The sequence below is a fragment of the Henckelia pumila genome, chromosome 1 (genome assembly GCF_033568475.1).
Source record: "Henckelia pumila isolate YLH828 chromosome 1, ASM3356847v2, whole genome shotgun sequence".
In the NCBI taxonomy this organism is placed as follows: Eukaryota; Viridiplantae; Streptophyta; class Magnoliopsida; order Lamiales; family Gesneriaceae; genus Henckelia; species Henckelia pumila.
This window is the reverse complement of record NC_133120.1, coordinates 103691497-103752444: the sequence shown is the minus strand read 5'-3', so window position 1 is coordinate 103752444 and position 60948 is coordinate 103691497. Positions and strand designations below refer to the sequence as shown.

The 60948-nt window shown below is 35.0% G+C and overlaps 2 protein-coding genes across 2 annotated transcripts; both read left to right on the top strand.

Moving 5' to 3' along the window:
- Positions 1 to 8980: 8980 nt before the first annotated feature.
- Positions 8981 to 12651, top strand: LOC140890335 (AT-hook motif nuclear-localized protein 1-like). The gene is made up of 6 exons (XM_073298094.1): positions 8981 to 9009; positions 9421 to 9812; positions 11187 to 11254; positions 11346 to 11477; positions 11854 to 12015; positions 12124 to 12651. Exons 1-6 carry the CDS (start codon positions 8984 to 8986, stop codon positions 12346 to 12348), a joined length of 1005 nt encoding a protein of 334 aa, XP_073154195.1. The 5' UTR covers positions 8981 to 8983; the 3' UTR covers positions 12349 to 12651.
- Positions 12652 to 20517: 7866 nt separating this feature from the next.
- LOC140881835 (germin-like protein subfamily 1 member 17) lies at positions 20518 to 21648 on the top strand. Its single transcript, XM_073287446.1, has 2 exons — positions 20518 to 20697; positions 20909 to 21648. The coding sequence occupies exons 1-2, from the start codon at positions 20577 to 20579 to the stop codon at positions 21469 to 21471; spliced, it is 684 nt and encodes a 227-aa protein (XP_073143547.1). The 5' UTR covers positions 20518 to 20576; the 3' UTR covers positions 21472 to 21648.
- The last annotated feature ends 39300 nt before the right edge of the window (positions 21649 to 60948 follow it).

Genomic DNA, 60948 nt, shown 5'->3' with positions numbered 1-60948 from the left:
AACACAAAAAAGACAAACATTGGTCATTGCTACTTCGAAAGAAGCAGAAGGAATCTCCCCAAAAATCCAACATATGCAGACATATTATACTTCATTAATGATTATTCATCGTTGATTTTAATATCAAGCGTTGTAATTATGTCTATAATTTTATTTCATCCACAATATACATTGATTGACCAAAAAAGATTATACAAGAAATTTAGTACTATATATTTTCCCAACTACGCAGTTGTACTAATCGAGAAAATTAAAAGTTAATTTTAAAAAATATGCACAGTGAAATGATAATTTAAGATAAGAAAAGAGCAAATGGTTTGTAAGAATCTAAAAGATGGGAATATGGTTCAGACGTCATGATGACGCAGACTAAAATTGGCGATGGTATCTTTAAAAAAAAATTCCCAAATAATCAACATTAAATAGAATATGGATAAAAGTCTTAATTTGCATCTGCCTAAGCCTAAGATGCTCCAAATTAATGTCTTTTCTTTTGTCGTAAATGGATTCTGTTTTTAATCCTACCTATATTCATTGTAATCAAATACATTGTTAAATACCTTAAAAAAACATCGTTAACATAGAAAATATATACTCCCTCATCCCGGTAGTCCTGATATTTTTATTCGCCGTACAGATTAAAAAATCATTAAAACGTTAATTATATATAAAATTCTCATTTTATCTCTATTTAATAGATTCAAAAAATAATTACAAAATTTTTAAGATATAATTAATAGAAATATATTAGCAAAATACTATAAAAAAAATTACTAATAATGCAACCTATATATTTGAAATAAACAAAAAGAAAAGGTAGCTTATATAATCGGAACGAAGGACGTACATGAATTGTGTGAGCTCTAGTTTAGATGTGCATTTTTTTTTAAACCAAATTTTCTTTACTAATTTTTTAATTGATTTTTTACAACATTTATTTTGTCACCATAAGTAATGTTTTCAATTGTTTAGTCAATAAAATAAATGCTGATGCCTCTTTTGATGGTTAATATATATATATATATATATATATATATATATATATATATATATATATATATAATATGAAAGTTCTAGTTTCAAAAAAAATAAAATAATCCAATGTTAGTGGACCCATATTTTGCGTGTGACCCGATTGACACTCAAATTTATTATACGGGTTGCTCGTTTCCAATCTTGGACCATCACATATTTAAAAATTTTAAGCGATACCAAATATTTGTTCTTATTATAGAAAATAGAATTCCGAGCCAAATTCAAATTAACACCCGAGACTTTAGTTTTGTTTGGACTCTGATTGTTCAGCTCGAGCTGAACTTGAAATAATTTTGTAATTAATTTGTACTGTTTTCTGGGGAGAAAGAAAAACCATTCATAAAATAATTTTATATTGAAAACTAAAGATAAATTAACTTTTGGGAGGAAAATAAATATTCAAAATTCAATTTGTTTGTTTGTTCCCTTTTTTTTAAAAAAAAAAAGAAGAAAAACTAGGAAATTTTGGCGCAACCATATATAATAATAAACGAAGAACCTCATCCGATTGCGAGCCCACCGTGATGAATTACGTTGTTTTTAAATTTCATTTTCAATCTGAATATTTTTTGGGTCCAACACTTACCTCATACGTTAAAGGCTATGCAGCCCAAGATAAACAACTTTAGAAGCCCAGTCAAAGGAAGCCTGGTGCCAGTAACATGTAAACGAACCCCAAAAACACTGGCTTGGAAAATATTATCTATTAAAATAAATTTATATAACTCAACTCGAAAATTTAAAGTCTCAATAAGGTCAAGAAACAAATTCAATAAGCTTGAAAATTTCAGCCAAATGTAACAAAATCAGTTTAATTCTTACGTGCTACATCAATTTCCACACCGACATCAAAATATTATTTTTAACATTCTATGATGAAATATCACAATTTGTTCTAAACAGTTTCACATTAAATTGAAGTGAAAGTTGATCGGGCGGCGCCATGTAGTTAAAATTTGGAAATTTTTAAGACAGTGATATATCACCACATTTGTTGGCAAAAATAAAATGCGCATTTTCATCACATTTTCTACACCAATATTTGTATGATGAGAATGCCCATTCAAATATTATGAAAATAGTCATTCCATTTATTTGATGAGAATAATCATTCCCGGTCCTAAACCTCTCATATTTATAAAATATTTTCATTATTAGCTTAACAAATATAAATTTATATCTTAATAATAATAATAAAATTTTATTATTATTATTATTATAAAATTTAAAATATATAAAATAATAATAATGAAAATAATAATCTATACTATTAATTAAGGGAGAGGGGTGAATAATAATTAACTTTTGGTGAGGCTTTTTTTAATATGCCAATAATACCCTTAATTAGTTTTTTTTGTTTTCTAAATTTTTATTTACCTTTTTTTACAAATATTTTTATTTTATAATTTAATTACGAATATTTAGAAAACAAAAATTAATTAAAAAAATAAAATAATGATTATTCGATACGCTAGTATTAATTATCACACAGATCACTATCATTTATAAATACCAAAATAATGATAATAATATGAGGAGTGTTATTTACACCCCAAAAAGTGTTAATAACACTCAATTTCACATTTTTATTCCATTATAGTTGACAAACATACTCTCACATATATCTTTCTTTATATACAAATAGTTTTTTACATACAAAACTTTGATTTATCCTTCAAAATCTAAACTTATATTTTCCCATATTAACTATTAGTCTTATTATTATAAAAAAATCTTTTGATATTTTAATTTAGTAGTACATGTGATTATATTTTATACGATTTCACTTTAAGTTTAAATTTTTAATATGTTTATATTTATATCTCATGTTTTACCGAAATTTCATATAATTAATCAAATTAATCATCAAAATAAAAATATACTTATAATTAGCAAGATTCAATTATCTAATTTTTTTATTTTTTATTTTAAAATTAATTTTTTTTTATTTCTTTTCAATTCATTAAAAATTTCAAAATGGATCAAAAGTTTTGATAAAGTTCTAAATGAAAATATTTTTTTATTCAAAATTTAAATTAAACTCATTTGATTTAATTGGTAATCAAATCAAGCAACATTCTTACACATAATTATATTAATTTTATAATATATATTAAAAACAAATATCACAAAATCTAACATATTTAATAAAAAAAATATTATCATGTTAATTAAAATATTATTATTTATTATTATACATTTGAATATAATATAATATAATATCATCCAGAAATAATAATATTAGTTCGTGATTATAATAAGAAATAATAATATTAGTTCGTGAGTATAATCATTTTGGTGACATATTTTTTAAAAAAGAAAAATTAGTGACATAACTTATTTTAGATATTTTCAAACTAAACATTTCACAATAATACGATGATATTTAAAGATAATTTATGATATAAAATATTTTGTAATTTGAAAATTAGTTTCATTAAAAAATTTATTTTATATGAAAAGTTGTATTTGTAGTTTATATTAAATATAATTTTTTGTCATTAAAAAAAGAAACAAATAGGAAAGTGTGTAAATTTTAAAATGATAGATTTTGAACACAAAATTAGGAAAGAATATGCAAGGCTAATAATGTCAATCTAAAAAATAAATAGATGAAGTGGAGTGTGATTAACATTTTTTGGAGTGTAAATAACACTTCCATAATAATATTAGTAATTAAAATTAATAATCACGTAACAATAATACAAAAATAAAAAATAAAATGGTTAAATAATAATTATAATATTTCATTGAAAGAGAATTATTTTTTAAAAAATAAATTATAATAATAAAATTAATATTAATAGTTATATTAGTTTTATCATGATAACGGTAATTGTATAATAATTAATATCTATAAATTTAATTATTTAATAATTAATAATAATAGTAATAATTACAACATATTTAGTCGTTATTTTTTTTGAATTTTAGATAAGAAATTATTTGATAATTAAAAATAATTACATTTCATTTATATTTCATTTTTCTGATATCAATAATTTGATTGTAATTAGAGTTGTTAGATGGGTTGCACCGCCCCAACCTGCCCCGCGGCTCGTTTAGGTCCGCCTCAAAATATACTATCAAACCCCAACCCACCCTGACCCACGTCTCGTTTAGGCCCGCCTCCAAACAAGCCATAAAAACCCCAACCCACCTTGCCCGACTGCGCCATCGCGGGTTGCATGCTTGGCGAACCAACCCGTCAATTTTTTTAAACATAAAAATAACACAAAAATTCAAAAAACATCATTAGTATTTGAGATTAAAAATCATATCATTAATGTTACACAATAACTAAAAATAAATGTCACAATCAACCAAATCATATAAAATTTTGATATTAACTATTATATTTTGTATAAAAAATTACATACCCAAATGATATGAATAATATAAATAGTTATTTAACCATAAAAATCATAATAATAATGTAAGATATTAATAATACATCAAATATTAGTTAATTTTTTTTTAAAAAAAAACATTGTTTGAATATAAGTGTTTTTATGTTCATAATCGAAAAAAAATGAAAATTTTATTTTTTTAAAACTGGCAGGCCAGCTCGCCCCTCCCCCTCAACCCGTGGCCCGTTTGGGTTGGCCCACTTAGGCCCGTCTACGGGCCAGTAAAACCATAACCCAACCCGTCAATTTTTCATGATGGGACGGGTTAGCCAGACGAGTCTGACCCATTTTGACGTCTCTAACTAAAACAAGGCTACCATTTCATTCCGAAGTTGGTTTTATTCCAACTTTATTTTATTCTAATATATCAATCATGACCTAAATATTATGTAATTTACACGCGTGCATTGTGTTAACTTATGAATATTTGCACGCACACGCAATGTTAACTTGAATAGTTGCTGGTAGAGTTGGTCTTCGGTGATACGATTTGGCAAATCTATATCTATAAAACGAGTTGATTCCAGGGGCGTAGTCAAAAAAAAATTTCACCCTGGGCTGACTGATTCCATGAAAAAATTAAAATAATTTAAATAAATATTTAAAAAGTAAAATATATTAAAAATATAATTTATAATCAAAGAACACTCGCAAAACATTTAATGATAACTATAAATATTATATAGTGACAAAAAAAATATAAACTACTAAAGATGTGATCGATGTTACAAGTGAGATGACTTCGAAAAAATGTTGGTGGTTGTAAAAAAATTAAGTTTTATATACATAATATATTAAACCATCGCATTCAATTGATATCCTTACAATATACTCAAAATAAAAAATATGATGTCTCAAATAATATAATACATCATGAAAAATTTAAACATAAACTACTCAAAAACACCTCATTTATGATCAAAGAAATGAAGAAACATTAAATATATAAATCCTAAAAATAAATTAATTGAAAATACAGACCATTTCCATTTTCCAATTAAAAAAATAAAAAAATGTCATAGAAAGTTAGATTAAATCATTTTAAAAAGTCCACTTCACAATTATTTACAAGAAACCCACAATTGCACACATCACAGTTCAAAAATAACAAAATATAATTTTAGAAAATACAAAAGTCTTGATAAAAATTGAACTTTTAGAGCAATTGGAAGGAAACATGACTGGAAGAGAGTTGTTTTCTCTTTCTTTGAATTTTTTTTAATAAATCAAACCAAACAAAACTCACAAATATATTTTAAAAAATAAGTTGGACCAAATATTGGGCTAATTAAAAAATTTAACCTGGGCTAAGAGTACACATATATTATAACTAATAATTTTAAAAAAAAATTGACCCTGGGCTGGAGCCCATCCCAACCTTTGGGGTGGCTCCGCCCCTGGTTGATTCGATCCATATTTGGATTGAAAAATAATAATTTTGACATAAAAAAATAACGTTTTTTTAAGGTTTGAATCGGTCGGATATTCGCATTGCATAATTGACTTATGAGATAAGATTGTCTCGTAGAAATTTTTGTATTGCAAATATTGATGATGGCTGTAGCTTATATTACAACAAAGTTCGAAGTTTCAGATGGAATTTTAAGTTTTGGATCCAATTATAAAAATTATTTTCCCCAAAGTATTTTTATTTTTATTATTATTATTTGAAAAACAAAGAATATCCACACACGTTGAGATATGTATTTTCTTTGCTGTCTAAACTTCATCTTAGTTTAGCAAAATATATATACATATATTATTATATATACATATATACATATATTATTATATATACATATATATATATATATATATATATATATGGACTTATTTATTTATTGAAGGAATTGGTTAACACTATATAATATCATCTATAGATGATGGGTGGCAGACAAATATTTTTTTCTTTAGTTGGCAACACATGATGAGATGTGTAAGGATTGAATTTTTCTAAATTTGAAGTAAAATTGTTCATGAAAATAATTTTTCTAAACACACTTTTGCAAAATTTTATAATTTTTAAATAAAATTCTCACCAAGCATGTAAACAATATACTCCTTCATTAAATTAAAGTATTTACAAATAAAAAACATAAATATAGGCAGCTGTGTTTTTATGGGTAATTTGTCTTTGTCAACTAGGATTATTCTATGCTCCACATGGATTACTTTTTCTTTCATGATGTGGTCAAATATCAATCATTAGATTATCAATATATATTTCAATTTTCATAAAAATATAAAGGTCTCACTAGATCTTATGATTTTAAAATAGGAAGAAAAATACATTCAGCGTGGCATAGACTAGCCCTCGACTAGAAGACAAAAATTGTCGTGGTTCTAAAGGAATTTAATTAAATTATTGTAGATGTACCGCATGTCATGAAATGCATACATATTCACACACACACACACTCTCAAACAAATATACGTACAATATTGCATACATACATTTATATATTATTATTATTATTAAGATAAATTGGTTTATATTTAAATTATATCGTGTCATTGTTTTTATTAATTGTATATTTGTTGCTTTCTCAAATTTATACTAGTTAATATTGAATTAATTCTGATAAATAATATATCGTTCTTATCTAAAACCAACTTTACTATATTATAATAATTTGGATTATTATATAGCTGATGCTTTGTTCTTAATGGTAACTTATTTACATCAATATTAATTTAAAAGTTAAATAATTTTTGTCATAATTATTTAATAGGTGTAATCATATATACTTCTCCACATGGTTACATTCATTTCCCTTGGTCAATACGTGAGAAAGATGTGCTTTTATTAATTATTACTCAAATAACAATATATAATTTGAATGAATATTTTGCAATTATTGCTTCTTTCCTTGGGAGAGTTTCAATTATTGCTTTTTCCAATGTAGTTAATGCCAGTAATTAATTATCCCTCCAACAAATTTTTTTTTGATGAATTATCCCTCCAACAATTTTTTTTAAATATGAATTATTCCTCCTAAAAAATTATTATATTTTATTGTGCGAACACCATATGAGTATAATATATTTTTAAAATATTGTTTTATCAAGGAATTAACTTGTAACAAGGAACAAATTTGATGTTAAATTTCCTAATTTTTTTTGTTTTGTAATAAAATAAAAAAGTTAAAATTGGAGAAATCTCATAATGGGGGCATAAGCATGCTTTTTGAAATTTGAAAAGTGAAAGGAAGAGTGGGTATGGGTTGATGTCTTTTATTCTCACTAGGTTGATAGCTCATGTTGAATGTTACAACGATATTAGGTATTACAGTTAATTATCTTATAATATTTTCTCAAATCTAAATTAGTGTTAGTGTTTTCATTTTATTATGGTTTTTGAAATTTCGATAATAATTTAGTGTAACGTGTTTTCAGTTGATAGCCGTATCTTTTTTTGATAATACGAATACAAATATATCATGGTATAAAATGTGTGTAAATGTGAGTCAAAGACTATTTGGGACCAAAAGTTTTCCACTATATGGTATGGGTGATGACTGTTTCAATGGAGAGTGACGCAACAAATCTTGTATCCTACATCTAAAATCATAACTGAAGTTTGAAGCTCTAACTTTGGTACTTTTTAATTTTTTTTAAATTCTGTACTAAATATAATGAAAAGGGAAAAACCCGTTTGCCTTATAATTCTGGTAATAAGAATTAAGAAAGAACTGAAAAAAAGGATTTAGAAAAAATAACATACACAAAGGATATTTTATATGTTTCGATATATATATAAAATATCCTTTGTGTATGTTATTTTTTCTAAATCCTTTTTTTCAGTTCTTTCTTAATTCTTATTACCAGAATTATAAGGCAAACGGGTTTTTCCCTTCTCATTATATTTAGTACAGATTTTAAAAAAAATTAAAAAGTATATATATATATATATAGAATTTTTTTCAAGTACCCACCTACCATGCCCATCAATGATGTGACACTATTCTATTGGACCTATATTTTATCATATCTTTATCACATCCAATAGAATAGTGCCACATCATTGGTGACATGGTGATGAGCATAATAGATGAGCACTTAAAAGAAACTCTATATATATATATATAATATTCTTCTTCTCCTTTTCGAGCATACCTAGTCAAGAGTAATAAATACGATTGTTTTTATAATTTTTTTTTCGATTTTTATCATATTATAATATCTCATTGAAATTTTGAATACACTGCGCCATCTATATTATTTTATACACGGATATTGATCAAATATGTTACATAAACAAATATACATGGGGATATATTATTATTTAATATTTGTATTTGTTTTAGAAGAGGATGATGGTTGTCTTCATGCCTTCGCAACCTAATTCACTTTTCCCAACCACAAATTACTTTCTTTTTATTTCTATTTTCTCCGGACTTCAACCATTTTATAAAGCATGATATATAATTTGTGAACAAATGTAATTTCATTTAATAATTTTAAAATGACCAAATATTATATATATTTATTTATTTACCAGTTTGAAGTCTTAAATTCGGACAATTATGGGAAAAGTTATGAACCTACGCTATGCTTGCTTTAAGTAACACTTCAAATCTTATTTTCATATTTTTCTCATCACCAACCAAAGCCCGAAAATCATTACTTATTAGAAAATCCATTGTTAATTTTTTTAAATCTTTTGTTCGCTTTGTCTTCCTGTTTCATCTTCATTGATAGCAAAATCATCATTCGTAGCTCAGTTTCAGTTTGATTTCACTGTACTTTATTTCAGCTATGCAAAAACTCATTATAGATTCTCAACTGTTAAAGGTGAAATCTTGGGGACTTCCTGAATTGGGTTGTGTATTTTGAGGTGTTTCTATTTTATAATTTTTTGTTTCTTTGCAAAAGTGGATTTTTTGATTTTGCCTCACTTTACAGAGTGATTTTGAGATATCTTGAAAGGCTGGGGTTTTGAATTGTGAATTTGTTTTCGTGGAATTTGAAATAGGGAAGGTACTAATTATACTATGAGTAGCAGTGGAATAGCAGTGGCGGGATCAGATGCTACCATAGACTACCATTTAGCTCCCAGAACCACTGAAGGAAACCCAAATCAAGTAACTGGATCAGCACCACCACTGCCACCGGTTTCTATCTCGCCTCCGACGGACACGGCTGCCGTAGTTGGCGGCGCCGTCTCTTTGAAGAAGAAGAGGGGCAGACCCAGGAAGTATGGCCCCGATGGCTCCGTGTCTTTGACCCTTTCACCGAAGCCACTCTCTTCCTCGGCGCCACCTCCGGTGATTGACTTCTCCTCCGTGCAAAAACGGGGTAAAGTACGTTATGCCGGTGGCTCCGCCACCAAGATGCAAGAGCTGAGAATGGAGACTGAGAGTTTGGGTAATCCACAGATAATTCTAGAATATACTATTAATCGTATATGCGTTTGTTTTTTTGCTGCATGCATGTTGATAAATCTTTGCTCGTTTACTGATCTGTTCTTGGTTGATATGAATCCTAAGTGTCAATGATGTTTTCGGAACGTCGAATGTTTTATGTTGGGAGTGAAGCAGTGGGACCTGTGCATAAATGTGAAGAGTAATAGCTTGTGCAAATGGGTGGTTGTAAGAATCAAGTGGGTTTATGGGTTGTTGTGGGATCAAGGAATCTTGATATTATAGCTTTTATGAGGCGCTTTTGCCCTTTAAGAGAGAAGGGTTTGGTTTATTGAAGTTGCCTTCTTGAAATAATTTACTTGTCCATGGTTTTGCCTTTGTTCAAATCTCTTTGGTGGGAGGGAAAAAATTATTAGATTACTAATTAAATCACTATTATTGGATACGGATATTGTTTCATTTTTACCATCACATTATTTCGGATGCATGACACTCACCACTTGGACTGTTTTCTAATGACTTTCATAGTAATTATGCAGTTGACCAGCTTGCAAACTAAATTATGACTAAATGTTGATCAAAATGGTTCAGATGATCTGGTGGGATATTATCCTTGTAACAGTGTTTCTGTCTGTCTGAGTGGTTTAGATTGTTAAAATTTGGCAGTTTTTTTCGTTGTTTAAATTTCGTATAATTTACTGTCCATGAAGCTCTTCCGGTCATCTGAAATTGACTGAAGCTTTTCTCCTTAAACGTTTCTCTATTTCCTCTGTTTTCCATCCTTTCTTTAGACTGCATGACATTGAACTTGATAGTGCATATTATTGATTCTTCTGTGTAATATATTCTGCTGCAAAATTGATCTTTAAAATCCTATCGAAGTTTGGTCTTGACCGCTTGAACAGTCGAGCATTTGTGATCTTATCATGTGTTCGTTGTATAATTTGCCCTGTTTTAACAAAGTTGCTGTGGTTAGAGTTGCTGAAAATAGGTGTTTTCAAGTATCTATCTTTTTCCTAAAAGCCCATCCTCAGCTCTTGGGATAAGTTTGATGTCCTAGTACGTTGATTGTTCTCTTTCCATTGATCAGGATACAACCTTAGCTCATCTCTAATGGTGCATTTTGTGTCTTAATCCGAAATCAGACGACACCTTGTAATATGCACAATCTCTTGAGCTTTAAAAGAAAATGCGCTCAACTTCAATGAAATGCATTTGTCAGCATGCTTTTCACTGTGTGCTGATAGTGCTGCCTCTTGCTATGTTGGAATTCCCTGCATAAATTTTGTATTAGGCCGAATATTTTCCCATTCATCTGCATACTAGTGCTCTTTTGCTGGTACGGGCAAAGTGATTGCTGACACTGAACTTTTGTTAGGTGAATGGGTTTCATGTTCTGTTGGTGCTAATTTTACACCTCATATCATCGCTGTCGGTGCTGGAGAGGTAAGATATTGATGATACGTGGAATTTCCGTACCGATTAATTTAATTATTGGTTGTAGGGATATTAACAAATTTATTTTTGGTGGCCTTAGGACATCACGATGAAGGTCATATCCTTCTCTCAACAAGGTCCTCGAGCGATTTGCATTCTGTCTGCTAATGGTGTAGTTTCAAGCGTCACTCTGCGGCAACCTGATTCTTCTGGCGGCACATTGACATATGAGGTGCTGCAATCATCTAACTAACAAAATTCTACATTCCAAAATCTCTTTCATTGTTCCCATTTTACATCTTTTAACATATTGATCGAGAATAAAAATTCCTGTCCAGTATAATTCGACATATCGACTACATGCATTGATTTAAATGTCCTTTTTTCTTGGTCTTTATGATGCCTAAATCAATGTTTGTTTACTCAATATTCTAATAAGTTCATTTTTAAATACACGTTCTTCCATTTTTGACTAAGATTGCGTGCGGTATGCATAACTCGTACTCTCTAATTCAGAATATCTTGATATCTTCTCATGCATCTGATGGCAAAATGCTGTTTTTTCATGGACCAGAGTGTTTTAATAACTTGTTGCATCTGTTGTTTAGGGTCGCTTTGAGATACTCTCGTTGAATGGTTCATTTATGCCATCTGAGACTGGTGGAGTAAGAAACAGATCTGGTGGTATGAGCGTTTCTTTGGCTAGTCCTGATGGTCGCGTTTTAGGTGGTGGAGTTGCTGGCCTATTAGTAGCGGCCAGTCCTGTGCAGGTGCGTCTTTTTTTGCTCGAATGTTTTTTTTTCCCCTGCATTCTAGCTTGTCAAGGTTTGGAAAGCATAATAAACTTTGATTATATGACGTGTTTCACCGTAAAGTAGATTGTGGTGGGTAGTTTTCTGGCTGGAAACCAGGTCGAGCAGAAGACAAAGAAACACAAACCCGAGCCAATGGCTATCATACCTACTGCTGCTTTACCCATCTCAAGTGCAGGGATGGACCGCTCCAATCAGACTTCCGCCTTGTTCCGTGGAGATAGCTGGTCGTCCATGCCCCCAGGCTCGAGGACTAACCCCACCGACATCAACGTTCCCTTAAGTGGATAGCTTAGCCACTGCGTACCCGCATTTTTTTAACACGTACAGTTGCAACTGACGGATTGGAATTGCAGTGAAGGCTTGCATGTGTAGTAACTTAGTGTAGTAGACTAGTAGGTCCAATTTCTGTGTCTACTTGTTGTTAGTTGAACTTGAACCCCATTATGTATGTGTTTCTTTCTTTGGAACAGCTCAAGAGTTTTTTTAGGAAGAGCTCTGCTCACTCCAATGTGCTAAAAGGAACAGTAACTATTATTAGGAAAATGTTGTACGTACAATGAGAGTTATAAATTGGGTTATAAATTATAAAATTATCCCTGCACGTAATTTGGAAAAAAATCTTTCAAAAATGCATTTATGATAGTTTTGTACTTTTAAATGTATTAATTCGTTTTCATGGTTCCGTGTAGGGGTGCAAACGAACCGAATAGAGCCGAATAATGGTAAAATTTTAAGGTTCGAATTCGGCTCGATAAGAGTATATTCGAGTTCGAGCTCGATTCGAAGTTAGATAATTTCAAATATTTTGGCTCGAGTTCGGTTCGAAATGAAGTTTGAGTTCGAGTTCGGTTCGAAATATTCGAACCTATTCGTGAACTATTCGGATATTATGGTTCGAAAGCTCGAAATGTATATATATTATTATATAATTATATTATATTAATTAAATATTAAGGCTCGCGAACTATTCGCGAACTATCGAACAGAGTAATTTCGGCTCGAGCTCGGCTCGAAAAAAAGTTCGAACATGTTCGAATTCGGCTCGAGTTCGATAAGCTCGAATACGAATCAAATATTTATCGAGCGGGCTCGTAAAGCTCACAAACAGGTTCGGTTCATTTGCATCCCTAGTTTCGTGTATGCATACTAATATATATAAATTAAATTAATTAAATAAATAATAGCATCATGGTTCAGCGTATGCATACTAATATATATAAATTAAATTAATTAAATATTAAAAAAAAATAATTAAATAATTAAATAAATAAAAGCATCAGTCGTAGGGGAAATTTTAATGATTAGTCATAATTCGTACATGAGAAAAATAATAATTATAATGGTTTTCAATTAATCTATAAATTTAATTTGTCTGAATGAATATGATGTAATAATTCAAAATTAGTTTGTACCTTATTATTTCTATAACTATTTTAGGATTTCAGAATCGGATGCTTTCATGGTTACCAGCATCGGACCGATATGATATTTGAACAAGTCTTTTGTGAAGAGATTTACTGATCTATGCTTATAAGATTAGGAGAAATGACCTATATTTGTATTCAAAAATAATATTTGTTTTTCATAAGTCGATTCGATTCATATATTTATTTATAAATTTGACTCATGAGACGTGTTAGGAATCGATTCGAAATTTGGTATTTCGAGAATTCACCTTGCAAGCAAACAAGAACAATAATCCCAGAAACACCGATAAAACCAACGCACACCGATCAAACTCAAACACTCACGCGAAAGCAATAAACAACGCAAGTATTTACGTGGTTCGACAATGAATTTGCCTACGTTCATGGGAGAGCAACACAACCATTAATCACCAATAGAACAATCCAAGCTCAAGAACAGAACTTATTACAGAGATAGACCAGAAAACTCTTAATGCTAGATACAGACACGATTCAAACTATTGATACTTGAATCTTTCCGTCACAATCTCCGCCCAAGTTTTCTCCTCCGAAATCTCTCATTCTCCTCTCTCAATATATTCTGAAGAATTTGATTTTATGTTATGTTCGTTGCGACCATCTTCCATCTGCTTATATAGAGAATTACACCGACTTTTATCTTGGGCTTTAGGTCAACAGTAACTTACAGACCAATTATAAAGTCAACATGGTCCAGTCCGATAAGTCTTCATTCATCAGTCTGATCTGCTCTCGCACTTCGATCTGCATCGATCTGCCTGCAAGCTTCCAGCTTTACGAAAACTTCATCTGACTTCTAACCAAGTTATAATACTCGAGCAATCTATCTGCATGAACTCATCCGAAGACTCATCTGACCATCACATCGATCTGATCCCAGTATTCGATCCGATCTCTTTTCTATTACCATTCAATCTGATAGAAGCATACTTCAACAATCTCCACCTTGATTCTTTCAGGTTGAATGTTGCTCTCCATCCTAGCCCCCTTGGCTAATTCCCAACCACTGTATTAACTAAGTCCAAACATTTCTTGAACTTAGCATACGGCAGTGACTTCGTCATAGCATCTGCAGGGTTTTCTTCTGATGCTATCTTCACAAGGATCACATCTCCTTTTTCAATCACATCTCTCACGAAATGCATCTTTACATCTATGTGTTTCGATAGTTCATGATAGACTTGGTGTTTCGTCAAGTGTATTGCACTTTGATTGTCACAGTGTACTACAACTTGATCTTGTTTTACACCCAACTCCGCTATCATCCCTTTTAACCACAATTCTTCCTTTATGACCTCAGTAACAGCTATGAATTCTGCCTCAGTGGTAGAAAGGGCAACCACTGACTGTAGATTTGACTTCCAGGTGATCGCTGTGCCATAAAAGGTGAACACATAACCAGTCAACGACTTTCTAGTGTCTAAGTTTTCAGCAAAATCTGAATCCACATATCCAACTACCGGATCAATCCCATCTTGCTGTTTTTCAAACTTCAACCCCAATCCAGTTGCGTTTATGAGATATCGGAGAATCCATTTCAGAGCTTCCCAATGATATGTTCATGGATTAGCCATGAATCTTGACACCACACTGATTGCGTATGCCAGATCAGGCCTACTACACATCATTCCATATATGAGACTCCCCACTCCACTAGCATATGGAATACCAGCCATCTTCCTCTTGTCTTCCTCACTTTCAGGTGACTGATTCACAGATAGCTTCAAATGCTGTCCCAAAGGGGTCAAGACAGATTTTGCATGATTCATGTTGTACCGGTACCGCAGAACAACCTTCTTCAAATAGTTCTTCTGACTTAGATGAATCTCCTGCCTTTTCCTGTTTCTCACTATGTCCATCCCCAAAATTCTCTTCGCTTCACCCAGATCTTTCATCTCAAACTCTGTGTTGAGCTATTTTTTCAAGGTTGATATCTCTGTCCTACTTTTACTTGTGATCAAGATATCATCAACGTAAATCAGTAGGTACAAGATAACCTGCCCATCATTCTTCTTCAGATAGACACACCTGTCATATTAGCTTCTCACAAAACCAATACCAATCATGAACTCATCAAACCTTTTGTTCCACTGTCTCGGACTCTGCTTTAGCCCATACAATGATTTTCTCAGTAAGCAGACTTTGTTTAGAATTTTTTGATGTATGAAGCCCTTTGGTTGTTCCATAAAAATGATTTCTTCTAGGTCACCGTGTAGAAACACAGTTTTCACATCATCTGCTCAAGCTCCAAGTTTAGTTGGTTCACCATTGCTAACATAATTCGGATGGAACAATGTTTGACCACTGAAGAATAGACCTCATTAAAATCTATCCCTTCTACTTGACCAAAACCCTTTGCAACCAATCTTGTTTTATACTTGATCTGATCTGTACCAGGAGTTCCTTCCTTCTGTTTATAGATCCACTTGCATCCCAATGTCTTTTGATGCTTCGGTCTGTCTACTAGCTTCCAGGTTTGATTCTTCTCAAGTGAGTTTATCTCTTCATTCATAGCTTCAATCCACTTATTTTTTTGTTTACTCTCCATAGCTTCATCATATGTATTCGGCTCTGAATACTACACCTCCTCAGCTACTGTCAGCGCATACCAAGCCAGATCAGCTTCACCAAACCTCTTAGGAGCTCTGATCTCCCTTCTGGTTCTGTCCCTTACAAGATTATAAGTACTTAAGTCCTCTTTTGGATCACTCAATGTCATATCATCATCTTGCATCTCATCTGACTCTTCATCTGGCACAGAAGACTCCACCTCAATCGGTAGTTTATCATTCACACTGATCTGACCGTCCTTTCCATCTGTATTCATTTTATATCCCAGTTTGGATTCATCAAACTTCACATCCCTGGTGTTGAAGCACTTTGGACCTCTTGAATCCAAGTTCCAAACCTTATAACCCTTCACACCATCCGGATACCCAATGAATATACATCTGACTGCCCTTGCTTCCAACTTGTCCTGTTTCAGATGAGCATATGCAAGACATCCGAATACCCTCAAGTTTGAGTAGTCTGCAGGTGTTCCACTCCATTTTCCATTGGTGTCTTGAAACCAATCGCGTTGGATGGACACCTATTGACCAAATAGCACGTAGTAGATAATGCTTCTCCCGAGAAGGACTTAGGTAGAGAAGCATTGATCAACATACATCTGACCATTTCCAGAAGAGTTCTGTTCATTCTCTCTGCCAGGCCATTTTGCTGTGGCGTTCCTTCCACTTTTCTGTGTCTGGTAATGCCCTTCTCCTTACATAACTTCACAAACTTATCTGATAAGTATTCCATCCCATTATCTGTTCTCAGGTGTTTAACTCTTTTATCACTCTTGTTCTCAACTGCCAGCAGTCATTCTCTAAACTTGTCATATGCTTCATCCTTGGTCTTTAAGATGAATATCCATACTCTCCTTGAGTAATCATCTATCAAAAACATGAAGTATCTGCCTCCACCATGAGTTTCTGTCCGAGAAGGACCCCATAGATCTGAATGAATGTAGGCCAATGGTTGCTCAGTTGTGTGACTTCCTTGACCAAACGATACTCTTTTTGATTTCCCAAGAGCACAACTATCACATAACTCCAGTGATTCAATCTTATCTCCACCTAACAGACCCTGTTTAGACAGCTCATGTAATCCCTTCTCACTTACATGTCTAAGCCTCAGATGCCATAGCTTGGTTCTGTCTTGCTGCTCCTAAATACTTGTTGTACTTCCAATAATCGTTTCACCTTGTAGTACATATAAGAAGTTTCTTTTGACAGCCTTCATAACAACCAGAGATCCTTTTGACACTGAGATACTTTCTGCTCCTGATTTGAATGAATATCCCTGAGCATCAAGCGTTTCCAATGATATCAAGTTTCTCTTCAACTCAGTCACATACCTCACCTTGGTGAGTACTCTGTCGATCCCATCATGCATCATTATTCTGATATTTTCAGAGCCTTTTATTCTGCATGACTGATTATTCCCCAACAGTACCATGCCCTGATCAGCTTCTTCCAGCTTTTCAAATCAAGATCTTATAGGACACATATGAAAGGAGCATCCTGAATCCAGTATCCACTCGTGGTTTTGATCACCTTTAGAAACCACCAATACTTCTGCTGAGTCATATCCATCTGTAGCTACGACCAGAGTACCATCTTCTTTGGATTTTTCCTGTTGCTTTCCTTTCCTTTTCGGACAATCTCTTCGCAGATGTCCAACCTTCTGACAAGCATAGCACTTCATATTACCCAAGTTTCTGTTCTGGTATCTTCCTTGACTCTTCGATCTGGACTTTGGCCTGTATTTCCCACTGGATGTCCTCTTATCACTTCTGCCTCTCGCCGTAAGACCTTCTCCATGTGATTTAGTATTTGTGTTTGACTTTCTCTGAAGTTCCTTAGATTGAATAGCAGACATAACTTCTTCCAAGGTTATCGTCTGTTCTCTTCCATACAGCAAAGCATCTCTGAAATTTTCATCTGCTTTTGGAAGAGCATTCAGAAGTATCAAAGCCCGATCTTCATCCTCTAGCTTTACTTCAATATTCTCCAAGTCATCCAATATCTTGGTGAATTCTTCGATCTGGTCTTCAAGGTTTTTCTCATCCTTAATCACAAAGGAATACAACCTCTGTTTCATGTATAGACGGTTAGCCAGAGATTTCGTCATGTATAGATTCTCAAGCTTAAGCCACACAGCCGCTGCAGATTCTTCTCTGGCTACCTCCCGAAGAGGTCTATCTCCCAGACAGAGAATAATTGCACTGTGTGCTTTCTCGAGTAGTTCATCCTTGTTCTTTATATCATCAGACATCTCCTCCTTCCTCTTAAGAGCTTCCACCAATCCTTGTTGTATCAGAATTGCCCGCATCTTAATTCTCCAGAGCGAGAAATCGTTCTTGCCCGTGAACTTCTCGATATCAAACTTCATTGATCCCACCATCTTTGCTTAGTTTCCCACAGACGGCGCCACTTGTTAGGAATCGATCCGAAATTTGGAATTCCGAGAATTCACCTCGCAAGCAAACAAGAACAATAATCCCAGAAACACCGATAAAACTAACGCACACAGATCAAACTCAAACACTCACGCGAAAGCAATAAACAACGCAAGTATTTACGTGGTTCGACAATGAATTTGCCTACGTTCATGGGAGATCAACACAATCACTTTATTAATCACCAACAGAACAATCCAAGCTCAAGAACAGAGCTTATTATAGAGATAGACCAGAAAACTCTTAATGCTAGATACAGACACGAGTCAAGCTATTGATACTTGAATCTTCCCGTCACAATCTCCGCCCAAGTTTTCTCCTCCGAAATCTCTCCTTCTCTCTCAATATATTCTGAAGAATTTGATTTTCTGTTATGTTCGTTGCGATCATCTTCTATCTGCTTATATAGAGAATTACACCGACTTTCATCTTGGGTTTTAGGTCAACAGTAACTTACGGCCCAATTATAAAGTCAACATGGTCCAGCCTGATAAGCCTTCATTCATCAGTCTGATCTGCTCTCGCACTTCGATCTGCATCGATCTGCTTGCAAGCTTCCAGCTTTACGGAAACTTCATCTGACTTCTAACCAAGTTACAATACTCGAGCAATCTATCTGCATGAACTCATCCGAAGACTCATCTGACCATCACATCGATCTGATCCCAATATTCGATTCGATCTTTTCTCTATTCCTATTCAATCTGATAGAAGCATACTTCAACAAGACGGTTACATAAAATTTTTTGTGTTAGTTGAAAAACATTTGATGAGAAAAAAATGTTCATACGATTTTGAAAATGATGTAAAAGGAGTAAGATTGAGAAACACTCTAATTGTAACATAAAAATAATCTAAAACAAGCATACTCCAGTTGTAACTTGTAACATAGAAAAATTTTAAATAATCATATCTCATAATGATCTCTGATAACACAGAAAAATCTTTAAAAAATAATAATATATTTTTTTAAATCTTACTTTGGTCTTCTCTTATATTTGTTGTATTTCTCACTTGCATCTCTTATTGCAAAAAATTATAAATAGGTAATTAGTGTCCAAATTCATAAATACAAGGAGGTGAATGTGAAAGACCGGTTTTCCAAATGTAGGTTTTTTTTTCCTCTTTAATATTTTTAAAAATGTTTTCAGTCGTCTCTTGGCTCCACGATTTTTCCTGGCTTGGTACATATTAAACTCTGGTAAAATATGTTCGGTGACCTAACACTAATAAATATTTATGTAAAATCAGATTTATTTGTTATAAAATGATGACTTGTTAAAAAATAGGATAATTAAATAAAATTATTTAAATTAGATATATAATGAATTAATAAATTGATATGTGATGATCTAAATAAATGAACTATTTATTCTGATCCAATTAACGAACTATTATGTATCGATGATCAAATAAATGAATTATAAAATCAGTTTTTATAGAATAATTGTTCAAATATATTTATTTTTAATTTTTTACAAAAACTTTAATAAAATTTTTTAATTTAAAAAAAAACAGTTAATAAATACTTGTCCAAACGAATTGAAAAAATAATTTAAGAAGTAAAAATAATAAAAATACTATTAAGTAACCGAAAGATGTTTCCTCTACCTTGAACAAGTACGACAAATTATATAATAATGGGCACTAAACAAAAATCAATTTACTATTTGATTGACGAGGTCGATAATCCCCTCCTCCTTCTAGGAATTATTTATCCAAATATTTCTTGTTCTTCTACGTACCCTTGTCGAGTCACCCACTGCTAATAAGGGAAGATTTTAGATAAACACGACAATTAATTGTGTATCTTAATTAACTAATCATATATAGTCAAAAGTTATTGAATTAAGACTGGGTAAGTTATCCAATTCCACAAGTAAATAAAACGTACAGGACAATTTCAAATATTAAGGAAAATAATTATTCGACCTGTTCAAATATTTCAACTATAAATACCCAATACATTTTGTGCATTCGAAACCACTTAATTCTCAAGCTCAATAATCACTTCAGCAGCAACAGTATTAATCCAGTGCATCAATTCATTCCTAATATTTTTAAAGATGGCCATTCGATTCTTTCTAGTTCTTCTCGTATCGACTTCGATTTGTTCGTTAACATTCGCGTCTGATCCTAGTCCTCTTCAAGACTTCTGTGTTGCCGTTGATGATGCAAAGGCTTCTGGTAATTAATTCCATGCAACTTTTTTAGCTTTATCCAAGTTATATATTAAAGTAATTTACTTAATTTAAAGGATTATTTTGATCAACTTATAAGAAACGTAACTTTATACCGTTTTATAAATATTATTTCATCATTAGTCGTTATATTATAACTCTATTTCCTTGCATGTTTTGTAAGTTCATGCAAAATTATATGTGTATGATGCATGCAGTGTTTGTGAACGGGAAGATATGCAAGAACCCGAATATGGTGTCGGCAGATGATTTCTATTTAAGTGGTCTGAACAAGCCCGGAAACACATCCAATCCATTAGGCTCAAGGGTTACTCCTGTTAATGTGAACCAAATTCCTGGACTCAACACTTTGGGCATTTCTTTGGTTCGAATTGATTATGCACCATACGGCCTCAACCCTCCTCACACGCATCCTCGTGCCACCGAAATCCTCGTCGTCGTTGAAGGAACTCTTTACGTCGGGTTTGTGACTTCGAATCCAGCAAACCCTAACCAAAAGAACAAGCTTTTTACCAAGACATTGCATAAAGGAGATGTGTTTGTGTTCCCTGAGGGCCTCGTTCATTTTCAGTTCAACACCGGAAAAACGAATGCGGTCGCCTTTGCCGGGTTGAGTAGCCAGAATCCTGGAGTGATCACCATTGCAAATGCTGTTTTTGGCTCCGAACCACCGATTTCTATCGATGTTCTTACCAAGGCATTCCAGGTTAACAAGAATGTGATCAAATATCTTCAAGGACAATTTTGGATTAACAACTAAAAAGAAAAATAGGCCACACGACCAATAAACTCCATCGATTCTCTTTTCTATTTATTTCTTTCATCAGTGTACGTAATAAGGAGTATATATATATATATATATGAATAAACAAACGGTACGGTTCTTTGATGCTGTAATAATCATGCACTTTGCCCAATAAATATGGATTGATATAGAATTGAAACTATACCATTTGCAGTATTCACGTTAATTATTTTCTTGAAAAACTTCTTTAATTAATAAATTATTGCACAAACTAGCTAGTATTGCAATATTGCATGTCCGATCTTTCTTGTCAGCTTGACGGGTGATTTGAATACGAGTTTAAAGTGAGTTATAATTTTTTTTAAATATAAATTAAAAATGAGTTATAAATATCAATATGACATTAATTAATATATTGCAAATGTTACATATTATTTCATACACACATCGTATCTGTCACAACTCACAACGATTAGTATTTAATTTCAACTCTTAAGAAAGTTAGTGTGTTTGGATGTCTAAACAATGAAATTTAATTTGGAATTGGATTTTGATTTATAATTAAAATTGGATCTTAAATCCATGGAATTGAAATTTTATTTTGGTGTTTAGAAAAAAAGTTAAAATATATTTTAAAATTTGATAGTATAAAATTTGAAAAAATGAAATTTTGTAAAAAAAAAATATATATTATAAAGAAAAATTCAAATTTATAAATAAAGTATATAAACTTATTATAAAAAATAATTTTATTATTTTATAAACCCAAATCTCGTGAAATTCGACCAATTTTGTCAAGATTTCACTTGACTAAAGTGAAATATTATGAAATCCCATCAAATATCAATCTCGTTTTGAAATCTGGTCTTGTCAAACACTAGGCTTCATTTGGGAGATGTGATTTGGAAGGAAAAGAAGGAAAATTAAATAAAACTTTAAAAAGTTGATTGTTTTGGAGTTTTCTAAAGGAAGGAAAAAGAAAGAAGGGCAGACGAAAATTTCTTCCATCTCAGCAAAAAAAATTTCCTTCCAAACGTGGTCGAAAATGGGAGGAAACACAAAAAAAATAAAAATTGATTTAAATAAATTTAACTCTTTTAATTTCTTTTCTTTCTTCAACTCTCAAACAAAGAAATACATCATTAATTCTCTTCTCTCCCTTTTCCTCACCTTCTAAAACGGTATTTTCTATTCCAAATCTTACCAAATCCCGTCTAATTCCAGTAATCCAAACATAGGAAATCATTAAAAATGGTATTCTAGGCTTTTGACTTAAAAAAAATCAATTTTCCGTGTTTGTTTAACTCAGATTCTGCATTAGCTTTTGTTTAAATTCATTGATATCTAAAAGCCGGTGGGATATAATTTTGTTTCTACAAAAAAAAGAAGAAAAATTTTAGTATTAGAATAGCTTATTCATCAACACTTCTAGCATTTTGTAGGATCGAGCGATTGTTGTTTTACCAAAAGATTGAACTCTATCCAGCAGGGACAACAACACTTCTAGCATTTTTGTAGGATCGAGCGATTGTTGTTTTACCAAAAGATCAAACTCTATCCAGCAGGGACAACAACATATCTTTTAAAGCACATGATTCCACTATTGGAAAGCATAGGAAATACATAAATTCTTCTCGGTATGCAAAATACATTTCAGCCACGTCTCTAATTGTCCCCTAAGGCCCTAACTAACTATTAATTTTAGAACAAATTGCATAAATCTTAATTTTCCCACTTAAATCTACTTATTTTTTTGGTTCACACAGGGCATTGTTATAGTTAACTAATGGTAAAACAGAAATATGTATACGCGTACATATATATTTTTCCTTTAGATCATTGACGACTTCGAATGGAGTTTTTCATATATATACATTTGATAGAAATGTTTCGTGAATAAATAGAAAATTACCTTTTTTCGGTCATGAGACTTGTAAATTTTTTTTTTTCCCATTATCGGTGGATACACTATCTTAGTATACTAAAATCTAAATTGCAGTATTTTTTTTTCTTTCCATTTTATTCATTTTACTGGAGTACTGCTGATCATATATCATCAATTCAGTGATACACCCTTATTTTATGGTCATCATTATTTTACCGTGTCACATTAACACTTAGATGAAAAATGACTAAAATTGAAAAGAATAAAAGTTAGTAGACTAAGAATGTAAATTGACCAATAACACAAAAAGAAAAAAAGAAAGATATTGCTTACATGATCAAAATTATAATTTTTTCTAAATAGAATTTAAACATTATTATGTGAAAATTTAATCAATGGCTCGGCCTCATATTACCTCTATTAATTAACTGTCGTAATTTGCAAATGTTTTTAAAAACCGTTGCAAAATTTTACAACGGTTTTTAACCGTAGCAAATAAAAACGTCGCATTTGCCACGGTTTTTAAAAAATCCTCGCAAAGGTTTTTAAAAAATCCTCGCAAAAAATGGATACGCGTCCCATTAATTGTACGCATCAGAAATAATTGAGACGCGCTAACCGTCGCAAATATTTTTCTATAAATCCCATTCCAAACTCGTAGAAGTCATCAATCTTATTTAATCGGCTTCCATTCTCGTAGACAAGATTCTTTTCTTTTTTATTTTATTTTGTGTGGATTTTTTATATTACACCGTCACATCCTCCCATCTTATCTTCCGCATATTCAAAAAATTTAATGCAGAGGTACGTAATTTTCATCCAAAAATCATTGCTTCTTGCGTCTATAATGTGTGATATACATAACGTTATATGTGTAATTTTATATATATTTTTATTTTGTTTGTCCTCATATTTTCGGTCAAATCTGTTGTTATAGTGTAGTTCTAGGACGATTCAAATATATCGTAAGTTTTTGTAGTTATGTAAATAAATTTCGTTGAATTTGCATGATTTATTTACATTTTCGTCTCTTTATAAATGAGTCGTGTATATATTCCATCGAATACGAGTAATTAATCTATTATATTGCATGTTTGTGTACTAAATTGTACATTTGTACTTATGTCATGGTTGTTTATTGTTAGATATATCAGTACATATATAATAAATTTGTCTTTTGATATGATATATGATATATATATATATATATAGGGCTAATTGCATTAATATCTCATGTGAAAAGTCTAAAAAACATAAAACACCCTAATAAATATTAATAGGCTAATGCATCATTCATTTTTTAAAACGCAACACATTTTACCCCTATACAAATTCGGGCACATTTATACCCTCTGATAGGGGTTTTTATGTTAAATTTTTTAAAACATATGGTCGAACATATATATGCTATTAATTTTACATAGAGTACTTTTTGCTTTTTTTGATTATTTACAGGGATTGTTGATTCAATTAAGAGCCTCTTAGTGTGGTATCTTGGTGTGCCCATTAAAATAATACATAAATAGAAACAAAAAAAATACACACAACCGCTTTCTTCCACTATCTCATTTTTTCCCTCAATTATGATTTTTTTCTTTTTTTTTCATCTAACTATTTTTTTTATTTTTTCACCAATTTTTGTATTTAATATATAATATAATAATTTTATTTGGCAGTTTTATTTGAAATATAAATTTATTATAAAAACGGATTATTAGCACGCAATGCGTGAAACAAAGTGGCTAGTATATATGATGTGTTAATGCTGCGTGTATTTTTTTCATCTACTATTTAGTCTATTTTTTCATATTTAATTAATTAAATTGTTTAAATTAAATTAATTAATTAAATAAGTGAAAATTTCTTCATTTAATATTTAGAAGTCATTTTGTTTAAAAATTTTGTAGGTTTGTTTTATGAATATTAAGTTATTATTTCGCGTCTATTGTTTTTCATATAATATTAAATTTATTATCAATTCGGTAATTAATTTAAATTCGATTTCTCATCTTTAACTAACTAAATAATTTAAATTATATTTAATAAAGTGAAACTTTTAATTTCAATATTTAATTCCAATGATTCAATTGACTTCCATGATTGATATTTGATTTATTATTGGTTGTAGGTATTATATTAAAGTCTATTGAAGATATTTGATATTTTTCAAAATTTATTGGGACATTATTTCGAATTTCCAGAATTATTGAGTTAGGATTCTCGAATTGTAAATTAGTTGTTTAATGCACTATTAGGATGTTTAGATGTGCTAGAATTGTTATATATGCAGTTCAGGATTTTTAAGCAAATTTCGGAAATTTCAGATACTAAAAAGTTGGGTAATTCGATTTTTAGAGTCGTATATTCGATATTTGGATATTGATAGGATGTTTTGATATAAAATATGAATCTTTGGAAATGTCGGTTTGATTTTTAAACTTAGTGTCGATAATTTTCATATTTGTAAAAAAGAATATGAATTAATATGAAATAAACGGTTTTCCACATGATTGGACTATTCGAAAATTACTTGAGATATTTCTGTGGTAAATTAAGTGTTAGTTGAGTACGTATGAACTGTTTTTATTACGATGTCTATAAGGATATGTAATGATATTAAGTAATTTCATCATGTGATCTTCTCGTTCGGTTTGAGATGAATCTGTGGGAGTAAATATTTTTCTGGTTTTCTATGGGATGATAGTCTACTGGCTAACAACGATATAGATATGTTGCATGACACCAAGAGATTTCTAGCTAATATTTTGAGATGAAATATCTTGGTCATGCATCTTTTGTACTGGGTATTCAGATACATTGGGATCGCTCTCGATGTATTCTTGGATTATCACAGAAAAGCTATATCGAAAAAGTTTTAAAGCGATATGAGATGCAAGATTGTAAATCAGTTGATACCCTAATTAAGTTGAGGGAGACAATTTAGTCTGAACCGGTGCCCTAATAATGATTTAAAGAAAAGAAATACAAAAGATTCTTTATGACTTAACAGTAAAGAATCTAATGTATTGCTAAGGTATATACACGTAAAGATTTTATATACGTGACTGGGATTTTGGACACATATTTAAATAATTCAGGAGTATACTATTGAAAAATAGTCAATTACGTATTATGGAATTTATAGAAAATAAAATAAATTAAATTATATGCTCACATATCAGATGTTAGATCGGTTTTGAGATCATTTGGTATACTGACTCTGAATTATTGGATGCCTAGATAGTGTGAAAACTATGACGTTGGACTATTTAAATCTACTGGCAACATGTGTCATATCACAAAAGAGTACTAAAAAATCACTTGTTATAGTCTCTTTTGTCATGACAGTAGATTTTATAGTGTGTTATAAGACATACAATCAAGTTTCTGATTATTGAAGTAAGAGTTCAGAGTGAATAATGTCTATAAACAAATCGGTACAAACTCCATGATTGTGGATCCACTTTCTAAGGGTGTAACACCCGAAAATTTTAATACGTAAATTTGCATGCATGATAAGTGCATTTTGTATGCATTATTTCATGTTATTTTTATGTCTATTTTGTGTGCATTCATATTATTTTTATGTGTTTTTATGTGTTTTAGTGCATGTGTGTGTATTTCACTCCTTGGGTTAATTTTGTAGGAAAATGGATTTTTGAAGAGTGAATTACGGAGCAGCCTTGATCGAAAAATCATATTTAATTTTATAGACATTGAAATCCAATCTCACCATTCAGATTAAAGTTAAAGATGTTTTGAAGCTGCTATCAAAATTTCAGCTCAATCCGACGGCTAGATCTCGAGATATGAATTTTTGAAAATTGTCGCTCGGCGCAGATTTTTTGTACTGCGTGCGCGCGAGAATCAAGCTCGCACGCGCGCGCGAGTCTGACGTACAGGGCTCTGTTTTTATGTGCTGCGCGCGCGCGAGGCCTATGCCGCGCGCGCGCATGTTCGGGGGTCATATGTGTTCCGAAAAATCCTTGTTTTGAGAGGAAATTAACTGATAGGCGTTCCGGACCATATATATACAAGATATAACATATTTTTGAGGGTTTCGGAAGCTCCAGAGCGCAGACAACGCAAGAGGAGGCGGCTACAAGGCTTGGGAGAGAAGATTTCTCTTTTCTTTTCTTCTTCTTATTTTTATTTTTGAATTATTATTTTTAGTTATTGAGTAGTTTATTTTCAACCAAGACGGCGTGATTGGGCCGAACAAATTCATGTAGAAAACTTGGATGTTTGTTTGGGATTTTTAAGAGTTGATTTTATTTTATTGATTGTCAGATTTATAGTTGTCTTGTGAATAGTATGATCAACTGTTTGCTTGAATGTTAATCAACTCCAAATCGACAGAGGAGGTTTTGATTTTGATCACTCTGATAATTAACATATTGTAAAACCGACTAGAAATAGAATTCGGTTTCAGTGTGCGGTTTAGGTGTAAACTGAATTTTCACAAATATTTAATGCATTCAAATTTGATTAGAATTACGAAAGATTAGTTCATCAATATTTGAATAGGTTTGATTGTTCTAGAAATAGACCTTTGAACAAATTAGGAGAATTCCCGTGAATTAAGATTAAATCTGAGTCCTGAATCGACTACATGTTACGTGATTTGTTCGGTACCTACGTGTGTCTTGGTTGTCTTTATTTTAATTATTTTTATCTTTAGTTATTTGTATTCGTATTTCTTAAGCAGTTTTTATTTTATATTCTTATTTTATTTAATTCAAAATATTTTCTATTATTTTGTCTAGATTAAGTAAAATAATTAAATCTTGAGAATTGACAACAGTCCCTGTGGGATCGATACTTGGACTCTCAGTCCACTTTACTATTACTTGACCTGGTGCGCTTGCCAGTAGATTTTTATCAAACCGATTTAGCCGGTCAAGTTTTTGGCGCCGTTGCCGGGGACTGTTTAGTTGATATTAGGATAGATTATTTGCTTGAGGCTAGACATTTTTTTTTTATTTCTATCTTTTCGTTTTTTTTTTATTTTAATTTTGATTTTTTTTCTTTTCTTTTGCTTGTGAGGTACTTGGAGATGGATCATCATCAGGTGTTCACAAGATTTGGCCAGCAATACTTGGAGCCATTCTATGCTGTTTGGGGGAGATTCAATGATTTGGCGAATTGATTTCGATGCCATAAATTTTCGAGCTACACCCTCACTCAATTTTTTTATGGTGGTTTGGATGAGATTACAAGAAGTTGGGTGGATTATGGAGTATTGGCCACTGGCAGTCAATTGTTTAGAAGAGATGAAGACAGTGCGATGCACTTGTTAAATAATATGGCAGATTTTGACTACCATTGGCATTGTAGTCCTTCACTGCAGGATTGGAGTCACCAATATCCTCCAGATATCAACTCTAAAAATTTTGCGAACCAGCCACCGGAGCATCAAGAAGACTGCATAGGGCGTTCCGAAGATTATGTGGCTCAGTTGGAAAATCTTGTGCGACAGCAGACAGAGTCAAATCAATTTTTAGAAAGCCGCATAAGTCTTTTGGATGAACAGATTGCGCTTATTAGAGAACCAATTTTGGATATCTGCCAATTGAGTGAAGTAACTGAGCCAGAGCATGAAGAAATCATTTTTGAGGAATCTTCTTGTGAGGATGAGCCAAACATGATAGTGGAGGAGGAAGAATCATACAAGGAGAGAGATTTTACCTCGTCAGTGGTCGTTTTATGTACACCGTTAGAAGATACTTTTTTGCCATTGACGCCACCTCCACAGTATTACATCCTCTTTGAGCTTCAGCCTAGAACCAGAGTCTCTTTCCAAAGGAAAAATTTCATGTCGAGTACTGTTGGACCGACAAGCTTAAACTGCAAATATCACGCCAAGCTTGAGGGCGAAGAAATTCAAAACCCATACGTAGAATCGTATGATTCTTACTATGGGCGGCAGCCGCTCTTTGATGGTGGCTTCTGCATAGTCGGGCTATAGACTATAATTTTAGCGCTGATTGGGAGGCAACCCAGTGTTTTTGCTTTTGTTTTTATTTTGTTTTTTTTTATATTTTGTTTTTATTTGATTTTGTTTTCTTTCCCATGCCAGTTGGTCATGCCTGCCGATATATCTAGAATGATGCGACTGTCCCAGCTGATGCCGTCAAGAAGGAAGAGAATGAAACGAAAACCAGGGGAGTGTTATTTCTGTTTTCATTGTGTTTTTGTTCGTTTTGAATTCTGTTCATTGTCTGAAGCATTGAGGGCAATGCTTTGGATAAGTATGGGGGGGTAGACTAGTTTATTTCATTATGTTTTGTGTTTGTGTTGCATAAAGTTCGTTTCATGTCTGTTTGCATATAGTGTGTTTTTGTTGTTATTTGTGTTGTCCTGCATGGGTAGGATGAGTCATGATAGCCAATGATGATGAAGTTTATTTGAAAAAAATGGATTTTTGAAAAATGAATGCTCTTGACTGGATATGAGAAACTGTAGGTTGAACCGCGAATATTTTTAAGCACTAATGTTAGACCAGTGAATTGTAGCGAAAGATTTGATGAAGTTTCTATCTGTTTGACCATTGCACGACAATAGATGGTTTGTGGATCTTGATTGTGTTCTATGAATTTTGATGAGGCTCTAGTTTACACTTATGATCTTGGGCGCACCTAGAAAAAATTTATATACAATTCCATCCGGGCCTTGAAAGGATTAAAATCCTAAAAAAAAAAAAAAAAAAATTAAATTTAAGGCTAAGTATGCGGATTCAATGGGATTGATGCTCCATCCGGGCTATAGACGAGGGGATTAGAAAGAAAAAATAGAATGATTTTTCGTATCCTAGCCAGTTATAGCTAAGTCAGCGGGTAATTATTGGGGCTAATGCAATACCGGGTGCAAAATCCGAAGGTGTGTAATTCATTATCTCAAGGGAGGTGGGTTTAGTCTAGAGGTCGTTGGAAGGAATGGGCACTTGAAGAGTGAAACTTGCACTGATTTGTCATAGGTCGCTAAGCAGATTTGAGACGAATTCGGTCTAAGTTGTATGAAACTGGAATGACATTTCACACACACACGTTCACGTTCAATCGAAGGTGTATTATGAAAAGTTGAGAGCATGTCTGTGTTTTATGTTTTGTGATTAAACTTTTCGGAGGCTGTGCACTCTCATGAATCATCCTTACTTATGTTTTTGTTTGCATTTTGTTTTTTCATGTCTTGCTCGAGGGCGAGCAAGGTTTAAGTATGGGGGTGTGGTAGACTAGTTTATTTCATTATGTTTTTTGTTTGTGTTGCATAAAGTTCGTTTCATGTCTGTTTGCATATAGTGTGTTTTTGTTGTTGTTTGTGTTGTCCTGCATGGGTAGGATGAGTCATGATAGCCAATGATGATGAAGTTTATTTGAAAAAAATGGATTTTTGAAAAATGAATGCTCTTGACTGGACATGAGAAACTGTAGGTTGAACCGTAAATATTTTTAAGCACTAATGTTAGACCAGTGAATTGTAGCGAAAGATTTGATGAAGTTTCTATCTGTTTGACCATTGCACGGCAATAGATGGTTTGTGGATCTTGATTGTGTTCTATGAATTTTGATGAGGCTCTAGTTTACACTTATGATCTTGGGCGCACCTAGAAAAAATTTATATACAATTCCATCCGGGCCTTGAAAGGATTAAAATCCTAAAAAAAAAAAAAAAATTAAATTTAAGGCTAAGTATGCGGATTCAATGGGATTGATGCTCCATCCGGGCTATAGACGAGGGGATTAGAAAGAAAAAATAGAATGATTTTTCGTATCCTAGCCAGTTATAGCTAAGTCAGCGGGTAATTATTGGGGCTAATGCAATACCGGGTGCAAAATCCGGAGGTGTGTAATTCATTATCTCAAGGGAGGTGGGTTTAGTCTAGAGGTCGTTGGAAGAAATGGGCACTTGAAGAGTGAAACTTGCACTGATTTGTCATAGGTCGCTAAGCAGATTTGAGACGAATTCGGTCTAAGTTGTATGAAACTGGAATGACATTTCACACACACAAGTTAACGTTCAACCGAAGGTGTATTATGAAAAGTTGAGAGCATGTCTGTGTTTTATGTTTTGTGATTAAACTTCTCGGAGGCTGTGCACTCTCATGAATCATCCTTACTTATGTTTTTGTTTGCATTTTGTTTTTTCATGTCTTGCTCGAGGGCGAGCAAGGTTTAAGTATGAGGGTGTTGATAAGTGCATTTTTTATGCATTATTTCATGTTATTTTTATGTCTATTTTGTGTGCATTCATATTATTTTTATGTGTTTTTATGTGTTTTAGTGCATGTGTGTGTATTTCACTCCTTGGGTTAATTTTGTAGGAAAATGGATTTTTGAAAAGTGAATTACGAAGCAGCCTTGATCGAAAAATCATATTTAATTTTAGAAACTTTGAAATCCAATCTCAACCGTTCAGATTAAATTTAAAGATGTTTTAAAGCTGCTGTCCAAATTTCAGCTCAATCCCACGGCTAGATCTTGAGATATGAATTTTTGAAAATTGTCGCTCGGCGCAGATTTTTTGTACTGCGCGCGCGCGCGAGTCCGACGTACAGGGCTCTGTTTTTATGTGCTGCGCGCGCGCGAGGCCTATGCCGCGTGCGCGCGCGTGTTCGGAGGTCATATGTGTTCCGAAAAATCCTTGTTTTGAGAGGAAATTAACTGATAGGCGTTCCGGACCATATATATACAAGATATAACATATTTTTGAGGGTTTCGGAAGCTCCAGAGCGCAGACAACGCAAGAGGAGGCGGCTACAAGGCTTGGAAGAGAAGATTTCTCTTTTCTTTTCTTTTCTTCTTCTTATTTTTATTTTTGAATTATTATTTTTAGTTATTGAGTAGTTTATTTTCAACCAAGACGGCGTGATTGGGCCGAACAAATTCATGTAGAAAACTTGGATGTTTGTTTGGGATTTTTCAGAGTTGATTTTATTTTATTGATTGTCAGATTTATAGTTGTCTTGTGAATAGTATGATCAACTGTTTGCTTGAATGTTAATCAATTCCAAATCGATAGAAGAGGTTTTGATTTTGATAACTCTGATAATTAACATATTGTAAACCGACTAGAAATAGAATTCGGTTTCAGTGTGCGGTTTAGGTGTAAACTGAATTTTCACAAATATTTAATGCATTCAAATTTGATTAGAATTACGAAAAATTAGTTCATCAATATTTGAATAGGTTTGATTGTTCTAGAAATAGACCTTTGAACAAATTAGGAGAATTCCCGTGAATTAAGATTAAATCTGAGTCCTGAATCGACTACATGTTACGTGATTTGTTCGGTACCTACGTGTGTCTTGGTTGTCTTTATTTTAATTATTTTTATCTTTAGTTATTTTTATTCGTATTTCTTAAGCAGTTTTTATTTTATATTCTTATTTTATTTAATTCAAAATATTTTCTATTATTTTGTCTAGATTAAGTAAAATAATTAAATCTTGAGAATTGACAACAGTCCCTGTGAGATCGATACTTGAAATCTCAGTCCACTTTACTATTACTTGACCTGGTGCGCTTGCCAGTAGATTTTTATCAAACCGATTTAGCCGGTCAATGCATAATTAAGAAAAATAATTATTTAAAATTTATATTTGGGTTAAATGAAATTTATGTGTTATTATGTGAATTATATGCCTGATTTAAATTTATTTTAGCATTTAACCCGCTATTTTAGAATTTTTATATTTTTAAGGAATTATTGGTTTTGATCGCGTAGACGGGACCGTGGGCGGACGAGATACCAAAATTTTTAGCCAAAAATATTTTATGAGTTTTATGAGCCTTAAAATAATATTTTAAAATATTTTGTCAAGAAAATTTTAGTATTTAGTTATATATTTATTTAATAACTGATTTTTGGCCAAAATAAGTCATTTTATGAACTTTTATTAATTTTTAAAAATCCTCTATATTAATATTTCGAGATTTGAGATATTTTATCAGATTGTTATTATTATTTGAGAGTTTAAAATATTTTTTTTAAGGTATAATATCTTTATATTGAGTAATATCTATTATTATTCAATTATCTACCAATAATTTTGACCGCGTTAATCGGTGTGAATAAATTCAACTGGCAAGCGTACCAGGTCAAGTAATAATATAGTGGACAAAGGTCCAAGTGTCGTACCTACAGGGACTGTATAAAAATGATTACCAAAATCTATTTATTTCTACTTAATCTAGACTAATGAAAAAGGATGATTTCAGATTTTAAACTAATGAATAAAATTGCAAATAAAATTAAATTAAATAAAAACGCAGCAGAAAACTTTGGATTACTTAAAATTTGGGAAAAGTTCGATCAAGGACACACGTAGGTACCAGACAATTCATGCAACAAGCAATCGATCTAAGATATCAGACTTAATCTTAATTTACGGGAATTTTTCTAATTTATTCGAAGGTCTATTTTTAGAACAATCAAACCTATTCAAATATTGATGAACTAATATTTCGTAATTCTAATCAAATTTGAATGCATAAATTGCTGTGAAAATTCAGTAAAAACCTAAACCGCATAATGAAACCAAATTCTATTTCTAGTTAGTTTTACGCTATGTTGATTATCGAAGTGATCAAAATCGAGACCTCCTCTGTCGACTTGGAATCGATTAACAAGCAAACAAATAACTGGCCAAGAAATTTATAAGACAAATATAAATTCGATAATTAATAAAATCAAATCAAGTCTAAAAATCTCAAATAAACAAACGAGTTTTCTACATGAATTGTCTGGCCCAATCACGTGGCCTTGATCGGAGAAAAGAAACTACTCACTAACAAACATGATTCAATAAATCAAGTTTAAAAACATAAAATAAAAATACTAGAATAGAAGAAATTCTGAAGAAATTCGCTCTACAGCCGCCGTAAGCTTTGCCCGTACTCCAAAAAGATCAAAAGTCCTTGGAAAGAGTATAAAAATTCTATTTATACAGCCTCGCCAATTAGAGTCCTTTTCAAACTAAAAAAAATCTCAAAATTAGGTTATGCGGACACGCGCGCGCGCGCCTAGGAAGTCTCGCGCGCGCGCCTAGGAAGTCTCGCGCGCGCGCCTAGGAAGTCTCGCGCGCGCGCAATGTAAACAAACAGTGCAACCTCGATTGTCTCATGCACGTGCGCGACAGAGCTCGCGCGCGCGCTGCTTCTCTGTAACTCTCTGGACATCTCTTCGGCGCGCGCGCGGGGCATGAGCTCGCCCGCGCCCGCCTCTTCTATTCATGCTCTGAATTTTTCTCCGGCGCACGCGCGAGAAAGGGTCTCGCGCGTGCGCTTGCCTTGGACGAACATAATTCCCAATTTTTTTTTGCTTAATTTCCTATAAAATTCAACCAAGTGAGTCTAATGCAAACACATAACAAAAGACACTAATAAAACTTACGAAATTAACCTAAATACATGCAAACTAAACAAAAAATGCTATAAAATAATGCATACTAAACACACTTATCAATACCCCCAAACTTAAACCTTGCTCGCCCTCGAGCAAGATTAAACAACACACACACAAGAATCAAGAATTACTATGGAGCAATGGCCTCAGAAAAAAAAAATTTTAAACAAAAATTCACATCCAATCCCATCAAACCTACTAACACGTAAAATTTATAAATAAACTAGTTCACCGCATAAACTTATAATTCTTCAACTCATGTTCCAAAGTACCTTCATCCAAATTCAATCCATACATTTCTAAATCATGAGGACTTCTTAAAGGTAAACAGGGGATCAAACAGATGAAATAAACACACTCATAAACAATTTAATACCAAGAAAATAGTGCGTGCGTGTTTTGATCACAAATTCATATTTATCAGCAGTGTCTGTTAACGGTCCATATGCTAAATTCTCACAACTCTTCTCCACTAGTATATTGGGCAACTGTGACTCGGTCAAGAGGACTTAATAAGCTTGTAACGTTAGGCCTGGCTTATGACTACAAATGAAGTACAACAGTTCAAAGCAAGGAGTAAATTATGACTACACCATTTTTATTCACCTCCTTTTTCTTGTTTTATTTTAAATCACCTCATTAAACCATTGATTCACATATTTTCCGATTTCTCTTTTCCACCCATTATATCAATTCTCTTCTCTTTTCTCTTTTTCATAACTACACATTTTTTTTTTCACTACTCCACTCTTCAAATTCAAACACAGGAGGACATATCATTTACACATGCAATTTACTCCTTTTAAGGTGGAAATTAGTGTTTAAGCTAGTAGTTGGTAGTGAATGTAGGTCCGTGAAAAGATGACGAATGGGGTCTACCACACGTGTTCACGCATGCCATTCGATTTCATTAAAGCTCAAATAAGGTACTAGGGATAGAATGTATCAATGGGTAGCTTGAAAGGCTCAATCGATTCATAGAAAAATTGCCTAAATCATCCCTAATCACAGTTTTTTCCCGTATTGCGCCTCGAAGAGTGTTCGAACTAGTTCTAGACACGTTTCAATTCACCATCAACTCATACAAATCCAATCAGTGCAGAAACAACCAATCATCAACAGTGAACGATGATTATTGACAAATTCAGAAAATGTACCTCACGTACTCATATAAGTGTAGTTCAAAGGGGCAACTAGAGATAATGAATTCAAAGAAAATTAGGTCCAAGATTCACAACGACGCCTCATTCATCTCTATGTTTGCATTTTTCAAACTCAGATTCTAGCACAAGTCACCGAGTATATTAGAGATCATTCATCTAATTGGTTTCACCAATTCAAATTGGTCAGACAGGCAGACAGTCATGGATTATAGTTTTCAAAACAGATCAAACAGTGTCATCATTGGCCATGCTATCCAATTCTTTCTTGACTCAACACACTAGCAACAAAATGATATGCTATGTACGAACTAGATGCAACTAACGAAACAAAATGAATGCAAACAGAATGAACACAACTCACGACAATAAAAAAAAATAATTAGACACCCCCCCAAACTTATCCAAAGCATTGCCCTCAATGCTTCAGAAATACAAAAACACAAAAACAACAAAGAAAATACGAACAACGGTAATGCAAAACAGAACACAAAATGCAAAAACATAAAAATAGACTCCCCTGGTGACTAGTTGTCGTCTTCCTCGTCGGGAATGGATGGATCCTGTGGGGTGACCGAAGCATACGAAGGTGGTACGATGGACTGAAATGGGAATGGAGGTGGGTAATGCGGAGCCGCTCGAAACCCCGAAATATCAAGTCCTAATTGCGTTGCCATGCTACGCATAATGTCTTCCACATTATGTAGATGAGTGGAAGTAGCCTGAAAATAACTCATGGCATAGTGATCAAAAGCCGAGCTCTCGATGACCATGTCATGCGCGGTGCGGCAAGGAGGAGAGGCCTGAGGCGGTGGTCTAGAAGAGCTCCCCACATGAGGCTGACCTCTACAAAATTCCAAATTGCGCTTCGCTTGCTTAGATGTAGCAAGCTTCTCGTCGACGGTCTTGAAAGGTGGGAGCCACTCGTCATCGGAACTAATCGGTACACCTGCCTGGCAACATAGGGCTGTGATGGTGTGGGGAAAATAGAGACCCACCGTCGGATTCATCATCGAATACTGAATGGAATTGTGGACAAGGGTGCCCACATCAACCGACCACCTCTTCGTGATAGCATAAACCAGTATAGCCCTATCGGCTTGCACGTCAACAGTATGGAGCACGGGTAGAAGTCGTCGAGCAATGAAAGCATACCACAATGCCGGCTCAAGTTTCAGAAATCTCTCCGGAAAATGAGTGACCCGGAGAGGATCGTGCCAATGAACTCCCGTGTAACACAACTCTCTCAACATCAAAGAATAATCCGGATTATCCTTAAAACTCCTAAATTTACTGTCATCCACAGCAGGAGTATCATAGAATCTATTCAATGTATCTGCATCATATGATACCAGTTTGCCTCTGACAAAAGCTTTTGAATCCTCTCGGGAAGGTGCATTAGCATAAAATTCCCGAACCACCGGAATAATGGCGGGTTCGGGCACTCGACAAAACACAGACCATTTCCTCTTAATAATCCCCAAGGCAAGAAATTCATTACAATCCATAGTAATCCCACGCTCAGCAATAGGATTTCGATTTAGTCGAGCATGTTCGTACCTTTCTTGGGCTTCCCGAGAGACGAACTTGGAGAATTCAGCGGAGGACGAGGAGCTAGCGACGATAGGACCGGAAGAATGGAATCTCTTGGCTGGCATGTTGGTGGTCGACCGGAACAGCGGCGGCAAGCGGTGGTGAACGGAGGCGATGCAAGGAGGAGTGCACAAATGGAGGATTTCGACAGAAATTGACGGACCCAAATGAAAATGCGATGATGTACTCCACAAATCTGCAATTTAAGAGCAAGAAGATCAAGAATCAATGGAGAAATTGGAGGCGAAAGATTTGGGAATTTAGGGTTTAGAGGGGAGAAGGAGAAAAGAAGGAGAAGAAAGTAAGAAAAAAGAAGGAGAAAGGCCCGTTTTTTTTTATTCCATCTGCGCCTTTTGCGCGCGCGCGAGATGGAAGCTCGCGCGCGCGCGCGTTTTCCTTTTGCCTCACCGGAGAGTAAGCCTGCGCGTGCACGAGGAGGGACCCTCGCGCGGGCGCAGTGCATTCGAACAGACGAATTATCTGCAAAACAAAACCAAAAACCAAACGAACGAAAAAACAAAGCCAAACTAAAAAAAAAAAATAAAAAAAATAAATCATAAAAATAAATGCTGGGTTGCCTCCCAGCCAGCGCTAAATTTAAAGTCTATAGCCCGACTGTACCTCCCTTTTTAATTTAATGGGTCTTGCAAGTCGACAGTGGTCTGTGTGTTATCCACGATACCACCACGATAGACTTTTATTCTTTGCCCATTAACTTTGAATGCTCCTGTGGCCGGACTAAAAATTTCTACCGTACCATACGGCATCACTTGTTTAATAGTATACGGTCCTGACCATCTCGAACGAAGCTTTCCTGGCATGAGCTTCAAGCGTGAGTTATATAATAAAACAGCCTGGCCTACCTCGAACTCACGTGAGATAATGCGCTGATCATGCCACTTCTTTGTCTTTTCTTTGTAGATTCTGGCATTTTCATAAGCCTCCAACCTAAGCTCTTCAAGTTCATTCAATTGTAGCAACCGTTCTTCACCTATAGCCTGCACATCAAAATTAAGAAATTTAGTAGCCCATAGTGCTTTATGCTCAAGTTCAACAGGAAGATGACATGCTTTACCATATAACAACCTAAAAGGAGAAGTTCCTATCGGTGTTTTGAAAGCAGTTCGATAGGCCCATAACGCATCATCTAATTTATTCGACCACTCTTTCCTGTTTGCATTCACAGTTTTCTCCATAATTCTTTTCAACTCCCTATTAGAAATTTCAACTTGCCCACTAGTCTGGGGATGATAAGGTGTTGCCACCTTGTGAGTGACCCCATACTAGTATGTCAAAAGCTTCTCAAATTGCTGGTTACAAAAGTGGGTTCCTCCATCACTGATTATGGCTCTAGGGGTTCCATATCTAGAAAATATGAATTTTTTCAAAAATTTTATAACTACCCTAGAGTCATTCGTTCTACAAGCTAGTGCTTCAACCCATTTAGACACATAATCGACCGCAACCAAAATATACTTGTTCCCTTCAGACACAGGAAACGGTCCCATGAAATCTATACCCCATACATCAAAAACTTCATACACAAGAATATTATTAAGGGGCATCTCGTGTCTCCTAGAAATATTACCCACTTTCTGACAAGCATCACATGAAAGTACATAGGTATACGCATCCTTAAACAATGAAGGCCAATAAAATCCCGACTGAAGTACTTTAGCGGCAGTACGACCTGCGCCGAAGTGACCTCCAGTCGGACCTGTGTGACAGTGTGAGAGTATAGGGCTTACCTCCTCCGCTGGAATACACCTACGAATTATTCCATCTGCACATATTTTAAACAGAAAAGGGTCTTCCCACAAAAAATATTTTAACTCAGCAAAAAATTTCTTTTTCTGTTGATAAGTTAAGTGTGAGGGAAGAAACTTACTTGATAGGTAATTTACTATGTCCGCATACCATGGTAGTTTCGTTACCTCAAACAACTGCTCATCTGGAAAATCATCATGAATTATTTGCGTTTCAGCTCCTTGATTTTCCAAGCGTGAAAGGTGGTCTGCAACTTGATTCTCCGCGCCTTTCCTATCAACAATTTTTAAATCAAATTCTTGCAACAGTAAAACCCAACGAATTAACCTGGGTTTAGCATCCTTTTTGGTCATCAAATATTTCAATGCCGAGTGATCTGTGTGAACTATGACTTTGCTTCCCACTAAATAAGATCTGAACTTGTCCAAGGCAAACACGACTGCGAGAAGCTCTTTTTCAGTTGTTGCGTAATTCAGTTGAGCGGCTGACAGGGTGATACTAGCGTAGTAAATCACATGAAGTACTTTGTCCCTCTTTTGTCCAAGCACGGCTCCAAATGCAGTATCACTGGCGTCACAAATCAATTCAAACGGCAGATTCCAATCAGGCGCTACTATCACTGGTGCAGTTGTTAATTTCTGCTTTAAAATCTGAAAGGCTTGCAAGCACTCAGCAGAAAAATTAAAAGGCACCTCTTTGATTAACAAATTAGTAAGGGGTTTAGCAATAGAAGAAAAATCCTTAATAAATCTCCGATAGAAACCCGCATGCCCAAGAAAACTTCGAATTCCTTTCAAATTCGTGGGAGGTGGAAGTTTTTCAATTACTTCAAGTTTTGCTCTGTCCACCTCCACACCTACCTCAGATACCTTATGTCCTAAAACAATGCCCTCTTTCACCATGAAATGACATTTTTCCCAATTCAGCACAAGATTGCTCTCCTCACATCTCTGCAACACTTTTTTTAGATTTAATCAACATGCATCAAATGACGATCCAATCACAGAGAAATCATCCATAAACACTTCTATAAACTTTTCGACCATATCATGAAAAATAGCCATCATACAACGCTGAAAAGTAGCAGGTGCATTACACAAACCAAACGACATCCGTTTATATGCAAAAGTACCATAAGGACAAGAAAAAGTGGTTTTGTGTTGGTCCTCAGGTGCTATAGGAATTTGCATATATCCGGAATAACCGTCCAAAAAACAATAAAATGCATGCCCTGCAAGTCGCTCAACCATCTGATCAATAAAGGGAAGGGGAAAGTGATCCTTTCGGGTAGCATCATTCAATTTCCTATAATCAATGCAAACCCGCCACCCCGTAACAGTTCTCGTCGGAATTAATTCATCATTGGCATTTTTAATAACAGTTATCCCTCCCTTTTTAGGCACTACTTGAATTGGACTAACCCATTTACTATCAGATATAGGGTAGATAATACCTGCATCAAGGAGCTTGATTACCTCCTTTTTCACTACCTCTTGCATTGCTGGGTTGAGTCGCCTCTGTGGTTGAGTCGATGTCTTGTGCTCTGCCTCCATCAAGATTTTCTGCATGCACATGGTTGGACTAATCCCCTTGATATCGGCCAAGCTCCATCCTATGGCTCTTATGTGTTCTCGAATTACTCGCAACAACTTTTCCTCCTCGCAACCTGTCAAAGAAGATGAACAATTATTGGCAGTTTATCGTTCTTTAATAAATACACATATTTTAAGTGAGAAGGAAGTGGTTTAAGTTCAAGAGTAGAGGGCTCTTCGGTGGATGGCTTCAGCGGTTTTGGAGTATGGTTGAGCTCCCCCATCTTGGTATTGATGAGTCTGTCAAAGGGTAGACTCCAGTCCAAATACCGTGCTACTTCATGAACTTCCTCACTAACAAGCTCTTCATCAGTTGTACCTGCCAAGCATACTTCTAATGGATCCACCGACAACTGTTCCTGCAGAGAACACTCAACCAAATCATCAGTAACATCAATTCTGAAACAATCAGAATTGTCTGCAGGATATCGAATGCCATGAAAAACATTAAAAATTACTTTCTCATCATTCATACGCAATATCAACTCTCCCTTATGCACATCAATCAATGCCTTTCCAGTGGCTAAAAACGGTCTACCCAAAATAAGAGGTATCTCACGATCCTCTTCTATATCAAGCACAACAAAATCCACTGGAAATATAAACTTATCAACTTTTACAAACACATCCTCTACAATCCCCCTTGGATATTTTATAGATCTATCAGCTAATTGTAAGGAGATAGTAGTTGGCTTAACTTCACCAATTCCTAGCTTTTCAAAACATGAATAAGGCATAAGATTAATACTTGCACCTAGATCACATAAAGCCTTATTAAAAAATGATTTTCCAATAGTGCATGGAATTGAAAAGCTACCGGGATCCTTAAGTTTCGGAGGGAGTTTATTTTGTAAAATGGCAGAACACTCCTCCGACAACTTCACAGTTTCAAAATCCACCAGTTTTCTTTTGTTAGACAAAATCTTTTTTAAAAATTTTGCATAACTAGGCATTTGAGCTAAAGCGTCTGCAAAGGGAATATTAATATGAAGATTTCTGAAAATCTTTAGGAATTTTGCAAATTGATTGTCCAATTGCAGTTGCTTTGCTCTCTGGGGAAAGGGAAGTTTACTCAAGTCAATATTTTCATTAATAACAGGGTGAGATGACTTACCTTTCTTGCCCATAGGCGTCGAGTCTGACGGCTTTGATGCTTCCTCCAGCTCTTTTTCCTTGACTAGCTCACTTGCTTCTTCATCCTCAGTATTGTTTGCTTCAGTATCTGCTTGCGATCTAGTTACCGCCAGAATAACATTGACATCCTTTGGATTCCTCTCAGTATTACTAGGCAACGATCCTGCTGGCCTAGTTGATAGCTGTGTTGCTATCTGGCTCATCTGTGTCTCTAACTTCTGCAACATTGCCTCCTGATTCTGTAGACGGGTCTCAGTACCAGCTACATATTTCATCATAATTTCTTCAAAGGAGGGCTTCTTCTCTACTGGCTTCGATGTATTAGCTGTAGGATCTGCAGCTTTCCAAGAGAAGTTTGGATGGTTCTTCCAGCCAGGATTGTAAGTGTTGCTGTAGGGATTGTACTGCTGTCTCCCTTGATTTCCCATAAAGTTCGCAGCATCAACTTCAAATACTTGCTGTTCGTCAGGCTGTTGGACTTGCACTTGATTGGCTGAAGATGTCTGCATAACCGCCATCTGATGAGTAAGTGCATCGATCTTGGCATTAAGTGATGTTAGTGCATCGACTTCTAGAACTCCAGCTTTTCTTTCCTTTTTAGCATCTGGCCATCCAATGTTGCTTTCAGCCATATTTCCAATGATTTTCCATGCCTCTGCTGGTGTCTTCCTGAATAGACTTCCGTTAGCAGCGGCATCCAACATGGATCGGACAGATTGATCAGCCCCATTGTAGAAATTCTGAGTCTGCTGGCTCTGAGTGAGATTATGTTGAGGACACATCCTCAACATCTTTTTGAATCGAGTCCAAGCAACATTTAAAGATTCAGCTTCCTTCTGCCTAAATGAGATGATATCTGAGAACAGTTTCGCCATCTTTGTGGGAGGAAAATATTTATTCAGAAAGGTCTGAACAAGTTGATCCCATGTAGTAATAGACCTAGCAGGCAGATCATCTAGCCATTCAGCAGCTTCTCCTTGTAGAGAGAATGGGAATAGCCACAGTCGTACTGCATCAGATGTTACCCCATTCAGTTTGAACGTGTCGCAGATCGACAGAAAACGCTCCAGATGAGCGTAGGGGTCTTATACAAATGAGCCCCCGAATCTAGCTTGCAATTGAATCAGCTGAATAGTAGAGGGCTTTAGCTCGAAATTGTTCGCCTCAACAGCGGGGCGAACTATGCTAGATCCATAACCTTCAGTTGGTGGACGTATGATATCCCATACAGTACGGTTGTCTACCATCTCTACTTCAGATTCAGATTCTGACTCTAGTTCAAGATTGAAAGATTTCTTGGCTTTTCGGATCCTGCTAAGTGTGCGCTCGATCTCCAAATCAAGTGGTAGTAGTTTCCTTGATCGAGTTCTATGCATGCACAACAGAAAGTACCTGAAAATCACCAAGAAATTATAGTCAGAAATTCAGAAGATAAGTAATGTCTAATCTCAAGCGAAATAAAAATTCTGATATCAACACAGTCCCCGGCAACGGCGCCAAAAACTTGACCGCGTTAATCGATGTGAATAAATTCAACTGGCAAGCGTACCAGGTCAAGTCATAATATAGTGGACAAAGGTCCAAGTGTCGTACCCACAGGGACTGTATAAAAATGATTACCAAAATCTATTTATTTCTACTTAATCTAGACTAATGAAAAAGGATGATTTCAGATTTTAAACTAATGAATAAAATTGCAAATAAAATTAAATTAAATAAAAATACAGCAGAAAACTTTGGATTACTTAAAATTTGGGAAAAGTTCGATCAAGGACACACGTAGGTACCAGACAATTCATGCAACAAGCAATCGATCTAAGATATCAGACTTAATCTTAATTTACGGGAATTTTCCTAATTTATTCGAAGGTCTATTTCTAGAACAATCAAACCTATTCAAATATTTATGAACTAATCTTTCGTAATTCTAATCAAATTTAAATGCATAAATTGCTGTGAAAATTCAGTAAAAACCTAAACCGCATAATGAAACCAAATTCTATTTCTAGTCAGTTTTACACTATGTTAATTATCGAAGTGATCAAAATCGAGACCTCCTCTGTCGACTTGGAATCGATTAACAAGCAAACAAATAACTGGCCAAGAAATTTGTAAGACAAATATAAATTCGATAATTAATAAAATCAAATCAAGTCTAAAAATCTCAAATAAACAAACGAGTTTTCTACATGAATTGTCTGGCCCAATTACGTGGCCTTGATCGAAGAAAAGAAACTACTCACTAACAAACATGATTCAATAAATCAAGTTTAAAAACATAAAATAAAAATACTAGAATAGAAGAAATTCGCTCTACAGCCGCCGTAAGCTTTGCCCGTACTCCAAAAAGATCAAAAGTCCTTGGAAAGAGTATAAAAATTCTATTTATACAGCCGCGCCAATTAGAGTCCTTTTCAAACTAAAAAAATCTCGAAATTAGGTTATGCGGACACGCGTGCGCGCGCCTAGGAAGTCTCGCGCGTGCGCAACGTAAAAAAACAGTGCAACCTTGATTGTCTCACGTGCGCGCTGCTTCTCTGTAACTCTCTGGACATCTCTTCGGCGCGCGCGCGGGGCATGAGCTCACCCGCGCGCGCCTGTTCTATTCATGCTCTAAATTTTCCTCCGGCGCACGCGCGAAAAAGGGTCTCGCGCGTGCGCGTGCCTTGGACGAACATAATTCCCATTTTTTTTTGCTTAATTTCCTATAAAATTCAACCACGTGAGTCTAATTCAAACACATAACAAAATACACTAATAAAACTTACGAAATTAACCTAAATACATGCAAACTAAACAAAAAATGCTATAAAATAATGCATACTAAACACACTTATCAAATTTAAACCTAAATCACTCCCTAATCTATTCCCAAACCCCATCAGCCGACACTCATCACTCTCACCCCCCATCCCACGCCTTTCAGCAGAAAACTTCAAGCCCCATAGCTGATCAAGCTCTAGTTTTGAAGGTTTTTGGTTCGTTCGTCGTCCCGGAGACCCGTAAACGCATCAACTCTCGTCAAATAAATTCAAGGCATGTCTATTATTTTGTTTGAACACCATATAAGCTAATATTCACGCATGATGGTTTTATTTCAGATTTTTTATCATGAACTTTTCGATTTATGCATGTAGGTAAGGTTTTTTTGATGTATGTTTGATGATTCTTTCACTCATGGCTCACGTTTTTCATAGTATGGCTTGGTCCAGGACTGAGGATTCAGTCAGGGGGTGTCCTAGGGTGTCTAAGGATCGAACCATGGCATGGTTACAGGCTGGTTAGGGGCTGGCGGATCAGAAACTCCATGGAAGGGCTGTGGGTGCGCAGGGTTAGGGTTTAATGGAAGAGAGCTCGGCTGGTCCATGCATGGTCATGGACCAGCGGGGCGTGGGCTAGGTTAGGACCGCCCAGACATGGGCTACGTCTGGGCGGCGGCGCTCCGGCCAGGGGCGGACGGAGCTGGCCGGCAACAGGCCAAGAAGGCCTGCTGCTCGCGGCCGAGAGAGGAAGAGGGAGGGGGATCGGGTTTTGGGATGGGGCTGGGTCTGGGCCGGGTCTTGGGGTCCGAGTTGGGTCTGGTAGGTCTAGGGTCGGGTCAGGTGGTCCGGGTCCGGGTTAGGTGGGCCGGGCTCGAGTTTTTTAATTTTTAAGTATTTAATAGTTTAAGTGTATTTTGGGATTTAATAATTAGTTTGAAAATTATTTGGGCCTCCAAATAATTTTTATTTGGGCCTTAAATAATTTATTTAAATTAGCCTAATAATTTTTATGGGCTTGGGAGCTCATGAGAATTATTGGGCCAGTCAGTGGATTTTGGGCCAGTCTAGAATTTTATTGTGTTTAATTAAGTTAATGGGCTTAAATATTTTATTTGGGCCCAGTTAAGTTTAATTAAGTTATTTGGGCTAAAAATATGATTATTGGGTTTTATTTAAGTTTAATGGGCCTAGATGAGTGACCAGCAGTCTGGACCAACCCATGAAAAATAAATAAGTCCGGAATATATATTTAATTATTTTTATGCATAAAGTCTATTTTAAGTATAAGTGTATTATATTATGAAAAATTAATTAAATATATATTACGGACATATTTTCAGTGCATGCATTCATGAAATTTCTTATGTATATAATTATGTAAATGATGAGCAATAAAATATTTTGGTGGAAATTGAAGTATGTGTGACATAGGGGTGGTTTTCCACCATATGATTCGATAGTTTTACTACCATAGGGGTGGTTATCCACCATATGATTCGGTAGTTTACTACCATAGGAGGTGATTTATCACCGCCATCGTACGTTGATTCAGGAGACTGATCAGTCGACACATGAGCGTCACACTTATGGATAGGACCATCTTCAGGTTTCAAAAACATTGCTCAATTATGTTATATATGATGAAGAAATAATATGTTTATGATTATGGTTATGATTCAGTTTATGATTCAGCAGTTTTATTATGTGATGAAAATATTTCCATGCATGCTCATGTACATGTATATGTATTAGTAATTATGTGATGCATTATTTTTAACCTTGTTATAAAAGGATTAGACATGTTGAGCCCCTAGGCTCACTACGCTTATATGGTGCAGGTGAGCATGATGACGTTTATGTAGCGCTCCTACCGGTGGTGAGGACTTATGAGCTCACGGAGCAGTGGACCCCGTGACCGTCGCAGCTATTTAGTTTATTATGTTGAATTTTGAAACATGTTTTATTTTATTATTGTTTCCGCATATGAGATTTTTCAGCAGCATTGTTTATTATTTTAAATTGATGCATGAAACATTTTTAAGGATTTATTTATTTAATATTTTTCAGGTTATTTAAGAAAAAGTATGTTATTTTTATATACATATATTTATGGGCATGTATGTATAGTAGTATTATTTTTTAAAAAAAATATTTCCGCATTTATTAGTAGTAGGCGTTTCAATTTGGTATCGAAGCGCGGTCCTTGGAGGGTGTCTACTGTCACGTGAAGCTCAGAAATCTCACTATCGGTCTGTAAGTTTTAAATGTTTTTCTTATGAATTATAAGGAGCATATGTAATGATTTAAGATTTTCATGTTAGAAAAGTTTTAGAACCCTTAAGTTATGCATTGCGATTTACGTAAAGAAATATGTGGTGGTGCAGAATGCCTCCGAGACAGGTTAACAGACGCGGGGGATCTCCACCTCCACCTTCGCAGAATCCGCTTGCAGCATTGGAGCAGGCCAATACGAATATGATGGCTGGGATTACTGCTCTGTTGGAGCAGCAGGCGGCACGTCCTAGGCTCTCACATGATGAGGATGTTGCCGATCGGTTCCAGAAGAAGGGACCTAAGGAGTTTGTCGGCACCACTGATCCACTCATTGCTGAGGGGTGGATTCGATCACTGGAGTCCATATTTGACTACATGGGGATCACTGATGCTGACAGGGTGAAGTGTGCAGTGTATATGATAAGAGGTGATGCAGCCTCTTGGTGGGAAGGTGAGGTTCGAGGTGTGAATCTACCTACATTGACTTGGATAGAGTTCAGACGCATGTTCTATGCCAAGTATTTCACTGAGGATGTGCGCAGTCGCATGATCCGGGAGTTTATGAGTCTCCGCCAGGGAGACAAGTCTGTGGTGGATTACATCACCCAATTCGAGAGAGGGTGTCGTTTCGTGCCTCTTATTGCTGACAGTACGCCGGATAAGTTGAGGCAATTTGTGGATGGTTTGCGGGCTGACATCAAGCATAACGTTCGCATGTTGGATGTCACTACTTATGAGGCGGCAGTTAGCAGAGCATTACGTTCTGAGGAAGGGAGGCGAGAGATGCAGCGAGAGCAGCAGAGTAAGAGGCAGTTTCAGCCAGGGTATCAGAGGGCGACTTCGCAGCCTCCTGCGAAGAAGCCGTATACTGGGCCGTCTAAGGGCCCGAATCAATAGGGACAGCAGCAGAGGCCTCAGGGGCATCAGCCACAGCAGCAGCAGAGGGGCGGGGCCCCTAATACTGGAGGAGTTCCGATCTTGCCCGCAGTGTCAGAAGCCGCACACCGGGAAGTGTCTAGTGGGGTCCAATGTATGCTATGTTTGCAAGGAGCCAAGGCATGTTTCATATAACTGCCCGAAGAGGAAGAACACCACTGAGCGGGTGTTCATCATGCAGGCTGAGGAGGCAGACCCAGATACCTCCTTAATCACCGGTATTTTCTAAATTTCTTCTTTTAAGAAATTTTTGGGAATTTACTTCATGATTTTAAATTGCATGAATTATCTGTTTGTTTGGTTAGAGTAGGATGTTCATTTTATTCGTGTTTAATTAAGAGAAATATTTTGTAACTTGTATTGGGAGAAAAGTAAGTTTAGTATGCGATTGTTGGGATTTTCTGCGTGCAGGGAGAATTCTAGTGGGAGGAAATTCCACGTTTGCGTTGCTAGATTCAGGAGCCACGCATTCGTTCATCTCCCTAGAGTTTATCAGGCGGGTAGGCATCAAGCCTGAGGTTGCTGTTACAGGTTACGATGTCACTATGCCGTCTGGTCAGATTCTTACTACCACTAGCGTCTGCAGAGATTTGAAGATGGAGTTACAGGAACATACTATCAGAGCAGATTTTGTGGTTTTACCGTTGACTGGATTCGATCTGATTTTGGGTATGGATTGGTTGTCAATCAACGGAGCAGTGATTGATTTTCGGCAGAGGACAGTGGCAGTGAAACCAGTGGTAGGCGACCAGTTTGTTTTCTATGCATCTCCGAGCAGTGAGATCTCGCCTGTTATCTCTTATACACGTGCGAGGAAGTTATTGAGACGTGGTTGCCAAGGGTTTCTTGCCAGTGTAGTCACTTCATCAGAACCACCTAGCAGATCATTGTCAGATATAGAGGTGGTTTGTGACTTTTCAGATGTCTTTCCGGAGGACGTTTCGGGAGTCCCACCAGCTAGAGAGGTGGAGTTCAGTATTGATCTGATACCCGGTACTGTGCCTATCTCTAAGGCACCATATCAACTTGCTCCTACTGAGATGAAAGAGTTGAAGGAGCAGATTCAAGAGTTGTTGGAGAAGGGCTTTATTCGTCCTAGCTTTTCTCCTTGGGGAGCTCCAATGTTGTTTGTGAAGAAAAAGGATGGTAGCATGAGACTCTGTATCGATTACCGAGAGCTCAACAGGGTCACTGTGAAGAACAAGTATCCACTGCCGAGGATTGAGGATTTGTTCGATCAGTTGCAGGGAGCTTCGGTTTTCTCTAAGATCGATCTGGCTATCATCAGTTGAGGGTCAGAGATGCAGATGTAACCAAGACTGCTTTCCGGACACGCTATGGGCATTATGAGTTCTTAGTAATGCCGTTTGGATTGACCAATGCTCCAGCGGTCTTCATGGATCTCATGAACCGCGTATTTCAGCCGTACTTAGATCAGTTTATCATAGTCTTTATTGATGATATCTTGATCTACTCGAGGAGCATTGAGGAGCATAGACAGCACTTGTAGACAGCATTGCAGACTTTGAGGGAGCATCGACTGTATGCAAAATTCAGTAAGTGTGAGTTTTGGCTAGAGCAGGTGGCATTTCTTGGCCATATAGTTTCGAAAGATGGGATAGCGGTGGATCAGACGAAAGTGCAGGCAGTGCAGGATTGGGGAATTCCGAAGAATGCTTCAGAGATTCGCAGTTTCTTGGGTTTAGCAGGCTACTACCGGAAGTTCATCAAGGGTTTTTCTTCTATTGCAGTACCCTTGACTTCCTTGACCAAGAAAAATGCGAAGTTTATATGGAGTTCAGACTGTCAGAGGAGCTTCGATCGGCTTAAGGAAGCACTCACATCTGCGCCAGTGTTGGCGATGTCTGTTTCACATGAGGAGTTAGTGGTTTACACGGACGCATCTAAGCTAGGGTTGGGCGCCGTATTGATGCAGAGTGACCGAGTCATTGCCTATGCGTCGAGACAGTTGAAGATTCATGAGCAGAACTATCCAACGCATGACTTGGAGCTAGCAGCAGTGGTTTTTGCTTTGAAAATCTGGAGGCACTATCTGTATGGTGAGAAGTGCAAGATTTTCACAGACCACAAGAGTCTCAAGTACTTCTTCACACAGAAGGAGTTGAACATGAGACAGCGTCGATGGTTGGAATTAGTTAAGGATTATGACTGTGACATTAACTACCATCCGGGTAAGGCTAATGTAGTGGCTGATGCGTTGAGTCGGAAGACTTCAGTGGTATCTTGTGTGATAGTTCAGTTGCCACTTCAGGAGGAGATTCAGAGATTCGAGCTGGAGTTGTACTCGAGCAGTCAGGCACCGAGTTTGGCAGTGTTAGTGGTACATCCGAATCTTCGGAATCGTATCAGAGTTGGACAACCTGCAGATGAGGAGTTGCAGTGATTGAGACAGAGAGATAAAGCCAAGGGCGGGCTTCTCTATACAGTTGTTGATGGTATCGTTCAGTACCGTGGTCGTATGTGGGTACCGAACGTTGATCAGTTGAGGATTGAGATCTTGACAGAGGCTCATACATCTCCGTATTTCATTCACCCCGGAAGTACGAAGATGTATAGAGATTTGCAGTCATTGTATTGGTGGCCCGGCATGAAGAAAGATATTGGTCGATTTGTATCAGAGTGCTTGACTTGTCAGCAGGTCAAGGCAGAGCATCAGCGTGGGTTACTTAAGCCTCTACCCATTCCGGATTGGAAGTGGGAGAACATCACGATGGACTTTGTAGTTGGCCTTCCGAGGAGTACTAGAGGATGTACAGCTATTTGGGTGATCGTGGATAGACTCACCAAGTCAGCTCATTTCTTGCCGGTGAAGAATTTGGCTTGTAACTGATAGAAATTCAGATTCAGACTATTAGCAAGATTTCTGGGTTTTAGCTAATTGCTGGATTTATTGGGTACAGATCTGTACTTGTTGTATGTTTATGCTTGACAAATACTTAAACGATCAGAATTGTTGCGATCCAAGCTAAAATTGAATTAGTTTGGAAAGATAAAAGCAATATTGATCTTAGATCAAGCAATAGAATATTGATTGAGAATGCTAGATTAAGATAAGAGATAAGACAGCAGAGCAGAACAGATGAATGTTTGTGGTGATTAATCGTTTGATTATGCCAGATATTCTAGACATGGAATATCAGATTCTGAAAGAGGCATATGACAACAGATTTAATATCCATTCAGTTGTCTAAACATGTATGAGGTACATGTAGTCTTTACTTGGAGATGAGTATTGGTGAAAGAAATGAAAGCAGATACGACATAATTGACAGTACCAATACGAAAATTCCAGTAAAAGAAGCAGAAAAGAAGAACTCAAGTGGTTTATGTAACAGATTAGTTACATAAGAGTTGAAATCAGATCAAATTTGTGAACGACTTTAGTTCGAATCTACTCGAATCGTCATGATTTTGCAATTTAGATTGTAGTAGATATCGACAGATTCATGAATATGTTGTATTAGATATGATACAAACATAAAAAGATACTTGTGATGTATTTAGCAAGATAATCAGAGTACAGGAATTATTGAAATCTATTGTCGAGATAGAGACTTTAGATTTGTTTTCTAGATTGTGGCATTGATTGTCAGATGTTCTGAGTGTTTGGTTGTATGAGATTTCATTATACCATCCTCTGATTAGTGGACTATCAGATGTGATTATCCAGATTTTTGAGGATATGCTCAAAACTATAGTACTAGATTCGGTACTAGTTGATTGATTATTTGCCACGTGATTACCATAATTCCTGTAACAGCTATTTGATAGATATAAAGACAGTATTTTGATGATTGATTGATCAGAAACACAGAATTGTCTTTATATTGAAATAAAATTTCAGAAATCTCAGCTATCAGACCAGCTATGAGTCACGAAATGATAGCGAAGGTGAAGATGGCTTTGAACAGAATAAGAATAGAACAGTATAGACAGAATGAGCAAATGAGTAACAGATATAGATTTGAAGCCTGAACAGAATGATCAGTTAAGAAGTTCTTTTCCGAGAATCATTAGGTTCAGAAAGAGGTTTCATAATTGATTCCTATGAGTATTTGATCTAGCATATGGATTAATACTCGAATTGTCAGATAGATGAATTGTTATCCATATGCATTGGCTAAAGAATATCAGTTACAATATGTATGTGAATTCAATTCAGATACAACAGAAGTAGATAAGATTTTAAGCAAGACAGATGAACTGATGCAGAATTCGATCACGAGAAAGAGCAACTTAGATATAAGTTGACTCAGTGATTATATGTATTGCAGAAGCAATCAGAAAGAAAAATTAAGATACGATAGAAGAAAAGATATCAGAATAGATATCGAAAGCTCAGAGAATTGAAGTAAGTATTACTTCAGTTAGTTATACGCTTACGAGAATCAGTAGTAAGATCGAATGCGATTTCGAGGACGAAATCATTCCTTAGAGGGGAGGAATTGTAAGGCCCGAAAATATTAAGTTCTTAATTACGGGATTTAAGATTTAAATTCCGAATAAAAGTAAAAAGATGAATTGAAGAAGTTAAGAAATTAGAGATTTCAATTTCGGGTCAGAAATATTTAATTTGAGGATTTTTGGATTTTAAGATTTTAATATCCGGAATTCTTAAATTAAAAGATTAAAAACATTTGAATTGATATTTATGGAATTTAAGATGTGAATTTCAAGATGATAAATATCAAGGATTTAATTTGAGTATGAAATCCGAGAAAGGACCCATTTGCAAATATTGAGAAGTTCAAGGACTAAAATGCGATAAGGTCCGAAATGATTTAATTTTAATCCGAGAATATTTAATTTGAGAATATTTAGAGTTTAGATTGGAATTCTAATATTCTTAAATTATTTAGGATTGAAATTGAATTAAAAGATTGGCCGAGAACCATATTGCAATTATTAAAGAATTCAGGGACTAAATTGCAATTAGGCCAATATATATCTAAATTAACATATTCCTAGCCCTCATTCACGTGGGATTCAGAGGGTAATCAGAAAAGAAACCGTGAGAAAAGAAAAGAGAAGGGTTAAGACATTTTTGCCTTTTCAAACTCCGATATCTTTTGATCTGTCCGGTAGAATTTCCAATTGAACATATATTTGCGATCACAGCTCCGAGTGCTACGTTTTGACGTAAGTTTTATGAATTTCTACCATGTTTGAGTTTTAAGTTGTTGTTAGAATTAAGATTTGATTGTATAAACATGTTCTAGCATATACGACGATAGCATATCCAAGACGGATCGAGAAAAGATCGTCGTTTGGACATGTTTTGGAATATTGAAAGATTTCTCGAAAATCTGATTTTTATGGATGATATTCACGTGTATAAGCTGCTGATATTGTTGATGTTATTATGTTAAGGTGGTAATCATATTGATGTTTAAGCTTTTGGAAAGATCGAAATCGTACCGTTACGCCGCCGGTTCAAGATTTTGAATTGTTATGCATTCTAAATGTCTAGAGCTCATCTTCAAGTTTATTGTGGATGAATTGAATATGAGATTATGTTTAGAATGAAGATATAATGATATTTGAATCGAAAGATTTATCGAACTCGAATAGTTGCGACGTCGATAGAATTCCGATTGTCTTAGCAAGATTTGAACTGAATAAGTTTTAATGAAACATCGATTCAGATTTGAACTTGATGTTTAGCTATGTTATAAATCATTTCAGATTTGAATTGAAGATTATCGAAGTCGAATCGACGAGTTCGAGTTCGAATGACTTGAAGTGTTTGAAGTTGAATCAAGAATACCTTCAAGTAGCACTGATTGAAATGAGCAGATTTTGATTACCGATTTGGCTAGCATTGAGATGACAGAATTGGAAAGTTGTTATTGATCAGCATTTGCAAGACTTTGCAATGATTCAAGATGATTGAATCCCGATAACATGTATGAATCGACATTATTCCTGCCAGGTAGAACAACTCGAGAACGTGGTGGTTTTCGAGTTATCCTGAAATCACATACGTAGTTGTTTCAGTGCTTTTATGTGATTTATATGAGTTTTGATGCTTTGATTGATTATGTGATTACATGTTCAAGATGTTTTACAGTCTTTAATGCATACAGCTTATGTTGCATTCATCTTGAACTCCAGCCTGTAAAGCATAAGGGCAGATTAGCCTAGATTGCGAAATGACGTTTGGAGAATTATAGTTGAGTGGCATGGATTGCAGCCTTCGCTTTCAGAGCCAAAAAACTCTCTATAATTGCACCAAAGTCAGAGGATTAAGATACTTGATGCCGCCTCGATTGGGAGTGTCGGCGGTTTGATAGTTATTTTATTCCTCGGGATCCCAAAGAACTAAGCTTTGTTGATATCAGATTTGATAGCCTTTTCCTTGGCACATGCATTGCATTTATGCATTAACCTAGAGTTTTTTTATGGTTTAGATTATGCAGTTATAAATGCTAGCATGTTGTGATACACTATTCTAGATATGAATGTGTGTTATTGCTTTAGATGAATCATTATGTGTTAAGAGTTTAAGCGGCGATGATGATTCTATGAATTACATGTTATTACATGTTTTATGATTTTAGAGTTTTATAGCATATAGATTTCATATGCTTTCATGATGTATATGTATGTCTTTCATACTGAGATTTATTCTCACCGGAGTTATCCGGCTGTTGCTTTGTTTGTATGTGTGCATTGCATCAGGTTGGGGCAAGATCAAGCTAGAGTTGGCTTGGATAGCTTGAGAAGAGAGTTAGCATGTGGTGATTCGGGTTTTAAGCAGATGACATGTATTTAAGATTTGGTAAACATGTTAGAAAGCAAGAACCTTTGTATATATTATTTTTGCCAAGTAATGATTTATACTTAAGAGTTCATGTATTCTAGATCACTTAGTATGAGTTTGAATGCATGTAAATTATGTAGAATAATGTTGAGAAATTTATATGAAGTTTGTATGAGATTTGGAATCAATTATACAGCAAAGAAGCATTTTTATTCTCTGGACAGGGTGCCCGCTCGATCGGGTGAACTTCACCGATCGAGCGAGGCCTGTATTTTGCCAAAACAGAGGAGTGAGTTTTTGGGCTCGCTCGATCGGGAGATTTTCACTGATCGAGCGAGGCCAAAATGGATTCAGACCGAGAGCTGCAATTTTATGCTCGCTCGATCGGTAACATTTACCCGATCGAGCGAGGGGCCTTATTTAAAAAAAAAAAAATTAGCTCTTGGTTTATTATTCTTGTATTGTTTGATTAATTGTTAATTAATCATTTATTGCCCTAAGATGAGATTAGCAACCCAGGTCCCCACAGAGATACATCTCTAATCCGATGCATGTGTTGGATTACGAGCCTTTGCAGTTAGCACCAGATCTAGCATTTGAGGAGAGGCCTGTTTGGATCTTAGCCAGAGAGGAGCGGAGATTGAGGACGCGGGTCATACCGATGGTCAAAGTCCAGTGGCAGAATCATTCCGAGGAGGAAGCCACTTGGGAGACCGAGACAGACATGAGGACTTGCTACCCGGAGTTATTCGAGTAAGCACTTTAATTTTGAGGAAGAAATTCAATTTAAGGGGGGGGGGGGGGGGAGAATTGTAACACCTGAAAATTTTAATACGTAAATTTGCATGCATAATTAAGGAAAATAATTATTTAAAATTTATATTTGGGTTAAATGACATTTATGTGTTATTATGTGAATTATATGCATGATTTAAATTTATTTTAGCATTTAACCCGCTATTTTAGAATTTTTAGATTTTTAAGGAATTATTGGTTTTGATCGCGTAGACTGGACCGTGGACGGACGAGATACCAAAATTTTTAGCCAAAAATATTTTATGAGTTTTATGAGCCTTAAAATAATATTTTAAGATATTTTGTCAAGAAAATTTTAGTATTTAGTTATATATTTATTTAATAACTGATTTTTGGCCAAAATAAGTCATTTTATGGACTTTTATTAATTTTTAAAAATCCTCTATATTAATATTTCGAGATTTGAGATATTTTATCAGATTGTTATTATTATTTGAGAGTTTAAAATATTTTGTTTAAGGTATAATATCTTTCGATTGAGTAATATCTATTATTATTCAATTATCTACCAATAATTTAAACCTAAATCACTCCCTAATCTATTCCCAAACCCCATCAGCCGACACTCATCACTCTCACCCCCCATCCCACGCCTTTCAGCAGAAAAATTCAAGCCCCATAGCCGATCAAGCTCTAGTTTTGAAGGTTTTTGGTCCGTTCGTCGTCCCGGAGACCCGTAAACGCATCAACTCTCGTCAAATAAATTCAAGGCATGTCTATTCTTTCGTTTGAACACCATATAAGATACTAGTCATGCATGATGGTTTTATTTCAGATTTTTATCATGAACTTTTCGATTTATGCATGTAGGTAAGGTTTTTTTGATGTATGTTTGATGATTCTTTCACTCATGGCTCACGTTTTTCATAGTATGGCTTGGTCCAGGACTGAGGGTTCAGTCAGGGGGTGTCCTAGGGTGTCTAAGGATCGAACCATGGCCAGGTTACAGACTGGTTAGGGGCTGGCCGATCAAAAACTCCATGGAAGGGCTGTGGGTGCGCAGGGTTAGGGTTTAATGGAAGAGAGCTCGGCTGGTCCATGCATGGTCATGGACCAGCGGGGCGTGGACTAGGTTAGGACCGCCCAGACGTGGGCTACGTTTGGGCGGCAGCTCTCCGGCCAGAGCTGGCCGGCAGCAGGCCAAGAAGGCCTGCTGCTCACGGCCGAGAGAGGAAGAGGGAGGGGGATCGGGTTTTGGGATGGGGCTGGGTCTGGGCCGGTTCTTGGGGTCCGAGTCGGGTCTGGTAGGTATAGGGTCGGGTCAGGTGGTTTGGGTCCGGGTTAGGTGGGCCGGGCTCGAGTGTTTTAATTTTTAAGTATTTAATAGTTTAAGTGTATTTTGGTCTTTAATAATTAGTTAGAAAATTATTTGGGCCTCCAAATAATTTTTATTTGGGCCTTCAATAATTTATTTAAATTAGCCTAATAATTTTTATGGGCTTGGGAGCCCATGAGAATTATTGGGCCAGTCAGTGGATTTTGGGCCAGTCTAGAATTTTATTGTGTTTAATTAAGTTAATAGGCTTAAATATTTTATTTGGGCTCAGTTAAGTTTAATTAAGTTATTTGGGCTAAAAATATGATTATTGGATTTTATTTAAGTTTAATGGGCCTAGATGAGTGACCAGCAGTCTGGACCAACCCATGAAAAATAAATAAGTCCGAAATATATATTTAATTATTTTTATGCATAAAGTCTATTTTAAGTATAAGTATATTATATTATAAAAAATTAATTAAATATATATTACGGACATATTTTCAGTGCATGCATTCATGAAATTTCTTATGTATATAATTATGTAAATGATGAGCAATAAAATATTTTGGTAGAAATTGAAGTATGTGTGACATAGGGGTGGTTTTCCACCATATGATTCGGTAGTTTTACTACCATAGGGGTGGTTATCCACCATATGATTCGGTATTTTACTACCATAGGAGGTGATTTATCACCGCCATCGTACGTTGGTTCAAGAGACTGATCAGTCGACACATGAGCGTCACACTTATGGATAGGACCATCTTCAGGTTTCAAAAGCATTGCTCAATTATGTTATATATGATGAAGAAATAATATGTTTATGATTATGGTTATGATTCAGTTTATGATTCAGCAGTTTTATTATGTGATGAAAATATTTCCATGCATGCTCATGTACATGTATATGTATTAGTAATTATGTGATGCATTATTTTTAACCTTGTTATAAAAGGATTAGACATGTTGAGCCCCTAGGCTCACTACGCTTATATGGTGCAGGTGAGCATGATGACGTTTATGTAGCTCCTACCGGTGGTGAGGACTTATGAGCTCACGGAGCAGTGGACCCCGTGACCGTCGCAGCTATTTAGTTTATTATGTTGAATTTTGAAACATGTTTTATTTTATTATTGTTTTCGCATATGAGATTTTTCAGCAGCATTGTTTATTATTTTAAATTGATGCATGAAACATTTTTAAGGATTTATTTATTTAATATTTTTCAGGTTATTTAAGAAAAAGTATGTTATTTTTATATACATATATGTATGGGCATGTATGTATAGTAGTATTATTTTTAAAAAAAAAATTTCCGCATTTATTAGTAGTAGGCGTTTCAAAGGGACTATCACCCAAAAGGTTTTGTGTGCACATTATTTGTATGGGTGTTTTTTCATTTAAGAATATTCAGTTTTAGTGAGAGTTTTTAATTTTAAATGCTTTTATAGACTGCATGTTCGGTTATTCGATTTTTGGTTTATGGATACATTAGGAAAGGTTATTTCTGCAGAAATAAAGGTTTTGGTTTATTCACACCCTAACTATGTTTTGGTTGATCTCACTAAAGTTAAGGATGGACCAATTGGAAATAGGCATGTTAAGATCACGTTACATGAAATTTCTATGCTACACATCCACATCATAATCCATGTCGTTCAGTTATCTGACATATGTAACCATTGATGGGTCGAGTTACGATAAATGTGACAAAGGCCTCTTTGATCCTATGTTAGTATGATTGATGGACCGGATTAGCAGTAGATACATTTCGGTAATGACAACAAAGTTGAGCTCATTTAGTTATTTTTTGAAAAATATAATTATCAAGTTTCACATATAGCCCAGTGGGAGATTGTTGGATCATAAATCCAACGTTGGGCTTATATGTAAAAAATTATGTGTTGTGGATTGTAAAATAAAGTTAGCTCATAAAAGTGATCTAAATAATGTTTCGTTTTATTTGGGCTTTAATGTATCTAATAGGGTGTGACCTTTAATGTGTAGATACTAGTGGGCTTTTTTATTTGATTGATGTGCTTAAATAAAATCCCAAAATATAAATATAGGGTTATGGTCCCCAGATCACACGATGTTGACAACACTGTCATTCTGTTCTATTCTATTCCCATCGATAGTTAGAGAGCGTGAGAGAATTGAAGGAACTCTCAAGGAAAATCGTGTTGATCTGGAAGGCCAAACCATGCAAATCTACATCGATATCAATTGTTAAGAATTAAGGTACGCTTTCGATTAAGTTTACAGTTTTAATCTTGATGATTTAACATGACGATTCTGGATTTAAGTTTATATGGATTTTTCCTAACATTACGTACAATATTTTTAATTATTTGAGTAAACACAGACAATTACAATTTTTTTTTGAGTATATAAGAGACATACCTTGAGGTGATCAAGGTAGTTGTATTTAATTAGGTGGTTCCTATTTCAAATCCATTTGTCACACTCAGTTAATCAGTTTGGATATTATGAACTCCGTCAATTTAATTAAAATCGATTCCCTTTTATGTATTTTAAAAGAAGCCTTTACAATATATATATATATATATATATATATATATATAGAATTTTGATGACATGGACAACCACCATGAGCCATTATGTGAGCAAGAATTTACGTGACAATAACTCATTGGATGTTCAAGGTGTCACGTCAGCTGTTGCTCACGTATTTGCTCATGGTGGTTGCTCATGTGATCAAAACTATATATATATATATATATATATATATATATATATATACAGAGAGAGAGTTTCTTTCAAATGCCCACCTATTATGCCCACCACCATGCCCACCAATGATGTGGCACTATTCTATTGGATGTGATAAAGATATGATAAACTGTAGGTCCAATAGAATAGTGCCACATCTATTATGCCCACCACCATGCCCACCAATAATGTGACACTATTCTATTGGATGTGATAAAGATGTGATAAACTGTATATATATATATATATATATATATATATATATATATATATATATATATACTATATTTTTACAAAGTGATTAAAATTTATCAATTCATTGATACACTAAAACAGTTTCTCTAGCATGCTCACTCTTAAGTCTTAATATAGTAAAGATAACGAGTTCTACATTAATTTCACATGATAAAACCTTTCAAAATGTATCCATCAAATCTTTGTATCAAATATAAACAACTTCATATAAAGTCTATTCAAAGGGGTGTACTAGAGTTGTCAAACGGACCAACTCATGGCAGGGCGGGACGGCCCACCAAAAACCCACCTTTTGGTGGGTCGATGGCGGGCAGACCCACCATCTTGGTGGGCTAGAAATTATCAACCCAACCCAACCCAAAGTGGGTTGCGGGTTAGGCGGGTCGGCCCGCGGGTTGGCTTACGACAAATAAAAATAAATAAATAATTTTATAATTAATTATAAATATCATTTCATAATTAAATATTAATAGAAGCATATTAATAAAAAATTTAATTATTGATTTCATGTGTTTAAATTTTATATAAAGTAATTAATAGAAAAAAAATTCACAACTTTTATTAAAAAATACATATATTACAATAAAAATAAAAATAAATTATTAATTCTCCAGGACCGCGGCGGGCCAACCCGCGCGGGTCACGGGCCTTGGTGGGTTGGCCCATCTAGGCCCACAATTTGTTGGGTTGAAAAAATTTCAACCCAATCCACTTAAATTATGTCGCGGGCCGAGCCGACCCGGCGAACCTAACCCAAATTGACGGCTCTAGGGTGCACACACAACTCTTGTGAAATAGTCTTACGAGTGAATTTAATTTGTGATATAGATCTACGATTTGCACCAACTCAAGAAAAAATATATATTTTTTGTAATTTCATTTGTTGAAAAAGGGCTTTGGGACTTTTTTGTGTCCTCTTTTCCTCTAATCATGCGTTAACCTGTCCTCAGACAGCCAACCCTCATCGGGCTGCTGGCATTGCTAAAAGCTCCGCCACGAAGCAAGATTTCTCGATTAGTGCGGAAGATTATTACTTTCATTATAAATATGGATCACGGATATATATTCATTAGATCATATCACAAAATACCTACTGATATTTTATATATATATAAACTTTTGATAAATCGACAAACA

Coding starts and splice junctions, on each gene's coding strand:
- LOC140890335 (XM_073298094.1), top strand. CDS start 8,984: ATGAACCTACGCTATGCTTGCTTTAA. Junction 9,010..9,420: donor CTACGCTATGCTTGCTTTAA/GTAACACTTCAA, acceptor AATTTGAAATAG/GGAAGGTACTAATTATACTA. Junction 9,813..11,186: donor AATGGAGACTGAGAGTTTGG/GTAATCCACAGA, acceptor AACTTTTGTTAG/GTGAATGGGTTTCATGTTCT.
- LOC140881835 (XM_073287446.1), top strand. CDS start 20,577: ATGGCCATTCGATTCTTTCTAGTTCTTCTCGTATCGACTTCGATTTGT. Junction 20,698..20,908: donor TGATGATGCAAAGGCTTCTG/GTAATTAATTCC, acceptor TGATGCATGCAG/TGTTTGTGAACGGGAAGATA.